The sequence below is a fragment of the Ascidiella aspersa genome, chromosome 6 (genome assembly GCF_963924565.1).
Source record: "Ascidiella aspersa chromosome 6, kaAscAspe10.2, whole genome shotgun sequence".
Taxonomy (NCBI): domain Eukaryota; kingdom Metazoa; phylum Chordata; class Ascidiacea; order Phlebobranchia; family Ascidiidae; genus Ascidiella; species Ascidiella aspersa.
This window is the reverse complement of record NC_139452.1, coordinates 15,158,635-15,229,999: the sequence shown is the minus strand read 5'-3', so window position 1 is coordinate 15,229,999 and position 71,365 is coordinate 15,158,635. Positions and strand designations below refer to the sequence as shown.

Sequence of the window (71,365 nt, the reverse complement as noted above, 5' to 3'; positions counted from 1 at the left end):
GTATACCAGCAACCCCGACAAGAAAGCTAATTTACCGGTACTGGCTTTTCACCGGGATGGGTTTATGACCAATTTAAAAAAACAGTAAAATAAACAAAATTGCTTATTAAAGTCTTTAACGTTAAGAGCGAATCTGTATTCTACTATAGGTATTGTTCTGGATATACGGAGGCGGGTTTAGCTTTGGGGGCACAATCGGTTACAATGGCCAGGCACTCTGTGGTCTCAACGACGTCGTTTTAGTTGTTCCGCAATATCGCGTTAACGTGTTTGGATTCTACAGTCTCGGCAAGGAATCCAGCTGCAAAGGCAACATGGGACTTCAGGATCAAATCCTAGCATTAAAGTAAACATGTTTATATGCGACTGGTAAATGCAAACACGTAAAATGTTTCAATAGAATCCAAATTCTACTTAATATTAGGTTTAACAAAAAACACCTTTTAATTTCCTTATAATATTTTTGCCTAATATGCACAGATGGGTTAAAGACCATATTAACAATTTTGGTGGAAACCCCGACAACGTAACCATATATGGAGAAAGTGCCGGAGGAATATCTGTCAGTTTTCACGTTTTGTCACCCGAATCACGTGGTCTATTTCATCGGGCCATCAGTCAAAGCGGAGTTGCAACAATGGAAAGTGGGTAGTTTTGTCCGTTGCTTTTATGTGTGAATGACAAATTTGGAGAAAAATGGCCTGCATTAAAGCAATTACCTTGATCGATTTAGCTATAGGTGCTTCCCAACCTTTTGTAATTCGCAACCTACTTTTAATGCAAGTTTTATTAATGAGAAATGACAAAATGAATAAAACAACAAATTAACGAGGAACTAAAATTGTCATTTGCGTAAAACCTGCATATATATTACTGTCGTACGCAGTCTTGGACAACTATAGGTAATTCTAGTTTTCGAATTCAATGAATTAGAGCAAAATGCGGCTAATTCTAATTCTCATCTAATCTGTAAATTGCCTGTGCGCTCTAATTTTAGTTCTAATCTAATTCGGATTTTTTCAAAAATTCTACTTTGTCCAACGGCATTTTTAGTCTCTTCTTAGTCAAAGCAAAGAATTTGAATTCAAACTATTTGGTTGCAACGTAAGTTTTACAGTCTGAAAAGCATATGCTAATATGCTAAAAGACATCAAAATTAGCACACATATATTTACCATTTACATTCTTATTAGAATAATTCTTGATTTAAATTAAGTTGATTGCGAATAGTCAAATGTAATTCTAGTTCAAATTCTAGTTCAATTTCGTTTTTTTAACAATTCGGTAATTCTAATTCTAATCTAGTTGAAAACTCAAAATGGTCTAATTCTAATTCTTATTTAATTTGGAAAAATGAAATGCTCTAATTTTAATTCTAAAAATCTAATTTTAAAAAGCTAAAATAAATCTATAGTCTTCCAAGTCTGGTCGTACGTATAGGGGTACTGAAATAGTTAATGCCACGCAACACATCTAATTGTTACTTTATTTATTACTTTATTGCAATAATGTTACGTTATGATAACGCAATAATATCGCTATCTAATAGAAAACTGTAACATGCTTCGCGACCCACCTGAAACAGCTTTGCTAGCCACCGATGGGTCGCGACCCCTGGTTGGGAAGCACTGATTTAGCTTTATTGTAAGTATCATTTTATTTGTTCACAGCAATGATAAATGCGGACTTGTCAGCGCAGCGCAAAGCTCTTCACGAACAACTGAAGATCACAGCAACTGACCCCGAAGATATTCTTAAGCAATTAAGAGAGATCGACGCTGAAACAATAGTTAAAGCTATTGATGCCGAGGTGATGTAGTTTTACCCATTCAGTTAACCTATAGCCTATTATACGAAATATTCAGATTGTGTTTAACATAAAATGGTGCTCTAGTTGTTACAGTACAACAGCAATAAAAAGGTAAAAATCATAATTAGTAAGTCAAAGATTCAGATCAGTTTTAGAATAAAATAATCTGCTTAAATCCGAAAGGTAAAAAACAAACGATTCTGGTTGGATACCAATTGATAAAAATCAAACAAAAAACATAATATATATTTTACTCCGATGAGCATCATCAATGTCTTATTCTGAAAGAATTAAGCAAAACATTTGGATTATTTTTTCATCCAATATTTCTTCCATTGAAAATTCCCTTGTTTGCTTTTCAGCAAAATAAAAATATCAACAAAAGTATATATAAATTTCGAGCTTAGTATGTATTTCCACAACAAAATCTTGCCCTCCAACATAAGGACAAACAGAAACACAAAAAGGACTTAAAGCCCAAACAATTAAGACTAAACCGATAACACGCGCTATTCAATAATACGGCATTTCATTTAAATTTTTGTCCTATTTGTAGCCTTTTAGAACTATGTTCACTCCTACTTTGGATGACGTTGTGATCCCCAAGCATCCCAACGAGATGATGAAAGACGGAAATTTCGCCCCTGTTCCCTACATAGTGGGTATGAACAACACTGAAGGATTCGGACTTTTCGCTTTACAAATGCCCCCGAAATTTGCTGAAGGCTTGGACAAGGAAACATGCGTCAGCACTATGAAGGCCAGTCTCGCAATGGGAATGCCGGTATTCAGGAATTGTTGGTCCAACATTATTTTTTAAAGTAAAAACATTTTAACCATTTGGGAAAAAAATCAAGAATAAATATTCCTAAATTGTTGATGTTTCAATGGTAGGCTGTTAACATACAGACACAATACTATTAATATTGCTTTAAAAAACAATTAAATGTAATATTCTTTCCAAACCAGCGTTTATGATAGATAAGTCATGGCATAAGACAAAAATTATAGGAAACCTGCTGTTTCCAGTGAATTCACTAATATGCAATTGAAATATTTGCAAATAACGAAATCAAAAACGGAATATTTTTAGATTTTAATTTGCAGGACCTTAAATTTAGATGGACATGGTGTATTGGGTACACATAAAGTTTAAGATTTGCTTTAAAAATTATCAAGAGAAATCGAATAAACATGTTATTAAAGGGGTGGGCTATTATATTTTACCGCGGGTCGAAACATAAAATGTTGTGACTGGCCGGGTCAAACATACGATCTCATAAAGCAACAATATGACGTTATAATGTTTAGCTTGGTAAACTAAAGAACCTTTTTTTGTTTCTCAGCCAGATAAGTTAGACAAAGTGATTGAAGCAATTTTGGAGATTCTGGACGAAGAATATGAAGACACAGACCCATTCAAATGGAGCAAGATACTGGGAAGTATTACGGGAGACAAGAGTTTCGTCATTCCCAGCATTGGCCAAGCTTTGGCACATTCTGGTAATTTACAAGTCACCTTGCCAAATAAATGTAATCGACGTTTTAGATAAACATACAGCAATCGAGTTTAGTCAGACACTTAACTTTGTTCTTCAGTAAAAGTATTTTTTCTAACGACAACACAGTTCCATTATTTTTCAAGCGTATTACCGCAATCCATGAACAGGACTGTTAAAAATATTTTAGGTCAAAGCGGATAAATTTGTCGGATAATTATGAGACGGTTTCTTTGGTTTTTGTGTCATCAGGCGCTGGCCACCCGACCTTCGTTTACTACATGACCCAACAACTGAAGATGCATCATGACGATGAATATGCCGGCAAATTAAAAAAGAAACACCCATTTTGCGAAGCAGACCATGGCGACGATGTAGTGTTCACTTTTGGTTATCCCTTGATAAACTCCAAATTCACATCAGATGGGTTCAAGTATAGTGATGACGAAAGACGACTTAGCAAGCAGTGGATGAAGAGTTTGTGCAGCTTTGCCAAAACAGGGTACGTTTGTACAGAATTTAGCACTTTTTTTGAACAATAATAAAATTCCAAAAAAAACCCAAAAAAGATTTAAAACGCGATCTTAAAAACATATTGACTGAAATTTGAGACATTAAATATATCATTGTATAAATCATGCACTCAAAATGTATTAATATTATTAATTTAACTTAAGATGATTGTAGGTCTAACGAAATCGTCTAAATGGTGTTTCTTCTATCTATTCGTATTCATATATTATTTAATAAGATTTGTTTTAAATTAAAAAAGTAGGCTACAGATTTTTAGGCCTTGAACAGATTAATCACGTCCTTAAGCCACTACAACATTTTAGTATAGGCCTACCAATCATGGGCGCCCGCACGGGGGGGGGAAGGGGGGGCACTTGCCCCCCCCCCTGGAATTTCAAAATGCGATTATTAGTATTGTTTATAAGTGTAATATGTTGAAAATATTATACATTATCCATTGCCCCGAGTGGCGTATCCAGGGGGCGGGAGTTCTTACACCCTTTTTGTAAGTGATGTTATCGTTTTTTGTTCGGTTTTGTCACGGTTTAACAAACTGTTCGAAGTGGCGTGGTTTTTAAGTAATTTGGTCACGCGTCTTAATCCAATGCGAAACCAAATTCGAGTGCAAAACGCCGTTTTTCGTCTTTTGTTTGGTCGACCGTAAACGCTGCAAGTTTTTCTCTTTTGTTATTTGTTTAGGTTGACTGATTAGCAAGTGTGTATTCGACAATTGACAACGCTAAGTCAAGCCTTCTTTCTTTTTTTCTCGCTAAAAAACGCTGAGTAATACGCAGTATGTTCCTCGCTGTTCGGTCTCTGTGCTAATATCTGATGTTGGTGTAACATCCACATTTGTTTAACTGAAAAAGTTTCTTAAAAGGAGGTATAATGGTGACTGTCGTACGCGTTTCAAAGTCTCCATTTTTAAGTAATGATAATTAACGCAAAATTATGCTCTTTAAGTATACTCTAAGACCATGGGCTAAGTGTGCAATGGTCACAACTTATTTTCCCTCAACCGGAGCTTGTAATTTAGCTGACTTGGCACACAGCTCGGCGCAGATGTTGCGCTAATCGTGGCATAATAACACCCGGAAAAAACGATCTTCGTTTAGTATTGCAGGTGGTGAAAGACGTGCTTGTAATTTAGCGCTCGTTCCGTTTATGGAACTTGAAAACTGCGCTGCTGATAGTCCAATTATGTGTGATTCTACCACAATTAAACACACATATTTCACGGTCTTGGTTTGATTTTTTGCCTGAAGTTAACGATTGCACACCGTAATTTCGCAGCTGGCGCCTGACAGGATTGTCGACGACGCACGTGGTCGCTTTTGCTGGACGTATTTGTCTGTTTCTGATTATTTTTTTTATCACGTCTTGCAATCACCATTATATGACGTCATACTGTCACTGTTTTATGACATCATTATTCATTAACGTCAGACGAAACATAGGGGAATTTCCTAAGTTGAAAATTCAGGACCCCCCTTTTTGATTTTCTGGTTATGCCCCTGATTGCCCCCCCCCCGGAAAATTTTCTGCGGGCGCCCCTGCTACCAAGTAGAAAAGCAGAATCACCATTTGCAATACTATATCTAATATAATATGTATAACAGTGAAAGCTGGCGTTTACCATGTAATAAATATTTCCATTTGTCAAAACATGTATTAGAAACCCCAACAGCGACTGTAGTGACACCGTACAATGGCCTCAGTACGACTGTGAGAAGAAACGTCACCTGGTCATGAAGATGCCTTACGCCGAAGGTAGCGACCTTGTGCCAAAACGTTGCAAGCTCTGGCTCGAAACTATTCCTTCAATTCTTAAGAAGTAAATGAATGAATACGTTTCCCATTGTAACCACCGGTTATTTTAATGCTGTCTTTGATTTTTTTTCGTTGACATAAAATTGTTTCTAATTGTTTCGTAAAATAACTGATTTATTGCGTTATTGTAACATAAAAAATATTTTCAAAAGATGAAAAGCGCCCCCCTATAGAAGCATGTATGACTAAGATGCTCACGATTGTGGCCTTTCAAATGAGCTTACACTAACAATTAATAAAGATCTTGACAACCTTGTTTTAGTCTAATCATCATCATTAGGTTTATTCGTATCAAATGATGTTAGTTCCATATTGAAAGATACGTTAAGGGTAACAAAAAAGTCAATTGGACCAAATCGAAGAGTCCAATATACGAGGTCTTTTTGAACTTTTCTGTTTAGCAGCCACAGATGTTAAACTAAACTTTAAAACATCAAAGTATTATTTGTAACTTCATAATACAAGACATGACCTCATTATGCCATATTTGTAAACTTGTAAGTAAGCAAAATAAAGTAAATAAAATCATCAACTGCCATCGCTTATATTCAATGTTAAAAGTAAATATCAAGCAAGAACTTAGCGACTGATGAACCTTAAATACAGTGTTTCTTACCATTTTTTACTTCAGGGCGCACCTAGATATGTTTAGAAAAGAGGCGGGGCACCTCGCGAATAAAGCCAGGGCAAAAAATGGGTATAATTCTCTTAAATTGTTTGCAAATATTTATTACATATAGGCTCCATAGTTACATATCTTTAAAGAGACTCCATCCTTGAGACCGAGTTTAGAATGGCCAGAATATTGCCTATATACAATCTTATATCTAACCCCACTCCTAACTTTATCACTATAACTTCCCTTATTCATAAAAGGGGCAAATAATCCTGTCCCAAAACAGCGGCGCCGTACAAAAACTGTTGCCTTTGGCTGAACTTTATAAGTAGTTTGCTTCTAAGCCATGGGTAAACAGGAGATTATAGTTGCTTTTAAGTCTGCTTGGGTCTTTTTTATTTGACGTACAATCGTACATACTTTACGTAGTTTGTCGTGGTACATGAGAGCAAATCTGAATCAAAGTTATTGTAAAATATTTTAAATAGCAAGCTAAATTCCAAGTATTTGTCATACATACAGAACTCGTTAACTAGTTACTGGAGTAAGCTATGTAGTAAAAGGCTAATTGATTTTTTTAATAAAGTGCATTTCATCCGGTACCTACCGTCTATTTCAGATATTAAAAATCAGGTTTTGTCATAGAAAGTCCAATTGTGACGACTAAATTGGTCAAAGTTAAGGACGTGACTTTACCCAAATCGAGGCTCAAAACAGGTTTACGCCTATTTGGTGATTCCCTTTGCCAAACCACCAACAGGAAAGCTAAGGTACAAAGTAGAGATATTAATCACAGAGCGTTTGCGGCTGCTTGCGCGGTTTAGCTAAGTAACCGCACAGCGGCAAGTAAATAAATCTAAAAAAAATTGCCGCACCCTGCCGTATACCGTGTACGTCATGTCAAAGTTTAATTTTTTGTTAATTGAAAAGAAATAGCGAGTATAGTTTACTCATGGATGTTTCATTCCTAAACAGTAAGCAGTTGTCCGTACTTTTATGGTTAGACTAGCTTTCTAGGTGTCTGTTAGTGTTTTTTGTATAAGTGTTGAATATATATATATTGCTTTTAGTGCTCAAATTTGCGATCAGCGCAGCTTAAGATTTCGAAATTAATTTGCGGTGCAGCGCTGCTTGCGAACTGCCTATTAAGTTGTGGTGCGGGCAGCGAACACAAATTTTATATTCTCACCATCTCTGGTCCAAGCTCCTGAAAAATAAGATACCAGGTAAAATTGAATATTTTAACATATGTTCGTTTCCAAATTACATGTTTTAAGCTCAATTAATAAACTGCCTAAATCTGTAGCAAAGCCACTAAGCTGTGCTTAGTTTGGGCAAGGGTCGGCAACCTTTTTCTAGTTGCTGGCCAAAACAAAACTCAGAAAGGTCTCTGCGGGCCACATAAAATGCTAACTAAGAATTGTTCTATTAAAATGATAGAACAACCTTTAATAAGACGGGCCTCGGGTCTTTTTTGCACTTAAAACGTCTTTATTTACATTTGGCAGTAATGTGTTGGCGCAAAGCGCAAAAAAGGCGTTTGTTTGGTTTAAAATTCGAGTTCACACGTCATCATCCATACCACTTATGAAAAGTGTGATACAACTATATACTTGGAGGAAACGCGATAACGTTAATAGGTGTACTAGTTCAGTTTTTATTAACCTTTTTTGTGTCTGGGCGCGATTGCGCGATTTTTTTGGTATACTGGCATTTCTTATAAATTTCTAAAAAAAGTTTTTACTACATTGTCAAAAATAAAATAAAATAAAAAAGATATGCCCAATATTTTTGAATACGATTTACGATTTTCCGCGACGCTCTTGGCAGCCTTCCACGGCGCAACGGTAAAAAAGCGCTGATATAGTTCAAAAGACAGTCTCAAAGAGTTAACGAACCGGGTGTGGAAAGATCATTCGGGCGAAGCGCGAAAATTTTTCGCACCTACGTAGTTAAAATAGTCAAAAATATTTCAAATGGACTCGTGTCTAGTTTGTCACAGAGGCGGCGGGCCGGATGAATTACATTGGCATTGCTTAGTTATCTGGGCAGTGGATTTTGAGCCACTGCGTGGTAGAGGATTTTGCGGCCAATATTGCTGCCCAACCACCAGTACAGGAAACTTTGGACATTCTTCCACGGTGTGGTTCGCCGTTTAGTGGCTCCGCACTAACATAGTGGAAAAGAGGCAAGGCTCCATTGAGACATAGAGGAGGCAAAACGGCCGACTCCTGTTAATAAGCGGTTGCGTCTCACATTCGCTGTTCTCGACAGCTTTGGGGCGTGGTAGAGAGCCGCGGATATGGATGCATGTAGCTTTGTCTTGTTTGTAGACCATTCTTTCCTCCTTTTATTCTAACGCTGTTTTTTTGCCATTAAGGATGGCTTTCTTGAATGACTGTGCTGCGGTTGCAAAGGAGTGCCGTGACTTCATTTGCGTTGCCTGCGCACAGCCGGAAATTTTGTTGTGCAGTAGAGTGTCAGGACACAAGAGTGCCTTGAGCGATTGAGCAAAGGTTGCTCCCTCCCGCCTTTGGTCTATCCCTGCTAGCACTGGAAGGTTGTTTACTGAGGTAGCTCTGAGACAGCCAGTGATGTTCCGTAAGCAGATATTTATTGGCACATCCAGTAGTCTAGTGTGCGCACTCCTGGACCATGAAGCCGCACAGTATTCTGCTGGCGCGTATACAAGCGCAAGTACTGTGGATCGCAAAACTTTTGTGTTGGAACCCAACGTTGTGCCAGCGAGTCTTCTAATTAGAACTACTCGGGATGAGACCTTGTTCTTCAAACCCTCAAGGTGTTTTTGAAACGTGGGAAAACGTCCAGTATCACTCCAAGGTAGGTGGGGCACGGGTCAAAGGGAAGGTTGGAACCGTTACATAGGATGCGTAACTCCCTTCCCTGTTGTTTAAATGGAAGGCGGGGGCGACAGACATTGTTTCGCTCAGCACCAGTCTCCATTTTCAAGGTATATTTGAGATTGTTGAGAGTACTTTCGACAGTTTTTCAACTGGGCTTGACTTAAGTATGGCAATGTCATCTGTGTTTTGATTATTGGCGGGCAGTGGTTTGGGGAAGGTCATACATGTATATGTTGAAGAGCATCGGTGCAAGCACAGAACCCTGTGGCACCCTATTCCTCAGCCGCCTCTATCGACTTTGTTGGCCGTCGCTGATACGGAGAATGAAACTCCTGTCGGATACCATTTCCATACTTGTAGGTTAGGTCCTGGTGCCATATGGTGTCATAGGCAGCTGCCAGGTCTAAGAATACAGCGCCTGTTTCGGTGTTTGCTTGGTAACCATCTTCAATATCCTGCTTCAGGAGGGTGACTTGGTCTGATGTGCATCTACCACGCCTGGAGCCTGCTTGCTCTGGTGGTAATTGGGGATCAACGACAGGTTCTAATCGTGAGTGTATGATTCTCTCAAGGATCTTAAAAGGGATACTTAGCAGGGATATTGGGCGGCAGCTCTTCGCATCGTCGAGTGGCTTGTTTGGCTTGGTATTGGGTATTCTTTGGGGCATCTTGCTTTGATGGTGTAGTTAAAACAATTTTTAACAAATGTGACAATTCCATGTTTCCGGCTAGTGGTATGGGCCACGCGGTTACCTGCTTTCGCCTCCCTTCATGCTTTACAACGCCTAATTGCGCCTTGACGTTTGCCCAAATGATCGATTTATTAAGCAAGTTCATACATTGTAACCTTATAATTAGGGTGATATTTTTGACCGATTTGCACATTGCATTTTCATAATGTCGAAGTAATAAATAAAGTCCACTTATAATTCATCCGAATTTAGGCAAGCAAAGTTCCGCCGGACTTTCTTCGTTTTTCGCCTGGAGCGCAGCGACCAGCGAATATGCTAATTTATACAGCGCCCTACTTTATATTAAAAAAACTTATTGTTGGTGTTAGGGAGTCTCAGACTTCACGACCAAGGCAGGGTATTGGTGTTCGCCTAGCCCTATACTTTTATTGTAGCTTTGTCCTTTTGCATCCCTTAACATTTTTAGCTTAACCTTAAATTACCCAGCCACATCTAACTGTTAAACTCGTTTTTTCTTGTGCCGATACTTTTTTTCTCAAGTGCAATTGGTTACGTCATTCTGACGTCACTAATTAATTGGTCTTAATTTGCCCCGTCACAGAAGGCAACTCATAGAGGGCGAAGCCTGGCCAAATTTTCTAGACCACCAAATTCTACCAATAACTTCTCGCGTACGCCGTCTAGCGGAAACTCCAATATTAATAAACTGCCTTTGAACCTCTTATTTTTTCTTTCTTCCTGTTTAATGTAAAACACATCCAACCATAGATTACCAATATAAGATTTGTCGATTTTATATCACACCCAAATAATAGAAAAAACTCCTTAGGATGCAGAACGATCAACAAAAAACGCCAAATTTTTTAACTTACTTGTGTCACCGAAGATTTTAAACAAACATTATTCGACGATTTCAAACAAAACCATATTTCAAATTTAAAGGACTTTCAATGACAATACATGCCCAGAAACCGCACCCACTGTGGTAACTCATAACATTGCACCCAATACCATGCGAATGGGAAAACACAGAAATCATGAAATGGCTCGATGCTTATCAATTTGGAAAAATAAAACAAACAACGAGATGCATTCATTCAAAACACCCTAACATCCGAAATGCTTTTGTAAAAAAATATCTGGAAAAAGCCAATAGACAAAAAGTTCCCAAAGAAATAATACTACATGGACAAAGAATTACCATTATTTTGTTTATCGCGAGGCAAAGGTTTGAACTGAAGCATACGTCTTAGAAACGCGTCACAGTGCGCTCTGTGTGCTTTTGTTCTTTACTACAACACCATTGCCATTTCGGCGAAATCATTTTTCAACATTAAAAAACTATTAAAAAACTAAAAGAACTATTCAACATTAAAAAAAGCATCTAAAACAAATGTTGTAAAGAAACTAAAACAATTCTGTTAACAGTTTTCCTAAAAAATGATTGTGTGAATTTGGCAACGTTGCGTACTAATTAGATCGTGGCTTTGCAACTGTAAATTTACTTTAGAGCGGTTTAAGTCTAGCGATGATCAAAAATTCTTAACAAACGTTGGATGAAAACTTGTGAAACCTTGCCAAAACTGAGTAAGTTAACTTTTCTTTGTTTCATAGGCTAGAACAGCGGTTCCCAAACTAGGGACCAACTGGGGTCCATACAAAAGTTTCAGAGGGTCCGTAATGAGAATTAGCCGTTGCGAATGTTTTTTTAACATTAGTCCATGTTTTAAACATTATTAATTATTATTATTATTATTATTATTTATTTATTTATTTATGCTTTATTATTCGACAATAAAGCGAGTTAGTTGATGTCTCTTTGACATCAAAATCAGCGAATCGTTCCATTAGTTCAAAAGTTGTTACATTAGAATTGTGACTGCACTAGTCCACTACGAAAAACATAGGTCAACTCACCATTAAATTTTTGAAGGGCCGCGAATTATCAAAATAATTGCGAAGGGTCCGCAAGGCAACGTTTTTTAAAAAGTTTGGTAACCGCTGGGCTAGAATAAACAATATCTGAGAATTATAAAAAAAGTCATTATCGCCTTTCAATATCCTGGAGAGCAGTGCTATCGTTAGATTTGCCGATTATCAACTTTTTCTTAAAGCATTGTTCCAGTGAAAGCCCAATTGGTATAATTTTATAAGTTTCAGGTATATTCCAATATTTCAAATTACAGATATATGTTTCCAAAGTTTATTTCAAAAACCCAAACGGCGACTGTAGTAATGTTGTACAATTGGCAAAGTACGACTGCGAGAATAAACGTCACCTGATCATGAAAATGCCTTACGAAGTAGGAATAGACCCATTGGCAGGTCCTTAGCTCTGGCCCGAAACTGTGCTTGAAGTACACCAAATTAAAGGGCCGTCGTTGTTCAAATGGATATGTAGCATTCGCCTAGTTAAATCGTCGATCATTTAACAATCGAAAGCAATATTATACTCATGTTGAATACGTGTGTACGTTTTTAATCAGCAGTAGGAATTATTAACAAATATTTATCTTTAACGTTTCATTGATTTACAAGCGGAGACCATTTTATTGGACTTTTATCTGGTAACTTCACTATTGGATTACTGGTCCTGCAAACTTAATCAAATTAAGTTCAGAGATGTGTAAGAGTTCGACTGCAGCGGGAGTAATATTGCTGCTAATTTTCATCTCCAATTAATATAAAAATCACAAAAGGAAAACATTAAAAAAGGCATAAAATATCTTTGCTTATACCAAATAGTTAATATTTGTACATGCGGTAAGAGTTTTTGTAAGATTAAAACAAACTAATTTTTCACTTCATCATCGGCAAACACCATTATTTGGGAAACATCCACGTACACAATTAGATTTAGACCAAGCCTTTGTTGACACAAAAGTCCATCGAACGCTGCATGTGGATGCAACTGGGGGGTGGTGAGACAGGCCTTGCTAAGCATCATTGTGGGACTTTTTACATATGAAATCAACAGTTGAGATTCAACTAAAGGATAGTAGGTTAAAAATGATTTTTGCTTAGTTAAAATTTATTACTTCAAATTCAACATAGGCCCTTTTATGTTGAAGAGAATGCCTTGACAAAATCGTTATTCGGCCTTGTTGTTTGCCCAAACTGGCTGTAAGCTGTATAGTTGTGTGCGCAAGCTAAATGTCTGGACGTGTGAGAACGATCGTTGATAAGGATAATTAGACCTAAAATAGGTAAAGTTGACTTATATATGGTGGCTAAAACGTGTTCAAAGATTATTGTGCTGCCGCTTAAATCTACCATAATGGCCCCTATAGCAAATTCGTGTTCATCAATAAGTTATAGTAAGCTTCTTTTTATTGTACAGTGTACTGTACAACAATGCAAGGAACTCTGTCATTTATAAGCTCATTGTAAAACTTTGTAAAATAAATTCATTTGCTGCAAAAGCAGAGACGGTTCAAAATTACTTTGTATATAGCTGCAAACTGTAAAAGTTGATTCAACATTTGTATGTGGACACAATTAGTACGAGGAATTACTGCTATCTTATCGCCTGAACAAGTTGTGACAATTTCGACCAAAACCTTTCTTTACTCTTATTATCACTAAACTCGTCTTTATTACGCAAATCGCTAGTTATTCTAAAGGATTTGTGTAATTGTCAAGACTTGTTATGAACTGTCCAGTCGTTACCACTAGTTTGGGCCAAGTGAAAGGTATTGCCATACCCAAGGCAAACGACGAAGAAGCAAAACAGGTTTTTGCCTATTTTGGAATTCCATTTGCAAAACCACCGGTGGGAAATCTGAGATTTAAAAATCCTGAAAAGTAAGAATAATGGTATTTCGAAGCGGTTTACTTTGATCAAGATATTTTTTTTTGGCCAAAAAAATAATTTTAAAGCCCGTTAGTGTGAGCGTGCCATACTGTAATTCAACTGTAAAATTCAATTGCGTAGCATGCCAATATCGAATGTAGTTAATTAAGTGAACGTTGGGGTTTATTAATGTATGATATGTTTGATAGTTAAAGAATTTTTGTCCTATTTTTTGGAATGTTTTTTTTTCCAAACTCATTTATATTTAAATGCGTTTTAGACGTGTTTTCAAAAATATTGATGTCACATTCCGACATTTTGCAATCTACGGCATTATATAATGTAACATAAAGTTTAGTTAAAATGTATTCAGTTATAATTTTGAATAAAGACTGTAATGCATTGGGTAGCCTACAGTTTGCTGCCTTAAACCAATTCCTCGTTTGCAAACATTCGAGTGGACACATTGTTGTTCAGGGTGGAACCATGGAACAATGTGTTAGACGCCAGCAAATCTCCAGCTGAACCTATGGCGAGCGCAGCATTTATCGGTCCGCTCATGGATTACGCGACTGTACCAGTTCTGGATAATGAAGATTTGGCAAACATGAGCGAGGATTGTTTATACCTAAACGTGTATACCAACAACCCCGACAAGAAAGCTTATTTACCGGTACTAGCTTTACACCGGGATAGATTTATGACCAATTTAAATATACAGTAGAATAAACTAAGTTGTTTATTAGTCTTCCAACGTTTCGAGTAAAGCTGCATTCTCCTAGGTAATTTTTTGGATATACGGAGGTGGGTTTAGCTTCGGGGGAACAATCGGTTACAATGGCCAGGCACTCTGTGGTCTCAACGAAGTCGTTTTAGTTGTTCCACAATATCGTGTTAACGTGTTTGGATTCTACAGCCTCGGCAAGGAATCCAGCTGCAAAGGCAACATGGGACTTCAGGATCAAATCCTAGCATTAAAGTAAACATGTTATGCAACTGGTAAATCCAAACACGTAAAATGTTTTAATAGCATTGGGTTTTTACTTAATAATCGGTTTAACAAACTCTAACTGAACCTACTTTCAATATTATTGCGTTATTTGCACAGATGGGTTAAAGACCATATTAACAATTTTGGTGGAAACCCCGACAACGTAACCATATATGGAGAAAGTGCCGGAGGAATTTCTGTCACCCGAATCACGGAATTTCCGTTTTGTCACCCGAATCACGTGGTCTATTTCATCGCGCCATCAGTCAAAGCGGAGTTGCAACAATGGAAAGTGGGTAGTTTGTTCGGTTGATATTATTGATGAATGACAAATTCGGAGAAAATGTCGCTTGCATTAAGGCAATTTGTTTTTTTATACATTGTAATTAGTTAGTAGGTTACATGGACGTTAACACCATAGAGTTTCTAAAGCTAGCTTTCCTGTGGTTTCACTGATATTCATTCGTTCATTATTAAACAAATAACATTTAAGAATGTCCGTATAGCTCGATTGTATGTATCATTTAATTGCTCACAGCAATGATAAATGCGGACTTGTCAGCGCAGCGTAAAGTTCTTCACGAACAACTGAAGATCACAGCAACTGACCCCGAATATATCCTAAAGCAATTGAGAGAGATGGACGCTGAAACAATAATTAAAGCTATTGATGCCGAGGTGATGTAAAGTTTTAGCCATTTAGTTAACTTAAAAAGTACGAAATATTCAAAAAATATCTATCAGGGATTGTGTTTAAGCAAAATAATGTTCTGGTTACTACAGTATAATAACAACAAAATGGTAAAAATCCTAATTATGTACGGTAAGTCAAACATTCAGATTAGTTTTTGAAAAAAAAAATCTGCCTAAATCCGAAAGGTGAAAACCAGGGAGTCGAACCGTTTGATTTTTCCGGTTCAGGTTCGGTTCGGGTTCAAGGATTTTTTCGGAATCCAGTTCAGTTCCGGTTTCGGTTCGGAGTAATTTAAAAGTTCTGGTTCAGCTCCGGTTCAACCTTCGTTATTTTAAAACCGGTTCATAAAGTTCCGGTTCAGACACAATATAATTTGCGTTAAATCTCAAAATGTAGGTCGATAAATGTAGAGAATAATCTTTGAACTGTAAGTCATTTAATCTCAGTTACGTGACTTATTAAAAAAACAGCAACTCAATATTGAAATATCTAAAAAATAAAAAATGAACGATTTTTTTATTCAATATTCATATTTTTTACATAAAATTTCGAACATGGCGTAACTTGACTGTAAAATAGAAGTTGTGACGTCATGCAGGAGCGAACCGCTTTAATTTACAGGTTCGGGTTCGGTTAAGGTTCAGGTACTTTCAAATTATTCGGTTCAGTTCCGGTTCGGCTCCTTAAAATCTTATAAAAACCGGTTGAAGTTCGGTTACGGTTCGGAAAAAATTGACCCAAAACCGGTTCATAAAGTTCCGGTTCGGTTCCGGTTCGACTCCCTGGTGAAAACACAGGCGATTCCGTGCGAATAACAATTGATAAAAATCCAAAAAAAAAACAGGATATATATTTTACTCCGATGAGCATTATCAATGTCGTATACTGAAAGAATTAAGCAAAACATTTGGATTATTTTTTCATCCAATATTTCTTCCATTTGAAAATTTTGCTTTCAGAAAAATAGGAATATTACCAAAAGTATATATAGATTTTGAGCTTAGTATGTGTTTCCACGAAAGAATTTTGCCCTATATCTCAGATAGAGGGAACACATAATTCTGACTATAAAAAAATGTTCGAAGTGGTGCGCTTCTCAAGCTATACAGATTTCGACTTGTTTGCGGTATAATCGTATTACGTATGCAGAATACATTTTACGAATTGTCTATTTCATTTTATTAATTTTGTAGATCTAGCAGAAATAAGGCAAAACAGAAACAAATGGATTTAAAGCACCAAAACAAATAAAGACGAAACCAAAAAACACACGCTAAATAAATAGCACAGCATTTCAATAATTTATTTTGTATCCTTTATTATAGCCTTTTAGAACTATGTTCACTCCTACTTTGGATGACGTTGTGATCCCCAAGCATCCCAACGAGATGTTGAAAGACGGGAATTTCGCCCCTGTTCCCTACATATTGGGTATGAACAACACTGAAGGATTCGGACTTTTCGCTTTACAAATGCCCCCGAAATTTGCTGAAGGCTTGGACAAGCAAACATGCGTCAGCAGTATGAGGGCCAGTCTCGCAATGGGAATGCCGGTATTCAGAGATTTGTTGTTCTAACATTTCTTTTTGAATTAAAAACTTATCAGGGCTAATATTACGAAATTGCAAAAAAAAATCAGGGCTAACATTACGAAATTGCTGGTGTTTCAATGTTAGGCTATTACATAGAATACAAAAACTAAATACTGCTGGTAAAAAAATGGAAGAAAATGTTGAAGATAGTTTAAAGACACACTACAATTTAAAAATAGCCAAAAACGGGTATCTTAACAGCCAAAACGGGTATCCCAACGTTAGACCATTGTCAAATAAAAAAGGTGCTTGAAACAACTTTCGGGAAGTGTATGACTTTTATTCTTTATCTAAATTACCAAACATTGTAATTGGATTAGGTCCGTTATCATAAATTGCTTACTTTAAAAGGACAAAGTAGTGCCATAGTGTTCACGGAGAGTCGAAGGATTTGAACTAAATTGAGTTTCTGTTGACATGACCTGTTTCCATGGTGGTAAATTAGGTAAATGAAAAAATCGAGCGAATGATTAGTTTAATATTTGTGGGTATGGCTAAAACTATATTTGGACAGACCTTCTCATAAAATTTCGTATTAGCTTAAAAAGTTTATCTAATTTAGTAACACGTTGCATCAAGTTTTTCACCGAAAGTAGATTATAGTACACCAACACGACTCACATGACCACGCTGGTCACAACTTTTATCGTCGCCACGTAAATACGAGTTTGGAGATAGTGAAACATTTGCTTGTTCGTCATGGCGATTGCTTGGCATTTGTAAAGACGTTTTTAATGTGAATTAGCCAAAAATAAAGGATCAAATTAATCGAATATGAAAGGGTAATAAAGCACTAATAATGTTAAAATATATTTGTATTTGAACGATATTTTAAAAAGTGGCGTTGGTAGGGTTGAAATGCATAGGAAGATGGTGCTTAATCGAACTGGTGTAAATCTATTTGAATTTGCGTGGTTAAACGAAATGTATGAATTCATCACGATATCACCCACTCTTGTTTATTATGGTCGATATAACATGTCCGTGTAAGTTAGTTAGCCTCGTCTTATAGCCGATGATTATTATACAACTAAAGGTGGATATTTACCATGTAACCAAAAAATAATTTCACGTATGGCATATTAATTTTTGCGGTCGATCGATACGGCTATGGGAATGTTTAACGTAGAATTAATGCTAGTCTAACTGTCCAAAATTCCTTTCTTCAACCAGTGATCCTATAATGTGTCAATTCAATCGCTATAATTATGCGGCCTTGTAAATGCGTTTGTAAAAAAGGCCTTTAATACGCCACGAAGCTTGAGCCATATATTCAAAGTAGGAGGAACATAATATCTTTTTTCAGAGGGTTAAAGTGGGAAAGTATTTTTTAGAATGGCATAACACTTTTATGTTATCGAAAAACGTTGCGCCACATAGCGTTATTTTTTTAAATGTTAAACTGAATTAGGTTTTTAATTTGTTTTGTCGAAAAAAAATTAACCTGGTCGCTTGAAAAGTTAAAAGTGAGTTAGGCACTGGGGTAATTTTTTCGATCTGGGTTGAAACGTCTGTATAGTGAATACAACTAGGTTATTGTTTGTTTGTTTCATGATATGATATTATGTTCCGTAATTATATCTATAAAATATGAAACGAAGTAAGGCAGATAAAATTAGGTTACATGTATAAACTGTATTACTTATAAAGTTTGAACGTTTAACATTATGTTGCCTAAAAACAATTTGTCTCTCAGCCAGATAAGTTAGAGGAAATCATTGAAGTAATTTTGGAGATTCTGGACGAAGAATATGAAGACACAGACCCATTCAAATGGAGCAAGATACTGGGAAGTATTACGGGAGACAAGAGTTTCGTCATTCCCAGCATTGGCCAAGCTTTGGCACATTCTGGTAATTTGCAAGTCCCCTTGAAATAAATATGAAAGGTCATGCTTTTTAAATAAACATACAGCAAGCCAGTTTAGTCAGATACTTAAACTTTGTTCTTCAGTAAAAGTAAAAAAAAATATGTTTCTTTAAACGAAAACACAGTTCCAGTTTTTAAGCAGATTACCGCAATCCATAACCAGGACTGTTAAAAATATTTTACGTCAAATTTAAAATATTTGTCGAATAATTATGAGACGGTTTCTTCGGTTTTTGTGTCATCAGGCGGTGGCCACCCGACCTTCGTTTACTACATGACCCAACAACTGAAGATGCATCATGACGATGAATATGCCGGCAAATTAAAAAAGAAACACCCATTTTGCGAAGCAGACCATGGCGACGATGTAGTGTTCACTTTTGGTTATCCCTTGATAAACTCCAAATTCACATCAGATGGGTTCAAGTATAGTGATGACGAAAGGCGACTTAGCAAGCAGTGGATGAAGAGTTTGTGCAGTTTTGCCAAAACAGGGTAGGTTTTGCACAGAATTTGCAGTTTTTTTTTTACAATAATAAACTTCAAAAAACCCTAACAAAATTTTTGAACCCGACATTTAAAACATATTTACAAATTTATGATATTAAATATTATTGAACAAATAATGCAACTTTACGTTAATCGAACTACAAATTTATTGGTTATAATAAAAAATCAGATTTTAGGCCTTGAAAAAATTGATCATGACCTTAAGCCACTTCAACATTTTAATTTAGGCCTACCAAAAGAAGAATTGCGGAATAACCATTTTTAATACTATATCTAGTTATTAAACTAAAAAAAGTGAAAACTGGTGTTTACCTTGAAATGAATATTTCCATTTGTCAAAACATGTATCAGAAACCCCAACGGCGACTGTGGTGACACCGTACAATGGCCTCAGTACGACTGCGAAAAGAAACGTCACCTCGTCATGAAGATGCCTTACGCCGAAGGTAGCGACCTTGTGCCAAAACGTTGCAAGCTCTGGCTCGAAACTATTCCTTCAATTCTTAAGAAGTGAATGAACGAATACGTTCCCATTTAGCCACCGGGTATTCTAATGCTGTCTTTGATTTTATTGTTTATATAATATTTCTTTCTAATTGTATGGTAAAATATTTGATTTACGTTTTTGTGTAACATAAAAGATAATTTTGAAAGATCAAAAGCGTCCCCATAGAAGGATGTATGACTGAGATGCTCACGTTTGTGGCCTTTCAAATGGGCTTATACGAACAACTAATAAAGAGCTTGACAACTTTGTTTTAGTTTAATCATCGTCATGAGGTTTATTTTTAATAGTTATCATATGAAATGTGGCTAAGTAAGGCATTTCAATTAAAAAAGATACAAACAAATTTTTACAACGTTTTAACGAGTGATTTAGACTCATGGACCAGAAAAATAGGTAAGAAATTTGCAATAAAATGTTTTCTGTTGATTTGTTATGGGAAATTCAAAATGCCGACAGTGATTCGATGTTAGCTTCATATTGCAAAACATGCTAAAGGTAACAAAAAAGTCAATTGAATAAAATCGATTAGTTTAAGTTATAAGGTCTTTTTTTACATTTTGCAATTTAGCATAGGACCTTAATTATGAGTACCAACTGATGTAAGTTAGACCAGTGCTTGTCAACCTTTTTCGGAATGGTATAGGCTACACTGTTTTTACCTTTACTCAAAACTTATACACCCCAGTCCACGCAATACACCGAATCTGTAGTAATCCTATTCGGAATAAGGATAAGCAGGGCTGCAAGTTTAAAACACCCGTAGCATATCTTTATACAAATACACAATTTCATCAGTCATTTAATGCGAGCGTTGCTGTTGAAATTTCAGTCAGTTGTGCGAACCGAGGCAGAATCCTTTGTTTCGAGTGCTCCTATCATCTTGATAGAATTTCTTTTTCGGTTTTAATTTCTAAAAGAGCAGATAATCTTTGCTCGTAAAGGTATGTCGTGGTGATGCGGACAAAAATGAAAATTGCTTTTTCACTGAGATTTCGGTATTTAGGAATGTTGAGGAGCGATACCCAAAATTCCACCCGATCTGTTAAATTAGTGCATTTCTCAGCAAGAAGGTCTACGGCAATTAGGGCATCCAAGGGCAGAAAAGTCTGACTTTTAGACCTTGAGGTCGTGGCAATGCACTAATTGGACCTTTAGGTAAACTTCCGGCATAGATAAATTGAAAATATTCGCTGAAAATCCACAAAAGATAACAAAAAATGTGAGATAGAATTAGTAATACTTGACCTACCTGAACCCAAATAATATGTGCGTTAATTTAATAATTATTTTGAACGTCTCGTCCAGAGTAGGCTATATGGGATTGTTACGTCGCACATTGATGTATTGGGACCAAAAGCGTGTTAGGCCTATAATTAAATCAACGCACAATATTTGAGTTAGGGTGCTGGTTAGTGTTATGGTTCGGGTGGATCCAGTATCATTAAACTTAATCTTCTTATGCAGATTTGTTAAGTCAAATTAGTGCATTGTTTAGGACCTCTAAGTCTAAAAGTCAGACTTTTCGATCCTTTGGAAGCCCTAATTGCCGTATATCTTTTTGCTTAGAATTGCACTTTCTTACGGATCGTGTGAAAATTCAATATGGTTTTTAAACTGTTTAAACTCTGCCTTTTTTGAAACAAATATGATCGTAGTTTAAGTTCACTCGTTAAATAGCCCAAGTTACTCTTCCAAATGCGGCCCGCGGTAAGTATGTGGCCCGTGGTGTGCTTTGTTTTTTGACCCGCACCACCAACATTGAGTTGTAGCATTTTGAAATTGCTTCAGGCCATCGTTGCAACCATATTTTGCTCTAACTAGTGTGTCACAAACGTTTAATTCAGATATCCTTAAGTTACTGTTTTGTGCTGGAAAACCTTAAACTTGTAAGGCAAAAACTGCTGATGCTTATTTTGAAATCGTTTACGTCGTTTATGCCGAATAGCCACAAAGTCACGTCTAAACAACAGGTTACTAGTTACTACAGGTGAAACTGGTCGTACGATAACATAAGATAATAGAAATATTAAATCACAATGGTCAGTGAGAGGCGGCAAAGTAACACAACTCCTGTCAGATAGCTATAGCCATCGGCCTATTGTCATGCGTTATCTGGTACACCCCTATACACCCTTTAAAAAATATGGTACACCCTGGGGTGTACGATACACCCGGTTGAAAAGCACTGAGCTAGGCTTCATAAGAACAAAGTATAAATTTGTAACTTAATAATACAAGACATGGCGTCATTATGATGCCACAGTTACAAATAAGTAAAATAAAATATTAAAAAATTAATTGTCATTGCTTATATTCAATGTTAAAAGTAAACCACTTTCGAACGACATGCACTTACACCGGGAAAAAGTTTGTTTGGTAATATCAACTAGTTTATTATAACAACTATGGGGCGATTATTCTTAAATTAGATGTAAAAAAGAAAAACTTTGTCATAAAAAAGGGAAAATTTTTACAAATTTCGACCTAACAATACTTTTTGGGACACAACTTTAAATTTTAGGAATTAATTGATTAAACAACGCATTATTGATTGAACTACAGTACTGCAATATTGTCTTGGCGTCGTCACTTGTCTTTGATGTTTAGATGGCGACTGATGGACCTTAAATAATTAATTTTTCCTGGTATATGCAAAACTCTAGGACAATGTTCAGTTGATATTATTTGCTTATCAAAAAGACAAACAGCTATAAAAGTAACAAAATGACGAAAACAACGTAAACATTATGACAAAAAAAATACTAGACCTATACTATACCATGTTATCTAACTAGAAAATGGTATAATTGCAAATCAGGAACAGCAAATACTGTTGAATATATTTGTCAACTTACAGATGCATAGCGATCTGAAATAAGTAGAAAGTTTAACCTGGACCTAATGCGATAAACAGACCTGCATGGTTAATTATACCGGCTCGCGTAGGCCTGCAGTGTATATTTCTCCAATGAAGATATAATACAGTTGTAAAGATATAATACAGGTCGATGTAATTAAAAACTTTATTTTAATAAAATAAAAAAATAAAATAAACTAACCGACAAATTAAAGAAGCTTACTACAGTTTTTGTCAATTTTGTTATGATTTTGATCAAATAATTGTGACAAATTTTAACTTTACGTTTAAATTGTTAAAATAAATAGCCCTAATCATAACCAATGTTTTTTAGGTTATTTTAAGGGACCTAAACGGTCTCTTAATTTATTTTCACTTGAAATATAACTTCAACAGAGAAATAGCAGTTTTACAGAAAGATATCCTCTGGCGAGCGTGATCTTTTACACTTAATGTGTCAAATTCTAGTCCAATATTTAAGTAGAGGCAACCAAGTTAGTTGTTCAATATGCAACCAACATTGGTCCTTCAGTTTAGAAATGCATTCAACGTTCTGCATCCAAGTCATCGAATACTGTTGCCCTTTGGCTGAGCTTTACAAGTATATTTATATTAAGCCATGGGTAAACAGAAGGTTAGGCTGTATTTACTTTTAAGTCTGCTTGAGTATTTTTTATTTGAAGTGCATGATTGATGTAGTTTGACTTGGTACAGAGCAAATCTGAATCACAGTTATTGTAAAATATTTTAGAAAGCAAGATAAATTCCAGGTATATGTCATAAATACAGAATTCTTTAACAATTTATTATTGGAGTAAGCTATGCAGTTACAGGCTATTTGATTTTTTTAAAGTACATAAACCTATACGTTTATTTGAACATTTACAATCGGATTTGGTCATGGATAGCCCGATTGTGACAACTGAATTGGGCAAATTAAAAGGCGTGGCTTTACCCAAAGCGAAGCACAAAGATGCAAAACAGGTTTACACCTATTTAAGCATTCCCTTTGCCAAGCCACCAACAGGAAATCTGAGATTTAAAGCTCCTGAAAAGTAAGAAACCTGTTAAACTTATTTATTTTAACATATGGTCGTTTCCAAATTGCCTTGTGTTGTGCTTAACTGAAACGGCATGCGCAAAGTCACTAAGCTATGCCCTCAAATGTTATTGTTTGCCTATTTGAACTACATTAATGTTACACTTTTCGCCGAATATCGCTACGTACTATGACAATCGCTGAAAAATTTTGTAAATGGGGAATATCACTAGGCGAGAATTGGATATTTTGTTTTTCTTTTCTGTTGAATGTTTAATTAGGGCCAGTGCCATCCTCTGCATTTTTGTGCCTTACAAGGCCTAATTGCGCCTTAATGTTTGCCCAAATTATCGCTTTTATCGAGCAATGTGCTAGTTGTTTTTGCCAAACGCGTTGCGTAACTTCCTAAATCAGTTGTCCGAAACCGTTTTGCCAAGTCCATTCATTGTGACTTTAGTTGGGGGGAGTTTTTGACGAATTTGCACATTGCATTTGCACATTGGTGGAAGTAGGCCTAATAAGCAAAGCCCACTTCTAAATCAAAACAGTGCAGTTATTTTTTATCGCGAGACAAGACCTTGAACTGAAGCATACGTATACAGTTTCTTAGAATTACGTCACAGTGCGCTCTGTGTGCTTTCTGTTTTTTGCTACAACACCATTGACATTTTAGTTGTTTTTCGATTTTTGTTTCAACCCGTTTACCACAAAATTCTTTCTTGCTAATCTAGGAAGTTGTTCACATTTCAACAAAAAAGTAGCCGTGCAAACTATAAGTTTCGCAAGACAGACTTTGTATTTTCTGGTAGAGAGGCCTTTGAAAAAGTTGAATATAAAAAATCTAATGGAATGAGTTAGTGACTGACGTTATGTTATTCAGTGTGGCTTTAGGTAGCTTAACAGTAAGTTATTTATTAGGAAAAATTGTGGGAAAGGAAAAAAGGTTATAGCCCGTCCAGCTTGGCTATCGCATGATAAGTAAACGATAAATTGTTTACACTCACATACTTAATATTCAGGAAAATTGTTCAGGAATTGTTTCTTTGCAAGATTGGTTAGAAAAGATTTTCGTCGTTTGATTGAAAAGAGAATTTAGTTCACAGGTTAAAAAAAGGTTGAGAACCACTGCTCTTTAGTAATGGTGGCCTGCATACGGCTGGCGAGCCACATGCGGCTATATACCGACAGCGTGATGGCGTTTATGTCAGTGGTTCTCAAACTTTTTAGCTTACGGACCGGTAAAATTTAAAAACAAATTTTGCGAAGCGGTGGACCTTCAAAAAACAAAATCAACCCAAAATGTAATTACTACAAAAGTATGCAACTTAAAAGCAAAGAATGGAAATTAGAATTTAATGAGCATTTTGCTGCTGTCTTTTTGATATTATACGTGGTATTCGTGGTTCTATTGAAGGTTTTCACATACAATCGGTCCTAAAGTTTAAGACTTTACGAGTTGTAGCCTACTTTTAAAGTGTTAGGTACAACACTGGCAGCATTGTAACGTATGAGAAAGTCCATAGTAGACCAATAACTCTGTGTTACGTCACAATGCTGCAAATAACGGAACTGGCAATGTTCTAAATTTTGATAGACAAGCCTTCAACAACCTTTGTTTCTTGCATTTTGTATTGAGATTTAAAATTGTAATATATTTGGCGGACCGGCAGGAAAGTGGACACGGACCGGCGGTTGAGAAACACTGGTTTATGTAACAATTCCCCCACTATGGAAATCAATTTAATAATATGGCCTCTAGCTCTAGTCAATACTTTTAGTGATTTGTGTTAGTAATACAGTAAATGTAGGCAAGAAAAGGCATGACTTGAGGTTGGTAAAACAACGGGACAAAACCATTGAGCCGCGAGTTACCACGACTTGTAAAAAGAATGTGTCGAACTTAAGGAGGAACAGTGGTGCGGGTAGCAATCTCTCAAAGGACTTCATCTCTGAAGATTTGTCCGCAGCCCTCTAACATCTAAAGCCGGGTAGAGCCTTGGGTCCAAAACATTTTTGCCAAAAGGTTTTACTCCATGCGGGAAATGCACTAAATTATTAGCTAGGCGCTTTCCTCGACTTCTGCTTGCACCACCCCAAAAAAACAGAAAATCTGGAGAAAGGCGATGGTGATTGCGATATCAAAGCCAAATAAATCCTTGAATGAGCCAATTGGTTATCTTCCAATCTCTCTGCTTTGTATCCCGTTCAAGCGTCTCGAGGTCTGATCCACGGCCGCTTTAAGCCGGTTTCGACCAACAACCTGTTCGGAGAAAGCTGACTTTAGATGCAAGATACCGTTGATCGAGTCATTCTACTCACTCAAAACATCGAGGATCTGTTTGAATCAAAAACCAAGACCAGTGCTGTGTTTGTCGAACTTACAGCTGCTTACCACATAGTCCGCCGCGGCAGGCGTGACTCAGGGATCACTTCTGACTCACTTTTATTTAACATTTATATCAGTGATCCGCCATCCGTCTCAAGTGCAGTATGACATACGCTGATGTTTAGGCGATTTTCATGCTGAGCTGAATTGTAGTGTCGCGAGGATTCTCAGCAAGGATATGCCAGTCCTGTCCGACTACTTCCAGAAGTGGAGACTAAAGCTCAGCGAGCACAAAGCGGTGTCGACTGGTAAAATTCTCAACAACAAGGAAGCCATGTATACACGTGACTACGTCCTGACCAACGGAAGAACTTGTATTTTCCACATCAATATGGAAATTCCATATATGTGCTAATGCATCAAGTAATATTTAATTTAAAAGTTTGTCAATGTAAACCAAACAAATATACTTTTCGCCCCGCGGGCAATTAGGTGGATTTCAGTTGCATTTGCGCAAGAGTTCGTTCGGGAACATAGTCAGTGCTTTTGATTCATTTGAATTAAGATATCCTGACGATGCCTTTGTCGGCGAAATATATCTTCATCTTTTTTTTACAAGTGTCTGTTTTTTTTTACAAGTGTCTGGCCTGAATTTCCAAGTAAAAATATTTCTATCTATCTACCCCTATAATATAACAAACTAGCAAACATACGATCAATCTTATTTTATTACTGTACTTGATTTGTTTTAGAGCGTTACCATGGGATGGCATTCTTGAAGCCAACAAGAGTCCTCCAAAACCGATGGCCAGCAAACTTATGGACGATTATATTTCACAGTACATGCCAATGCCTTTGTATGCCACTGATAACCAAGATACAATGAACGAGGACTGCCTCTATTTAAACGTGTATACGAATAATCTAGACGATTCATCCAATTTGCCGGTATATTATACTGACTACTGTATTGCGAAACGTTTACACATGTCGGTTTAACAATTTAAAAATAACAGCAACACTCGATTTTCAGCTCATTAACTTTATTAGAAATTCTAAAACTAAAATGACTTTTTATTAATTTTTCTTGGACAAGTTTAATATTACTGTAATATGATACTTTTCTGTGCTGTGTTCGTATAGGTTCTTTTCTGGATATACGGAGGCGGGTTTAACTTCGGCAGCTCTTATGGTTACAACGGCCAAGCACTCAACGATGTCGTTCTTGTCGTTTCGCAATATCGTGTTAACGTATTTGGATTCTACAGCCTCGGAAAGGAATCCAGTTGTAAAGGAAATATGGGACTGTGGGATCAAATTATGGCCATGAAGTAAATAATTTATGCTTCCAAGTTTACTGGTTACATTTATCGAGTATAACATTGTATTTTGTGGCGGTCAGTTTCGTTTGTAAATGCGCATAGACACGCCGCAATATCAAGTTTATCCGTAGAATGCTACAGGTTGGTTAGAAATAATGTTTCATATTATGACACCATAACAAGAAACAATATACTACAAAGATACGTCTCGCTCAAAAAACTACTACAACGGATGACGTCATTGAAGTTCATCTTTAAACCAAACCGAACCAAAAATAAAAAGGTTTGAGGCAGTGTTTCCTAACTTTTTTTCTAGCGCGCCCCTTAAAATTGTTATGTGCTTTGCGTGCACACAAAAAATATCATCCTTATCGAGCCAGCGCAAAAAGTTAATTATGATTTTTTGGCTAAAGATGACTTTAAAAATACCGCATCTGAAAATAAATATCAGCGAATTTCACATGCCGCTTTGCGCACACAAAACATACATATTGCCCCAAATAATATAGCTTTTCTTGTTGGTCCTTTTTCAAAAATAAAGTTTTCTTGTGGGCCATTGCCTGGTGCCCAACCCCTTGCACAATTTACATCCCCATCGACTGTATGATTGTTCTGGTAAAACACATTCCAATTGTTATGATCAAACATAGCCCAAATCGGTCGTCAAATATAATTTAAAGGGGTCTAAACACCTAGAACTATTCAAAATTAGTAGCTCAAAAGCTCCCAACTCGCAAAATCGCGAACCATGCGCGCACCCAGTTAAGAACCAATGGTTTAAGTAAGCGGACTATTAAAATTGCCACTCAAAGCGAAATATGGTTCACTTCCTGTTGGTACAGTATATGTTTGGACTTTAAAATTTTCTCACCCTCAAAATGTATTTTTAGGTGGCCATAGCTGTTTAGACATGTCGTCTTAAAATAGGTAGCTTAAACAAACAAACATACAATCTCCAAATGCGAACGTTATTTAGGCTTGGTGGAACCTTTATGTCATGAAGGTAGTTGACCACACAAGCGAGCAGGTAAACAAAATGCGCGCAATGCGAAGAAAGGTAAATTTGCAGAGAACCATTTTATTTATGAGGTTACAGTCAAACACGACTTTAGACTCGTACAGAACTAAATTTGGGCTTAAGAAATTTATTTAAAAGTATGCAAAATATTCCGAAAGAACAAACTAGATTCTCACAAGGTACTTAATACGTTTGTTATTATGCAGCCATACAAAAAGTGTAGATTGGGGCTAAATTTTCTGGAATATGTTCAATGCCTGGTAGGTGACGACTTTCAAAGATAAATTAATGTTGGACTACAGGCAAGCCTTAGACTATCACAATCTAAAAACTGTGCGCAGGTGGGTGAGAGATAATATTCGCAACTTTGGTGGCGATCCTGGCAACGTAACCATATTTGGAGAAAGTGCTGGAGCGTCTTCTGTCAGCTTACACGTCATGTCGCCCGAATCACGTGGTCTATTTCATCGCGCCATTAGTCACAGCGGAACTGCAACTTTGCCAAGTTAGCTTGTGTCGATAAGCAACAAACTTTTGATAAATAAAATATCCAACTTTACTGTTAGGTTTTGTTAAATTTACAATATGAATTGGATTGTCGTATATACAGGAACCTTTTTCACACATAACAGTAGCCTATAATTCACCTAAACTTGATTTCACTGATTCACAAACCATGCGAAGCATATGCTGTCCACAGCAATGCTAAAGACGGACTTGTCAGTCGAACGTGACGCTCTTCACAAGCAATTAAACATAACAGCAGTAGAACCCGAGGAAATTCTACGGCAACTAAACGAAATGGACGCACAGACCATTATTGATGCCACAACAAAGAGCGTAAGAGTTGTTGATATATACATATATATATATGTATATTTATGAGCTTAAATGTTTTGCACCATTTTGCAATGTTTTATTTTTAACCAGTCGTCCTTGGTTTTTACTCATAAAAGTATAATCCAGCGTTTCTTAACCGGTACGCCGCTAGGAAATAAAAAAACAAATCGGAAGAATTAAACGGCCAAAATAAGACTTACATATTCCCAAAAGCCCCCCTAACTGCACCACCTACTCCCACCAAAAGTCCACTCTGAACTCAAAATCATATCCCGTATTACACATAACTATTGCAAACTCTATCCCCTATCACACCCATCAATGGCAAACAGCCTGGTGTCAAAACAGCATCCCTGATCGGCGCCTTTACTTACATATACTATACGCCAACACTAGAACCACCGGCGGCGGCGTATAATCGTCTCACACGCATTTTTTATTATTTAGGCCACTTATATCTTACACCAGAAGTTTGTGTTATCTCAATGTGAGGCGCAAAAATACGTTTTTTAACTCTTGTTCAGGGAAAAACTAAAAACAAATATACGTATGTGCAGACTTCAAGGTGTTTTCCTGGCTGTACTCACGCGATTTGCAGGATTATAGTCATGATAAGTGGTAGTAGGCCTTAAAAAAGCGGTACTGTTTTCATATTGAAATTAAAGCCTTTGCCAAAACTGTTGAAACGGCGATTTCCCCCACACACGATCCATTCGGAATTAGACATGAATGGCTAGAATAAGATCTTGAAACCCATTTACCTAACCCCAAACGCTTCCCTAACTTCAGCAATAACTCCTCTAATTTCGACCCTAACCCAAATTCTAAGTTCACCTATTACCCGTCCTTTACCCCAAGCAGGGGTAAACAGAACTGTGTTAAAACAACGGCGCCTTTTTGAACTAGAGCGCCCAAACGTCGACAACAAAACGTCAATATAATCTATTTTTTAATGGTGTAGTGGGGACAATGGTCACATAAATTTAATTGTGTATGAACGTTGTTGTATTTGTTTAGGTTTTTGGTCTTTATTATCTGTTTTTCATAAAGTTTTGCACATCGGGTACCATTCCTATTTATATTAAACCAGGCAATTAGAATGGCGCTATAGTTATACGATACTTCGACTATTGATTAAAACAATGAGAATTGTGACGCCATAAATGGGACTGTTCTAGACTGGTAGTTGCTCATCTAGCTCAGTGGTTTCCAACCTAGAGGTCGCAAGATGTTGTCAGTGGGGTGGCCGTGTACTATTTGTCAAAAAAATTATATTAACTAACAACTTGGCAAAAGGAGGAGCAAGATCAATCGCCAGACTAAGAATTGTGTTAAATTTTGTTTCAGTTGCTTTTGTTGTTAATAAATGGCCAAGGTAATATATAATCAATTAGTCTAATATATAAACATGACCATTCAACAGAAAAGATCCGTCTTCGCGACACTTAATAAAAAATCAATGGAATAACATTCATAGTCCATTGAATTCTCTGTGACACCACTTTTTCCACTTACATAATTTACAAAAACGAGATTATATTAAATCATACATAAGAATACTATTAGGAAATATTTTTTTAAATTTATATTAAGATCTTTTTCAGTTTTACCTACAACGCAAATGATTTTAATTAGATTTGTTTTGCAAACTTGGAGAAATAAAACAAGGTTCTGCATTTTAAATTGTGTTTCCGCAAACGTTGAAATAAAACTATGGACATAATAATACAATTCTTTTGGGCGTAATATCCATATAGCATCGCACACAAACGTCAACACTGAAATTTCCGCCTAACATCTATTCATTCCTGTTAAATCTCTATTTATGATTTTGTTCTATTCATATCAAATTACAAAGCATATTAAATATTATTAACTAGGGCCATTTTTATTTTGACCTAAAAAAATGTTTTTTTGGGCTTTATTTTTATCAAATTTTGTCTTTATTTTGACCTATCGAAATTGCTTCTTTGGAGAGGCCATACAGTTCTTTCTTGAATTGATACCAGTTACCCAAATATAATATTTTGTCAATTTCAGACCCAAACGTAATATTTTGTCGAAAAGTCAAGGTGTTTTATCGATTATAAATGTGCGTCGTGTTTTTTGGCGATAGATTTAGCTAGCTTGTGTTATTTTGTCCTTGTGGAAAGGGCACTTTGCCTCGATTTTCTCCGCATCGTAAATTATTATAACAAATTAAACAGGAACGAAGTAATGTAACCCCCTTCACGCAGCTTTGAAAGAAAAGTGTTTCAATTTATTTATTGTAATACAGCATCATGTAATTTTTACATTTTCAGACTTGAAATTTCTGTCTTTTCTCAGTAGGTTTTTCCGCATAGAAATTTAGCGTTTAACTGTAGCTGATGTGTGGCTGAGCTTTTTTGCAAATTGGACCTTAAATCAGCCCCGGGAGTTGCATTAAATTTATCAGAAAAATTTCGACAAATCTGTCTAACTTTTGCTGAAGACGATTTAGCTTGCTTAGGCATGTTTGTATTACAGAATGACAGTGGGCTATTCCTAAAATCCAAACTGTTGATCTTCGAAAAGACCACGTTTAAGAAGAGAAAGTGTTTTATAAGAATTATTTAAATACCGGTACGTAACAATAAATAAACAATGGACAAGTTGCGATAAAAGTTACTGCTGATCCAAGTGGTCATTGTGACATGGGTTAATATGGTTTAATTGTGTCGAAGTTCCTGATTTACAATGCTTCCACGACGATTTTTACAAAAATTACCCTCCACAGTGCCCTATAGGTGCTGAAAACAACCTTATTCTTTGATTTGTGGACAGACGAAGTGAAAAAGTTTGACTGTACTGACTTTTACTGGCCCTAACAATAACTAATAGAATAGGAAAAATATCATCCCAGGAAGGTTAAAGACAACTTTTGTATAAATTTATCCTTGCATGTTTTTCTTTGCAGCAAACTATGTTTACACCTACTGTGGATGATATCATGATCCATAATAATTCAAGTAAGCTGATTAAAGACAGAAACTTTGCCGCTGTTCCTTACATACTTGGTATGAACAGCACTGAAGGATGCGGACTTTTTGCCATGGGCCTACCTCCAACCTTTGCCGACGGTTTGGATAAAGCAACTGCGTTGCAAGCTTTGAACAAAAATCTACAATCGTTTTTACCGGTCGGTAGGGTTGATGTAACTACTACGTATAGTGCTATAATATTTACTGTTTGTATTATTTGTCGTTTTTCATTAATTTGACCCATAGGTCTTTGGAGCAATGTAATTAGGTTTAATAAAAACTACACCACTTACTAGTTTGTGAAGTATTTCTTAAATACGTTACTTAGGTTGCGTACTAAATAGATCATTGCTTTGCAATCATTTTCAGTTCGCGGCATACTTTTGTTGCCATTTTTGTGCAGCCACAACAAGAAATGAATACAGTTGACTATAAATAAAATTTTTATCTAGTTTATACATAATAACTTACTCTAAATTTGAACTTAAGGTTAAATGGATATATTTAAAAAAAGAGATAAAACAATCGAGGCTTGATATGAGGCAATACAGTAAGATCTAGTTTTTGATCACTAAGCTTAAAAGTGTCGTTTTAGAAAGTTTGGTGAGCTTCATTAAGGTCTACAGACAGAGCCACAACCTCTGCTACACAACTAACAACAAATTGAGATTCAACGCATAATTCTAGTTGTTTTACTATTACGTAACCATATTGGAACAATGTCTGTAGAAAACTAGAACATTTAGAAATGCGTCGCGGCCCAGTAAAAAGAGTTTTACTGTGGCTATCTAATGGTTGGGAACCACTCACAAGTAACCGTTATAGTTGATTTGGTAATCTAGTAGTGGGTGAGACATTTTTACAACAAATTTAAGAAGACACAACCTGTATCGCAGTAATTTGTACTAAGCATCTAATTAACTTAACTGTGCTTTTGCATTACAAAATATTGCTTGAGAGTAGATGCAGCTGTAAGCATAGCCAATAGCTTTAGTCTACTTGACACTGAAAATCGACGCAATTTATTTCTACCATTTCAATTTCAGATTGATAAAACAGAGGCCGTCGCAGCAGCGATACTAAAGACAATCGAAAAAGAATATGACGAGGAGGACCCTTTAAAATGGAGCAAGTTGTTAGGTAGTGTCTATGGGGACAGCTTTTTTGTAGCACCAACCATCGAACAAGCTGAAGCGCATTCTGGTATGTTGAGTCTAACGAGTGGAAAAATATAAATTGATGGTTTATTACCATTAATTTAAATTAATAAAAAATCTAAATCTTATTAAATCTCGTGCATGAATCCGTTCCTCTAAGTAACCTTAAATCTATTTGTTAGACGCTGGTCACCCAACCTATGTCTACTACATGGCCCAACAGCCTCGGATGCACCATGACGACAAATACGCTGGCAAAATTAAACCCAAGGCTTCAATCTGCGAGTGTGACCATACTGACGACATTCTGTTTACGTTCGGCTATCCCTTTCTCGAATGCGAGTATCTCGTTGGAGGATTTAAGTTCAGCGAAAACGAAATGCACCTGAGCAAGCAGTGGATGGAGAGCTTGTGTAACTTCGCCAAAACTGGGTAAAATGTATGAACATCTCTAAGATAGTCACATGAGCATTTAAAAAAGTTGTAGCGTTTTTCACACTTTAGCCTACAGTTGCGGTTATGAAAATATGTACAAACTGTCAATACCGCAACTGGAATATTCACTATTATTTAAACGTTATCTTTTTTTTGGTTTGTAGCATGCCTAACGGTAGACATTAAATATATATAAACAAACATGACTCTATCAGAAGACTTTTTGCCAATATAAAATTTACTGATTACTAACAGAAATCCAAACATCGAAGATGGCTATGGTGTGCAATGGCCCCGGTATGACAGCAAGCAGAAACGTCACTTGATCATAAAGATGCCTTATGTCGAGGACAGTGAACTTCTGCTAAGTCGTTGCAAGCTCTGGCTTGAAATTGTGCCAGATATCTTAAACCAAAAGTAGATTTATCTGCTCTCGGATGGAGAAACTAAAATCCAATTATGTAGTCTAATAAGCTATATATATGCACGACAAATAAGTTGTAATTAGCTTATTACGCCATATGGACGTGGTCCGAACGTTTTTAATCCTATTTGTTTTTTGTCCCAGCACACCATTTTAATCATATTGTATGGGCTAGGGGTGAACAACATTTATACGGACATGTCAAATATGCCTTCCGTCTTAAACTGCTCGCCAAATTCAAATTAAACTGCTGATGACTACTACGAAAAGAACAATTCAGCTTATATTATATACCGGTATGAACATGCCGTTTTAACAAAAGCTTAAAAAACTTGCTTTTCTATTCATTTTATCAAGTATCCAGATTACCTTAGTGGTAGGCTATGCAGACAATTATCAACATGAGTGGGCAGTTTAAATTTTTTATTTATATGGGACATAATTATTCGCCTCGCAGAAGGTGCACACCCCTGGTATAGTCTACTGAATTGGCAGAAAACAGGATTATACTTATTTCTAGCATTCTACTGTATCTATATTGTGCTATCGACATAATTTATGTAAGCTTCCTTAATTTGTCAAACAAGACTTGTAATTATACCTTGTTTTTTTAAATATTAGGTAAAAGTTACATTGGATTTGCGATTCATTGTATGGCTTTTCCTATCAAAAGAATGATTATCATCGATCCGAAAAACAGTATTAAAGCCTTTTAAATAAAATTTGACACGTTAAAATAAATGAGTCGGAACCTGCATATTCCGATGATACCTAGACCAGCGCTTCTTACACGGTGCGTCGCGGGCAAATGGAAATCGTCTTAAAAATATTGGACATATTTTTAAAGTTTTTTCATTCGGCTCAGCTCGTTGAGCATAGTACTTTCAACTATGAAGACTGTGTAATAAAACTTAAAAATTTAAATGTAATACCGGTATACCCAAAAAATCGCGTTCGCTACGCTCGCCAGGTGCGCCGCCACATATTCGGAGGTTCACTGCGACCCGACTTAAAAGGTTAAGAAACACTTACCTAGACTAATACTTTCAATTAACTGCACCATTTATCCTAACACTGAAAAACAATTAATGCCGTCGTTTGTGTGCAAATGTTGATCTTCAATACTTCTTGGAAGATTTATTACTCATAAGCGTCGAAGTAAAGTGGTAGCCTAGGCAAAACAACAAAACACACGCGGTGCAGAATGTTAGCTGGTTATTCGGGGAACAGAGACTGCGTCTCTTAAACGCGAATATAGTTTTCAACTTTGGAGCATAATGGTTGGAGGTTGTAGTAAGACGTAACAAGAATATCAAAGCCCATACTGAAGTAGGTATTACTTTAAACGTTTCGAATAACTCTATTTATTTTCAACAACAATGAATAAAGAGTTATCGAAACGTTCAAAAATGATACCTACTTCTGTATGGGCTTTGATATTCTTATTACGTCTTAGTTTTCAACTGTTTCCCATTTTAATAGCAATTGGACAAGTGAGCAACAGCAACTTGTTGTTAACCATGAACAGGTCATTTAGTTAGTCCGAGTCCTAGTTTACCGGTTTAGCCGAATATTTTAAGATATGTAAAAAAATCTTTGTGTTCGGCAAAGGCTCCGATGTCGGTTACATCCCATATCATACTCTCGGGCAGGGGCGGATTAAGGCGGGGGCTGAGGGGGCTGCAGCCCCAGGTCAACAAAAAAAATAGGCCTATCACTAGCAATTTAATAGGACTAACCGATGTTATCTTTGTATAAAAAGTTATATTCCATAGAGCAGCGGTTCCCAATTTTCATAGGGTCCGCAAGGAGAATTAGTCTTTAAACATGAGTCTATGTTTTGAACTTTATATCTGTCATCATTATTGTCTTTAGTTATGCTTTATTATTAGATCATATACGGTATTTTTTTTATGTCTCTCGTAACATCATAAAGCAGAGGTTCCCAACGTGGGCGGTAACGCCCCCTTATGTGCGTTAAGGAGTTACAAGGGGGCGTTTTGTGTGTTTTCATAATTTGAGGGGCACTGAACGCACACAAGGGGGCGTTACATGAAGTACCTATGGCAAAATTTTATAAAAAGTTCACATAAAATAGTAACAAACAACACTGTAGGTAACATTTAAGCTTAAGGGGCAACTTTCGTACTGCTAACTTGTAGTAGTTTCCCTACCATTGTTACGTAATAATTGGCTTTCTTATGTAAAGCTGTTGGTTGCTGTTGCGTTTCAGCGTTTTATACGCGGCAAAATGTTTGTATATTTAAAGTAGGGGTCGCCATTTTCGCGCTTCGCGCGAATGATTTTTCTACGTCCAGTTCGTTTACGTTTTGATGCTGTCTTTGGACTAGATCAGCTCTTCTTTACCGTTGGGACGTGGAAGGCTGCCAAGTGAGTCGCGGACAAACAGAAAACGTATTCAAAAATGTTAGACATATATTTTTTAACATTTTTTTTTATTTTCGCCAATGTAATAAAAATTAGGCGGAAATTTAAACGAAATGCCGTTATACCCCGAAAACATCGCGCTCGCCAGGTGCGCCCGGACTTAAAAAGATTAACAAACACTATTACACTTTTCATTAGTAGTATGGATGAAAAAAATCCGAGGCCCGCCTGATTCACAGTTGTTCTAACATTTTTCTCAGTTAACATTTTGTGCGGACCACAGAGACCTTTATGAGTTTGCTTGGTGCCCGCAACTAGAAAAGGATTTAAAGTCTAGGTGCAGTAAGATATGATTTTTTCCTGGTAATGACATAACTTGGTGAAATAATGTATGTATAAATTCCAATAGTGAATGTATGTTAGACAACCTAAAATATGACTGACAGCTTATCGAAACGAAAGTGAAGACAATATGATGTTAGACAACGATTAATATAATACTTTACTGTAACGCAAGATGAGGGGGCGATATGAAATAATATTGAGCCCAAGGGGGCACTAGTGTAAAAAAGGTTGGGAAACACTGTCATAAAGCATCTATTATGCTGTAGCCTACTACCCGCTGTCAGCGAATCGTTCGCATTAGGTAAAAAGTTGTTACTTTAGAAAGAATCGTTACTGCACTAGTGTGCTACAATAGTTTTGGAAACCGGTGTTCTAGAGATATCACCACGGACTCCAGTAATAAGACCGAGTTAAGAACAACATCAACGTCGGAATGGAACACAGTTCTGAATAAGACCAAAATAAGACTTATACCTATAAGAGTCGTACTAGTCTAAATTGGAATAAGTCCGAAATCCGTCGGAATAAGACCTATATAGGTCAGAATCAGGCCTATGAACAACACTTTGTCAACCCTAAACCCCACCCCTAAGTATATCACTAACTTCCCTGATAATCCTACACTCTAAAAAAAAATTGGTTGGAACTAACAAAATTTTGACCACAGCAACCAATTCCTAGGACCAATCTGTGTCCATCCAAATATTTTGGTAGCATTTGTTTGTATTAACCAAATTGAGTTGGTTATGCTGCAGTCCAATATTATAGGCAATATTAACCAATAATTTTGGTTACACTAAACAATATTATTGTTTACTTATTACAAACACACTTTTGACCTGATCCAATTATATAGGCAATATTAACCAATAATTTTGGTTCTACTACACAATATTATTGTTTTGTTACTACAAACACACTGGTTGGTTTAACCGCCTATCTTGACATAAATGCACATTTTCTTGGGTAAAACAAACATTTATTTCAGAAGGTCGCAACATAAAAATGGTGCGCACAAAGCAGTTAGAGGTTAAAATACCCAATAAAGCGTTAAAAGTATACAAAAGAAAAAGAACGAATACAACATCATTTGTCATTTGGGAATACAGTAGATTACTCAATCATATGCAGTTAAATGTTAGTTAATTGCCCAATAATTTCGTTATACTTCGTTTTCTTGATTGCAGAATCGTGAAAACTATCAATGCCAAAAATATATTTTTGAACAAAATACCATGCAAGTTGGGCTGTTTTAGGGTACTGCATATTAAACACAAAAAAACATTTGAAGCAAATTTCCACTGCCTCATGGATGCTTTTCAGTTCATACACTGTTTGATTGACAAGTGTAAAAACCTGGTGAGGGTTCAGGATACTATCACCCAGAACTAGAACTTGTGGCTGCCAAGTTAGCATAACATTGGATACGGAAGCTTCTTTCTTCTTCTTGTACTCTTCTATTGGTGTGCCGATCTTTAAATAAAATATAACTGGTAACTAACTTAATGCGAAACTTGTTTTAACATTTTTAAACTTTTTGTCATTCACTGTTAATGCCAAATGTAAGCATTTTTTAATTACTGCTGTTTGAGCAAGCATTCTATTTGCGGAAGTCAATCAACTGCATTGTTATACTCTTCCCATTGTTAAATAAGCAACTGTATTGTAAAGATAGGATGACCACACTATTTTATAGGTATCTGCAGGTAATTTAGCTTATCTGAACACTAAAAATAGTGTTTAAAATATAGATTAAACGAATATATGGCATATTTTGGCTTTTATTTTATGTAAAAAAAATGTAATTAATCCGTGGAAAAAAATCTAAAAAGGTTTGATTACCAATGTTTAGGTTCTTTTTGTCGGTTGCAAAAGCAGTTATCGGTTTGGAACCATTTCTTACCGGCTGTAAGTCTATGAAATCACTCCTACACTCAGATAAGGTGGGTTTCCACACAGTCCCATTTGAAAGTTGCTTACTGGTGTGTGTTGGCAATATATTAGGCAGTAAATAGAGTGCAGCATTTATCAAGGCATCTAAAAAAACAATTTCCTTTTTAAATTGTTGCTTTGTGACATTTTAAATCAGGGAGTCGAACCGTTTGACTCTTTCGGTTCAGGTTCGGTTCGGGTTCACGGATTTGTTCGGAATCCTGTTCAGCTCCGGTTCGACAATCGTTATTTCAAAACCGGTTCATAAAGTTCCGGTTCGACTCCCTGTTTTAAATCGCACAATACATATAGTTACATGTATACCTTTATTACTTTGCTCATTTTCAAATAGATTTTTATTTTCCATTTCCTTTATTAGCTGAATTGCCAACTTGTCTCTCGATTGAAGTTTAATAACTTTAAGTATTTTAGCAGCAACATTAAAATTTTTTTCTTCAAAATCAATGTCAACAGTTTTAAAAATCCTCAAAAAATCTTGATTTACCTAACCAAACAAAAACACAAACTGTGTAGTACATATATAAGTATATCTTTTGTAAAATAAAGTACCAAAAATAAAAAAATTATTCACTTGAAAATTTAACAGTTCTATCTTATTTACAGTTAATTATAATTCAAACTTGTACCCATGTATAGCCACCTTGGTCATTAAAGCGAGGAAAGCGAGAGAGTAATTCCACAATCATTGGACCTCCAACTCCAATGATCCATTGTCGCCTTGCATCAAATGTTTTTTGCATATACTCTTGCACTTTGGAAAATGGAGTGTCATTTGCCTTTACCCACTTTATCATACCTTCAACCACTTCGTTATTCTCAATTTTAGCTTCTGTAAAACAATTAAAATCAAGAAAATAATAGTTGTCGAAAACAAAATTTCATTTAATTAATATTACAAACCTGAAAATGTTGGCACATCCTTTAACTTTTTTTTTTGTTTTGAGATATGACGCTGAACATTCAAAATTCTTTCCTGAAGAAAACCTGACGCTGGTAAGCCATCGCAAGCTGGTTGAAATAGGTGTTGCTGTAAATAAAAATGAAGGTGTTAAGTTGCAATATTACATAAACAAACATTTTAATAGTTTAATCTTACATAGCCAGGAGGCGAACCACAGTGCATCTTCGGAAGTTGCATAACTATTTATTTTGCTAAAGTTTCCTTTTGGTGTGAAGAAGGGCTGAATAATAAAAGTATTTTTAGCATAAAAACCATCTGTTTTCCGTAAAAATGAACTTACTGAGTTCCACATTTTTCCATTAGACTGTTAACCAGTACTTGCACCAATTGACAACGGCTTGTTGTCGACAAAAACGGCTGCATTTCATATTCCTTTATAATTCCAATACCATATGGATTTTTCAGTAGTATTTCTTCAATGTCCTGAAAATATGACTATTTTAAAATACCAACTTTACCTCTTTAAAACGTATTTATCTTGTTGGGTAATTTTACCTATACAAATATGGATGCAATGCATTAAAGAGCACATGCTCATACAAATAGCAAATGGTTTTAATTGAATTTCGTCACTGCATGACATAGATGTGTACAAATAACACTTGCAGCCTAAGTTCTTTTAAATGTGTTGCTAGTAAACAATGTCACATATATATTTACTACTAGATATCTGAACTAAAAAAAAAACTAAAAAACATGTTAAACTTCTCACATAATTCACTGAAGCAAGAAATTTTTTTCGTGGGGGTGTTGCTGCTTCAGAGCTCTGGAAAAAGCATAGAAATTTTAGACCAAAAAAATATAAATTTAATTTATTGTGTACTAACTTGGCCAGCTGTTGAATCTGTCATACTTGAATTAGATGAAACATCATAAGCCAGATCATTTTCAATAGAAACCTAAAAGTTAAAAAAGGCCTTAACAAATATTGATACACCAAAAACATTAACAACAACACACATTTAGCTTTTACACAATTCAACAATCACAAAACATAAAACACTTAAATGTAAAACTTGTTTTACTCTTAGGTAGCATTGTGAGTAGAAATAACTTGCACCAAAAAAAAAATGTATCTATAACAGTCAATTTTCAGGATTATATATCAAATAAAGTCAGAAAACAGTCTAATACCATGGTTTATGGCGAAAAACAATAAACTTTTGACCACAATAGTTGCGTTTGAGTGTGTATGGATTATAATCTTTTAAATCATCAAATCTTATAACCTCTTGTAAACCAGTATACTCAATATCGTAAGAAAACCAATGCAGATTAAAAAGAGTGGCATTCCACAGCTCAACAATAAAGTGAACTCTAATACTTTGCCTAAAAATGCCGATAATTTTGCCTAGAACTGGAAGCCCAGATTCCTCAATAACATGTAATATAACAAATAGATTTAGGTGGTAATTAATACCAAAATGCTGGAGCAGCGAAACGGAAAAGATAGTATCTTCTACATCTAAATATTTATCTAAAGATAGCAAATCAGCAAACCTTATGTTGGCATAGGATACCATTTTTTCTTTAACAAAAACTAGTTTTTTTGTATCAATATGCTCTTTAAGAAAGAAACGACAGGATAATTGCATTTGGTGTCTAAAAGCCATGGTTTTACAAATATTTTTAAAATTGCAAGTGACATGACTAATTTGTCGGAAGAAATTACTTTTTGCTTCGAATCTCATGCACCAAAACTTTGAAAGAGGGCCAATTTCTCTAATACATCTTGGATAGTGGAGCAAATAGTGTTGTTTGGGTATGATACGCAATTCAGGAAAAAGGCAAACAAAGGTTTTAAGATGTTCCTGTATCAGACACTGCAAAAAGTATGTTGAGCTAATAGAAATGGCAGGAGACATTATAATTTCCAGAATTTGCAACAAAGACAACAATAGATTCCAGTATTTATCACCATCAGGAATGAAATCACCAATCATTAAAGGTAAGTTTATGGTTAGACACCACATCTCCGAAGCTGATTGCTTTAAATGACCATTTTCTGAAATGGCATGTCTTGAAATTTCAATTGGCTTATTCTTAGCCTCTGTGCTAGCATAACCAAAAGACAAAATTCTTGTGTTTAGTTGCTCCAGAGTAAAAAATTTTGACTTGTATACAAATACCCTTAACAAATTCTTCACAACATAGGGACAAACACCTTCAAAAAGATCATGCATGATGTCAACAGCATAATTTTCCATAACATGAAAATTGTTTAATGTATTAAGTATGCACTTATTAACAATTCCGAAGTGTGACTTTTTAAAAGATGACTGCATCTCTTCCTTATTTATGCAGCAAAATCTACAGCAGTAGCCTGAACTAAAACATTCAACGAATCCAAACAGCCCATGAATTCCCAGATTGTCCCCACATATTTGACCTATATGAACCTTTACATTTATTAACTTTCTATCCACTGAAATTTTAAAGCCAGTACGTGACAAAATTTGTATTTCATCAACAATAGTATTAAGAATTTGATTCATTCCATATTTTTTTCTATCAATAGAATGATAAACTTGTAGCAAAAAACAATTTGACTAGGCAGAGTTATACACATGTGGCAAATTAAGAATGTTATAATAAAAAAAACCAAGTTTATGTATAGACGTGTGTGAACCCAAAGGATTGACTGTTTCCATATCATCATTAAAAATATTAATAAATATATTACAGCTTTCAGAACGAAAATTTTTTCGTGTGATTAAATTTCCATTGAAAAAATTACGCAGAACAAAACTACCACCATTTATGTTTTTTCTAATATTTTGCCAAACACCAGGTAGTTCTAAAAACGATTTAAGTGTTGTTTCAATAGAAACATGATAATACATGTCATTTACAATGTTTTGCCTGCTTCCTTTGCCATCTTTACTTGGTACAAATTCAGTTCGCTGACCCAAAATTTTTTCATCGGCTTAATAAACGCACCACAATTTTCAAAAAATTTAAGTTCATTATAGTTTGTGTCCATGTTTTCAAATATATTGTTGTAATGGGACATTTCTACTTCAATGCAATCCTTAATTTCAGAAAACTGCAAATTTTTGGAAAATGTTTTATTAATATTCTTAATTAAATTTACTTTTATACCACTGACAAGTTCAGAAACCAATATCTTTGTTTCCTCTTTGACAAAATTAAGAACAGCTCCAGTCACAAAAGTGTTTGTTCAAAGTCTGGCTAAAAACACTGCAGAGTTCCACATTAAACTATTACAAATGTGAGACATATCATCATCACTATTGGAGATTGATATTTCTTGATCATTGTTAGACCAATCAAATAGGTCTTTATCTGGTAACGCAGTTATCCGATCAGAAAGTATACCACAAAGAGTGTTTGCTCCAGAGGTAGCAGGTGATTGATTTGGGACAACTTCTTGAACAGTTTTCGTTTTAAAATGCGAGTTTACAATGTGCTTACATAATGAGCTATATCTGGAAAATGACCGAGAGCAGTTTTCTTGAAAACATACCAGTACATGAAATCCATCCACAAGTGAATGCTCTTCACGAAAATGTCGACCAAGACGAAACAAATAAACTGATTCATGGCATTTAAAACATAAACATTTCTTATCCATAGTAAATATACTTCTATGGTAAAATAAAAATTATATTTTTCTCTAAAAAAATAAAAAATATATTATTTTGAAATGGCAGATCAGGCATCACAAAATGATCTAAGAGAAATAAAAACGTGTACTGTTTTTTTAATTTTTATGGCTTAATAAAACATCTATAATGATTAATGAAGAAAGCTCACATATGACTATCAAGCTCAGCTAAAAGTCAGTAAAAAAATAATTTAGTGGCCCACCTCTTTGATGGCAGCCATTTCCTTACGAAAGATTACTCTATGTCCCACTTTCGGTATAAGTTCCTTAACGTCAGTCATTGATAGCAATAGAAATGATTCTTCTGTTATACATTGTTCTGTTATATCAAAATTATCAAAATTTTAGCAATGTTGATAATGACACATACACATCAACAGTAAGCCCTTTGCTTTTAGGAATGATTATTTAAATAACCTATAGAAGAATCCATTTATGCAGAACTATCCTATCAGCTAGTCTGCATTCTGTGGCACATCCGAATTATTAAATTGCACAGACTTTTTTTTAAAAAGGTTGCGTTGTGAAAGGCCACTGTTGAAAGTATGGCAAGTGCACTTACGAGTTTTTTTTAACCTCTAAAAACTGCACCCCAAATATGTAAACATCACCAGGTCAGTGAGGTGCACTTTTTTTACATTTGTTGCACCCGGTCACCCGGAATTTTTTGGCCTTGTACCCTGAGATTTTGTCAAAATCTGCCATACTTTCCAAACCGGGTGGTAGGATAGCGAACCTCAGGTGATCGTTGCTGGTCTAAAATCCTTCCACATTTCGCTAGGTTTATATTGCCAACATTATTTCGGTTAAGGAGCTTCTTAGTATTTGGGAGGGTCAAGAATTATTTTTATATTTATTCTTCCAATTTCAATTTTGACAACTTGTTTTGTTACTAAAAATAAAAAAAGTGGTAGAATCCTAAAACAGGGCCGAATTTTTTACAATTTGATTTTACTACAGGCTTAAAGTTTTATAGGAATGACCTCTTGAAAAAATGTTTAAACCTGTAGTAAAATCGAAATGTAGTTGCTTTTATTATAACTGTGTTTGGTTCTGAAGGTATTTAATTTAATTCTAAATTATTAACTAAAAAATAAACAATTAGACCTTTCCTCCTGAACTGTGAACAGTAAAATTTTTAAGTTGACCGGTCGGCAGCAATACAAAGGTTGAGCACCGTACTTGTTAGTCAAAAGTTTAAAATAAAAAAATATTTTATTGTTTACCTTCAAACTTTTCGATGTATTGACTTAAACCCCAATTCTGTAATTTGTTTGACACAAAAGAGTCAGCCATGCTGCGAGCTCCTTCACTGGTAATCGCAAAAGAACGCACGACATGCTAACGTTTGATTGGCTCATTGCAAATGATACATAATGACGTAGGAATAAATATTTTTTGGGGTGCGATTATTAAAAAACATATAACAAAGTTATCTAATTCACAAATTTATCTAATTAAGCTTTTAATACTGCTTTACATTGTAATATAGGCTTCATTTATTTTACTTAAGATACAAATTATACATAAATATGAGGAAAACTTAATACTTACATAAAAAAATCCGACGTCTTTTTTTTGCAAGTTTAATCTCTTTGGGCGGGAATAAATGTCTCTTGAAATACATTACCCAGTATATTTGTAGTGGACACGACAGTTTAACTGTTTAATACAGGATTGAAGTGTTCTTGTTTTCAAATAGCACCCACGGGTGTAGCCTATACTTGGCTTTCTGCATAGCAGAGCTCATAGTAATCATACATCGCTAGTACGTTTCTTCAAAAGTTGCCTAAGCGATATTTCTTACCTGAATAAATTGCATAATATATATATAGCAATAAGTACGTCAATATATACTACGCGTCTGCGAAAACGGTTTTCTTTTGTGTTATGTCACAATGAGAGTATTCCTATAATTTTTATTTAAGCTTGGTTGCATTTTACACAGTTTATGTTTTGTTTATTAGAACAAAGACAATGGCAAATGACATCAATGTGCTTTTTCACCAGTCACGTTGGTAACAATGACAAATAATGTTGGAAAAGCTAAACAATAGGCCTAAACCAATCGAAATTGGTAGGGCTCCAACCAATTTTTTTTTAGAGTGTAGGACCTAAACCATTTTATAATCCCAACCATTACCCACCAATAAACCAAAATAAGACCGAAAATCCGGTGCTTAAAGGCGACAAATTTGCTTCAGGGTCTAATAATTTTGTACAGACATTAAAGTCCCGATGTCAGGAATTTGTTAAAAAAGGTACAATTTTAAGAGTCTGTCATCACGAAAGAAATTTCAAGAATAGCCTTGCTTTAGTATTAAAAAGATTATCTTGAAATCACTGCCTGAAAAGTTGACTAATTTTCTGCACTGCTAAAAGAAAACAATTTTAACGACGAAAGTAGCAAAGGAGCTCTAATGTTTAAAATTATTACTGAAAATAAGTTCATGTTTGCGTTTTCTAACGCAGTGGTCTCCAACCTGTGGGTCGCCATAACTTATCATATTCCTACTGTTTTAGTACGATTTATGTTTTTTGTTTTCTTTACGATGACATCACACTAATTAACGTGAGTGAGTGCATCGTTGATACAAGTTTTGTTTGTTTTACGTAAAACCGCCAAATCAATATGTGTGTCGCACTCTCTAATTATGTTTTTTAAATACTCATTCCGTTTTCAACCACATGGCTTTGTGAACCTGATTCAGCGCAATGAGCATAATACTAAAAAACGAAACATCGTAATCGCTTGGAAGAAAGTGGGGCCGCGTTTGCAAAAACTAGTGGATACTGTGCAGGCGCAACCATCGCACTGAATGCAATTTACTGTTGAAACAAATTGAAATTTCGAGTTCGTTCGTTTGTTAAATTCAAATTTATAAGTTAACTAAAACCTCCTAAGAGCAATCATTTTCGGTGCACATATTTGCTAGTGTTACTTTATTCTAACAAAAAATGGGGTCGCAAAGTTAATTCTGACTTCATTTGATTCAAATTGGGGTCGCTTGTTAAAAAGGTTGAAGACCACTGTTCTAACGTATATGTTGTATTAGGGATGCATCTTTGTCTGATGATTACTAATTGTCCGGGCGAACGCTCATTTTCAGTCTTTAAAACAGTACTGAATCAAATGCGTTCGTCTATGGACCAAAACAGGTTGCATTACTTAGCTCTACTCGAGATTTTAGAAAAAATAGACAGCTATAAAGTTTTTAACAGCTTTACTTTATCTAAACTATAGCTAGAACACATGTTAAATGAATCTGTTTGATAAGTGAATCAAAAATCGTATTTCATGTTAATTCTGGTTGGAACAATAAACATAATGAAAACGACCGATAGGCCTCTGAATGCCCTACAGGCCCAGTTTCATAAAAACCTTAATCCGGTCCTGCTCTAGGGTTCTAACCCGGCCATGAAAATAAGGCCGAGTTAGACTCCCGAGTCCATAGTTTTGCATGGTTATATTTGAGATAGATTATTCTCCATTATTTAAAAAAATTGTGGAAGCATTGTATTCGGCTTGCTACTATAAAGGGTGGAGGAACACTGCTCTACTGATTGTAACTAAAATAGGATGGATATACATTAACATACTCATGTGTGTGTCTTATAACTCATCCCTCAGAATAAGCTGTACGACTGTACGTGCTTTGTAACTCTGCCACAGGTATTTTATTATTAGAACTTACATTTTTCGGCCTTTTTAGTTTCGAAATTGTAGTCCTATTCGAGTCCCTAATCCTGGGTCCGTTTAGGTTGCCCAAATTTTCATATTCAATGGTGCAATAAGACGCACGGCGCAGATTTCGCTTTTTCATTTACAATCTTTTAGTAAATTTATCAGAATTGATGTGCAATTTTAAATCCGCGCTACCTTTGTAGAAACTGAGATTTATGTGCCTGGGGTTGTAAACTAAACAAACTGCTTTCCATTAAAATTCTACTACTTCTGAAACATGAATGTTATATGGGCCGAAATAAAAAAAAAATAGGTGACGTTTTAAGGGTTTAGAAGTCGATTTACCTAGGGGCCTTCAGCTGGGGGTAGAAATCGCAAACAAAATATGACGTCATCGTAAATTTGATTTTAACTCTGTACTCCTACCTAGCGGTAGCAATATTTCCTGAAAAGAATATGGTTAAAACGATAGCGGTTATACAGACTGCCTCGTGTTAATGCGCGACAAAGGGGCACTGTTAAAGCAGCGAAACAGATTCCGCCAAAGGAGTACATTCTGCTTTGGAATGCCAGACACAAGTTTATCAATACTTACAGCCAAAACCTAAACATCTTCCCTGCCATCGGCTGTTATAAGCAATTATGAGAACTGTCTATTGTGTTTTTATAAGCCTCTAGATTTGTGTATTTTTATTTTTATCATTAATGCATTAGGCCAGGGTGGTCCAAAGTTGACCGAATGAAGGGCCGCAAAAAAATTTGAGAAAGCCGTGCGGGCCGCAGTCGGGGAAACTCCAAAAGTAATCAATAAACTGCAAGTTTTACTCTATATTAAATAAGCGAGTTTACCGAACTAATTAGCCAAGAGCGGTGTTTTTTGCATTAGGGAAATATAGATGAAGCACAAACAAAATAACAAAACAATTCATTGTTTCTTGCTTTTGATTACTGCTTCAATGTCAGCATTGATTTCAGTTGTCGACAATCGTAAGCAGGCATCCAGCGTTTCATCAGCTATTCTGTTTCGTACATCACTTTTTATCCGCTTCATAATTGAAAAAGTGCTTTCGCAAATGTAGGTACTACCAAACATGGAACACATCTTCAGTGCAAGTTCTCTTAAGCGTGGAAACTGCTCGTAGCTTACAAGTTTCCAAAAGGTGTCGTAACGCTCATTTTTTCTTGACAAAAGAAAAGGATCTGATTGCAGTTCACATAATTCTTGTTGGACATAAGACGGTTGAGACTCAGTATCTACTTCCAGTGGATTGTTGAAAAGCTCCAATTCTGCTTTCAGTGAATCAAAGTCAGTGAATCTGCTGCTAAACTCGTCAATAATGTCACCTATTTTCTCGGAAATTGTGACGAAATCAATATTTTTTTCTTCACTAAGTAATTCACAGCATGGAGGAAAATGAGTAGCATCATTTCTTTGCAAAGAAGTCTTGAATAATAGAAGTTTCTTGCGAAAACCTTCAACGTATCCCACCAATTGAGATATGTTTTGTTTCTTACCTTGCAACTTCATGTTTAAGGTGTTTAAGTGATTAGTAATATCATTCAAGAATGCCAGTGAACCTATAAACTTATCATCATTCAATTGAATCACGTATTCAGGAAACCCTCCTATTTCATTCTGGATAAAAGTCAAAATTTCTTTTCTCAAAGAAAAAAAGCATTTCAGTGTTTTGCCTGCACTTAACCATCGGATGTGAGAGAATAGTGGAATATCTTCATATTCTGCATCCCCGTCTTTAAGGAATTGGGTGAACTTTCTATGTCGAAGAGCCTTATTCCCCCCTTTGATGATGTTTACTATATTTGAAACACTATGCATAATTTCACTCATGTTCAAAACTTTGGCACATAGTGCTTCTTGGTGAAGGATGCAATGAAATGTTAGGCAGTCCACACCATGACTTTTAAGAATGCCAACCAGGCCATTTCTCCTTCCTGTCATTGCCCTGGCACCATCTGTTGCAACACATGTACATTTCTCAAAACCTCCATATGCATCAACGACAGAGGCGAGGCTGTTATAAATGTCCAAGCCTTTTGTAGTCCCATGAAGTGGAACTGTCTTGAGCAGTTCTTCGCAAACAACAAAGTTTTCATCAATAGTGCGGATGAAAATTAGGAGTTGACTAATGTCACTGATATCAGTACTTTCATCTAAGGCCAGAGAGAAGAACTTGCACTGCTGAACAACTTCTTTCAATTGTGAAGTAACATTGTCGCTTAAATCGACCACTCTTCTCGCAACGGTTTGATGGGATAAAGACACATTTTCAATTTTTTTGGCAATTTTTTTATCTCCAAATGCAAGAGCCATCTTAATTGCACATTCTTTTATGATTTCCCCGTCACGAAAAGCCTTACCATGCTTAGCGAGCGTTAATGCAACTTCATATGATGCTTTCATGTTTGCGGTTGAATCATTTTTGGCAAAATTGGAAATCATATTTTTTTGTTTATAGAAGTTACCCTTCAGTTCTTTTAAATTTGCTTCCCGAGAAGTCCCGTGGTAGTTTCCGTATTTTTCCTCATGTTTGGTGTTGTAATGTCGTTTCAAATTAAATTCTTTCGGAACAGATAATACTTGAAAGCACACCAAACACTGTGGTTTACCATTGTTGTCGCCAAATAAATACTTTTCCTCCCAGTTAGAATTAAACACTCTGTTTTCCTCTGTCACCTTTCTTTTACGACTCATTTTATTAGGAATTGTTGTACTTGGCTAATTTTATAACTTTCAGCGTAAGTAGGCCTATTACTATCGTCAAACAACAACAAATCCTGCAAGTTGCGATTGCGGCTGTCACACGTGCTTGTAGCTAACTGTGTTCAAGTACACTACCTTACCCAACTTCTTATGAAAACTAATTTTATACCACTGTTACGTCATAAATACCAAAAACAGCTGTTTACAGTACTGCATTATCATGATGTAACGAATCGTATCTCTAGAAAACATGGCGATCGTTCGGCAATTAATGAACAAAACTGAAAATTTTTTATGTAAACTAAAATTATTCTGCGGGCCGCACGAAATGTGTCCGCGTGCCAGGGTTTGGACCACCCTGCATTAGGCAAACCACAATATAATTAGTTCTTTGAAATGCATTACGTCACTCTGAAGAACACGTATACTAGGGCAGGGGTTCCCAACCTGTGGTACAAGTACCACTAGTGGTACGCGAAGGTTGTTCAGATGGTACGCGAGTAGTTTCCGTTTTTTCACAAAAACCTGGATTCACAACTTTATATTTTGTTTATCTGGTTTAGTTTACAAAAAAAAATCCGACCCCCATTCATTGATACGAAACTATCTCTGTTGTTTCGTACCATTACGATCTTCAAAATATAGGTCAAGTCAATTGTTAACAAGTACAGTTGCTTTGAAAAGCCGTAGGCCTACAGCGCTGTGGGAAAGTGGGCGTTAATTATGTCACATGATTGCTTTTGATAGATTTTAATCTACAAATAGCAAATTTAAGAAAACTTTAAATTAATGAAATAGACTTTCTACGTAAAAAAAAATATACAATTAGTTATATGCATTTTAAGTCATTAAAAATATAAAATTATATGGAATAAAGGCCAATATTAGTTCTATTTTTGACATTAAAATGTACGAAGCAGAACTTGGGACTTGTATTTTAAAATTTGTAATAAAAACACACAGGCCTCAAAGGTTTTATAATCAGCTGTATTGACTACAGTTTCTTTGAATTAGGCGCCCTTGCAACATCAATTTTTGAATCTATAGTATTTCAGAATTTATAGTTTTAGCATATTGTGCTTATCTTATTTCTATGAAATTTAATTTGTATCAGCATGTATTACTAACTTCCTGTGTTACGTCACAAAAGACACAAAACAATGGGAGTTTGGGAACTAAACATTTTTTGGAAATTTTAATATTGCTTTAATGCTTCTTGCTTTACACTTTATATATTATATAAGTGAAGAGAATACATAGCAGCGAAAAGATAAGATTTTATTTTACGCTTGGCGACAGTTCGTTCGCCCCGTTTAAGGTTTTCGGTTTACAAGGTCCACCTGAACCCAAAATCGAAAATAAGTTTAATGAGTTAAAAAAGTGTCTCGTTGCCACAGTTTCGTTATTAGTGGAAGAATTCTTGGCCGATTTATCATTCAACGTAACGATGATCGTATTCGTCGTGATAATGATAGTCACCCTTTGCATAACTGGGCGCACATTGGTGAACAGGTAAGAAATTTATTTTATTATTTGTTTCGTGTAATATTTTAAACACCTTAATTTAAAAAGAAATATATAATTTATATTTAAGCATATTGCCAAAAAGATTTATCCTTCTTTTTAGTGTGTTGTTGATTCGACGATGGACATCTATGTTTTCAGGGTCAGCAGAAAATTGAGCGTTGAGGTAATAGTTTGTTACGTTTTTTTTTGGAATTTATAGGGTAAATCTAAGAAACGGTTTAACACCGAATAGTTTAAGGAATTTGTTATAATTACAACCATTTGTATGCAGTTTGATGCAAGCTACTCCGAAAGCATTTCTCTGAATACTTGCTTTAAAGGAATGAAAGAGAGCAGCAAAATGATTCAAGATATGATGACCACCTACGGCGGTATTACCGCCTAATGCAGTTCAAAATCATGTAGGCTTTTCTCTTAATTAATTGTTTGACTTATTTAAAGGCATATCAAATAAAGTCTGCCGAATACAGGAAATCGCATCCAAAGTTACCAAAAAGCGAGCAGCGTTGGAGAAATCGTCAGTTTAAATAATGAGCTACCCAGGAGCTGAAGAACTGGGAGGAAAGCTGGCTCCAGAGCATGAGTATTATTTGGATTTGTGGTCGAGACAGAAGCACCTATTCGTGAAGATTCCCAAAGCAAACTTGAATGAAGTGGCAGACCTCATTTCATTGCCGAGCGAAGATATCGCCAGACAATCCCCATCAGAGGAAGATTGGTTTCGTTATTACAAAGACGAAATGGCGGAGCAAGCAAAACTGAAATTTACGAAGAGGACATGGCGGAGCAATCAAAAACTGCAATTTAGGAAGTTATGGAACCAATGAATGTTGTATCGTTCGTTTCTGGTGCTACTCTGAAAGCTGACAAAATTACGGTGAGAGTTTGTTTTAAAGTTGCTTGCCATTTTGCGATTTATTTCTTATTCTTACAATTTGTTATCTTTCAGACCGCGGTTGGATGTGACAGTTTCAATTTAAACCCGGACGTTGTGGATTTTTTTATTGACCCTTTGATAGCAAGTAAAGACATCCGTGTAAATGTTGGACGCTTGAAAAATTTATTTTAAAATTTTTTGTGTTTTTTTAATAAAAAAATATTTATAATGGATGCATTGTGGTTTGTCTTAAAGTTGAACGGATATATTAATAAATAAAACCTGTCTTACAAGAATTGTAAATAATTTAATTGGTTGTGCGACAAAAACAAACGATGATCCATTTTAAATTGAATTATTCCGCTAAACGTTTATCAAAAATAGTGGTTCTAAACCAGAGGTTCCCAACGTGGGCGGTACCGCCCCCTTGTGGGCGTTGGCGAGTTACAAGGGGGCGTATTTGGTCTTTTTCTAATTTGGGGGGCGCTGAACACACATAAGGGGGCGTTACATGAAAGTACTGATGAAAAAATTTTGAAAAAGGTTCACATAAAAATAGTGACAAACAGCATTGTAGGTAACTTTTAACCTTATGGCAACTTCCGTACTGCGAACTTGTAGTAGTTTTCCGACCATAATTGGCTTTTATTATGTTTAAGTTTGTTGTTGCGTTTCACCGTTTTGTACGCGGCAAAATGTTTGTATATTTAAAGCAGGGGTCGTCGCCGGATTCGGCCAGCCGCGCCCTTTTGACAACTAGACATGAGTTCATTTAAAATACTTTTTGACTATTTTACCTTTAATACGTCGAAAATTTTTAGGTAAGTAGTAAACTTTTTAGCGTGTTGTTTCAAATTTGTTTAGGCCAAAGCAGCCAAATAAAAGCTACAACCTGTTACTATGTAAGTGTTTGTCACAACCTTATTTCGATGTGACCGAAATACTAAGCGTTAGTATAAAAGCGAAGCTTTGCCGACCCTATTCTCTTCACCGAACTTAAAGTAGGGCTTCGGGGAGGTTAAAAACAAACTGAGTCTAAAGCTGACACCGAATTTCACCCATTTTTCCGGTATTCCAACCTCTCACAGGGGTGATATACACATCAATCTATAATACGTGGTTAGAAATTGTGCCATCATATGCTATTCCACCATTACAATTTACAGTTTGCCACCTTTTCGGTTTCGAATTTAGTAATGCGCATGCACTCGTCGAAATCGGGACTCGGGTAGCCTTACTCGAGCCCGAGTCCCAACTACCGTCGGCAACTCAACGACCCATCAGTTAAGAAACACTGGCATAGCAAATTAATCTATTTGTTTTACAAAACTTATGTTAAACTGTTATCATTCGATCTGAGAAATATTTCCTAAACCAAATGTGAAAAACTAAACATAAAACAGAGAACAGTTCTGCAAGTAAAGGGAATTCTGCCGTATTATTAAAAAGTTAAAAACCTAAAAGACCAAATATTTTCCAATCGTTTAATAGGGTATGTAGCGGCTACGGTATGTTTTGGATTCTACACTAAAAGCTAACATTGCCCTAGTATGATTTAACCCGTTTTAAGGGAATCATTGCGCTAATCCATAAGATTTACAAAATTCAACATTGCATCTCATGCGGTCCTTTGTAACAAACTCGCCCATTCTGGGTTAAATGTTTAATTAGGGCAATAAGTGGAAAATAATTTTCAAATGTAAAATCATTTAAGTATAATATCAGCATAATATGACAATTGCAGTTTTTTTAGGAAAATCATTTTTTCCGAGACAGACAGGGGAAAGAAAATACGTAATGAATAGGGAACCATACTAAACGAAAGGAATTAGGCTACGTTTATTCGGAACCGGAACCTTTTACGCGCTTGCAATTACACAACAACGTTTAAATATTGCTACACTTCCATGAAAACATAATTATAAATATTAGGAAGAATTAAAATTTTAAATTGTAACTGGAAAAATTAAATTACAGCAAAAAATGCCAAACTTTTCGCTTGTAATGGTAATATATAATGGACAATTATAACACGAATTCAGTTTTTTCATATAATGCCACAAAATTTTTGTGGTCTTGGAAATTTCGTTAAGCACCAACAGGTTTAACGACGAAACCTGGTTGATATCAACCCCTGCAATAAACAAGTCCGAACGAAACAGAACCTATCTAACGGGTTAAGCCTGTGTTCTTGTTTTAAAAGAACTAAATGAGCTTGCCGCAATCTTGCAAGTGAAACATGCACTAAATGCTTTATAGCCTAAAAGTACAGAGGAAAATATTTTCACTTTTAGCCAAAACACACACTTCAAAGAAGCAATACAATCTCCATTACCAGGATTACCATTTAAAACGCAAAGGCTTGACGTAAGTTATGTCAAAAGTCAAATATTGGACAAGATCAATGTAAGTGTGTAGTACAACATTAACATTGTGTACAGCTTTTTGGCTATACTTTTGATAGCCATAATAGGTTAAAAGGAAAAAGTTGTGGAGGCTGTCTCGCGCTAATAAGTGACAAAGGGGCACTTTCATTGCAGCGAAACAGATTACGTCAAAGCGTTGTATTTTCTTTAAAACGCCAGAAGCCAGTACGCCAAACAAATGCAGACAAAACCTAAACGTCTCCTTGGCCATATGCAATTATGAAAACTGTTTAACATGCTTCCATAAGCCTTTCAGTTCGGAATGTATTACGTCACCTTGAAATTGTGAGCGCAAGTTAATTTTTTTCTGAATTAACAAATACGGGATACGGTAAGCAACATGACTAAAATCTCACAGTTTTAAGAAGGAAATGTAAATATCGAAACTCCGCAAAATATTTTGACCATAGTGGTAAAACCAATCATCTATTTTTACAATGAAGAAGATAAAAGGATTTTATAATTCACAAGTAAACAAAACAAAATCTATCGTGGAATACTATTTACTAGGGTTGTCATATTTTTTACATAATTTTTGATAACTAGGGCGATTATTTTTTTACTTGTTAAAAAATGTCAAAATTTTCACATTAGGTCAAAATTTGTCAAAATTATTGCAAGTCAAACACGATTAAAACTGCACATAAATCGTTTACAAAATTTAAAAAACAACTATACTCGGCTTTAGATAATTGTCATTCTGTTGAACTTTATCAAAAAAAAAATAGTTTTGAGTTTTATTCAACGACATTTTAACTGTTTTATATGTTCAATAGAGCAATATGGTATACGCGAGCTGGCAAAATTAACCAAGCTCAGCTCGAACTTCGTTTTTGCATTATATAGTTGTTTTTCCGTAACTTGAACAAATCTATTGAACAGTATTTGCTGTCTTTTTTCGCTTGTTATTTGCAATTATCCCATTTCAATTCGGATAACTATAGGTCTCTGTTAATTTTCTGCAATTATTTTTACGTTGTATTTCAACTGTTGACACAACACTTTTCTATAAATAACCAGCGTCTTGATTTTTTGGCATTTTCATAGTTGTTTGTCTTTGTGAAAAAACACAAATATCAAATAACCTTTTTTCGAGTTTTGCATTATCGAGAAAAAATAACTGATTTTATTTCGACCAGTAGTCAGTAAAACAACAAAAACGCGTGGTTGACCAAGCCAAGACATAATGCAGTACTTCAAACTACAACGCGTTGTTTAAATCAATGTATTTTTATTAAGTCAAAATTTTGTCGAAAAAATATATTTCTAGGTCAAAATTATAATTTTTTAGGTCAAAAGTTCTCATGTTTTAGGTCAAAAAATAATCGCCCAACTGATAATAATATGATGGTTTAAGAGGCATAAAAAGGCCGGAAACGCCATAACCATTTAAACTTGCTGTTGTCACGCGAAACAGTGCGCAAACAAGCAGTGCGAAAATGCTTTTTTAATTGTTTATACCAGTGGTTCTCAACCTTTTATAGTTCGTGGCCCCCTTTGAAAGGTCATCGACCCTCGTGGCCCCCCTGCTTATAAAAAAATACCTAGCGTTGTGTTTAACTGTTTTTACTTTTTTCTTAACCTCAATAACAAATATGGCTATTAATCAACGAATAAATGTATTTAGTTTCTAAAGATTTCTAAACATTTAACAAAATCAGTAATTTTCTTAGATTCGTCGAGATAATTTCTGAATTTTCGTTTTATAAATGCGTTACTATTACTTGAGAAATACGCTGTGCATAACCTCGCTAAATATTGGTCTAAAACTGACCTTGAGTAACCCTGCACCATACTTCCATACTTGCGTTTTACGAGTTTCTTTTGCAAGTTATGCCCTTTAAGAAAATTTCGAATTTCTGCAACTGGCATTAGGCTACACTAGTGTTCGGCATTTTTTTTGTCGTGGCCTAAAGTACGAGTCCCACTACGTAAAACCACTACGAAAACAGTGGATACGTGACAAATATGGCACATAAAAGGATTTGAAAAAATAATTTATAGTATAAATTAACAGAAATTTAACTGTACATTTATAAGTCTCACGGCTTACACGGCGCCTTGATATCGAAAACATCGACAAGTCATAATGATAATATAAAACTAAGAAAACAGGTTACGTGCGAAGCGCGCCACAATTTTGGCGTTCACATATAAGTTGGCAAAAAATATAGCTTGACCGACACTCTCAGAGCCACATTTGGCACGCGGGCCTAAACCACGCTGAGACAATATCAAAATTCTTAGCCACACCAACTTTTGAAATACATTGCAACAAACGTAGGGCTACCACACGGCCAACAGCTACATAATAACACTAAGCAATTGAAAATAACTCAGGACCCAACAAATATGACTCTGCGGCCCACAGTTTGCAGACCACTAGGCTAAACGTCAGTTGCTTGCCCAACAGCATTCGACGCACACTTCATGATTAGGCGAAGGTTATAGGAAAGTAATAGGCCGCCTGGAAAAAGGCTGGCTCCGCACTACTTGGCTACATATAAAGCGGCAAAGTAATTGTTTAGCCATAGTGTTCGGCCTTTATCCAAACTTGCCAATGGCGAACGTTCGTTTAAGCGTAACTTTTCGTGATAGAACGAATCCAATATTATACTTTAAACATGCCTAATGACGCATCAAAGAATGTGTCAAAAAAAATTATTCATATCTCCCGTTCGTAGAGTTCGCCAATATACTATTTATGTAAATCAACTCGCTAGTAAACCATAAAAATGACTACGAATCCCTAGTTTGTTTTTCAGGGGTGACAACCCAACAATGTGGTTTATGGCAAATTTAGTTGGTTGTACTTAATTCGAATTTAGATGAAAAAGAAAAAAGGATGTAGATTTTTGTGGTTTGTGCAAGGGTTGGGGTATGTTTTCTTAAGGGGGTTTGAACAAAACAAAAATAAAATTGTTTTGTTTTTTTATTTGGTTTAAGTGGAAAGGAGGGGGTTAAAACAATTAGCGTCTTTTTGGTAAAAAAAATCCAATCTTACGTGAAGGGAAGGGAAGGCAGAAAAGTTTCGGCCCATAACTGTTGTTGTTTGCAAAAACAAGTAGAAAAAAAGTTGTCCATTAAAAGTTCTGTTGCATCTGTAAAGTCATAGGTGAAGGCAGAAAATTTTCGGCCCATATCTGTTGCTTGCAGAAACAAGTCAAGAGAAAACCATAAAACGAATAAACCAAAGTGTAATATATAATATTACAAAAATTAACCTGGTAAATAATCCAACAACCGCAACCCCGTCTAGTTTTCATACTTATTTTTACTCGTGTATTTACAATTTCTCTTAGACGTAAATTTAAGATCTTAACAGACTCAGCTCGAATCTTTAAAAGAGATTATGTTTATTATAGCAATTCGGCCAATAAACAGCAGCTTGGCCCGATAAAGATTTGTGTGTAGCTAAAAAATTAGACTTCAAACCAGGGCTGCGGAGTCGGAGTCGGGACTCGACGGAGTCGGTTTGTTTTGCTGGAGTCGGACTCGTAAAACTACCCAAGTCCCGAGTCCGACGTGCGCATGCGCAGTATCAAATTTTAAAACTGTTAGGGCGGAAAAATGTAAGTTGTAAAAGTGTAATAGCAAATGGTGAAATATTTTTTAACCATGTAGCCTAATGCGGGTGGATCAATTATGACACCAATATGAGTGGATTGCAGAAAACCACCTTAATTTAGTTGCGTAAATGGGTAAAATACAGACTATAGAGTAGGGCTAACATATTTTCCGCACCTTAAAAGAGGACATTTTCTTGCCTAAGTAAAACGAAAGTAGAATTGTTACGTTTGAGAAAAACGTGCCATACCCAAGTATTGCATTCAGCTTCGAAATTAACACGTCCTTTTCTGAAACACGGATACTTCTGGCGTATAGCTCATCAGTAAACAAAGTTTTCCTTTTCAGCATTATAATGTATAGCTTATATTTTGCTTTTGTTGTCTACATTTAAAGAAATCGTCTGCTGAGAACCACCTGATGCCACAGACAAGTGGTTCTTAATCTTTTTCAGCAGTGTCCCCCTTGGTAATTTTCCCATGCCTTGCGAAAAAAAATTTGGTTTAATTGGCGCTAAACTGTAAATTCAGGAGGATTTTAGCATTGGACACACAATAAACTGCTCGTGCACGAGATGATTTTGACAAACGTGTCGTGAGGGCATTCACTCCACAGTTGTAAGGCTGCGATATCAGCGCAAAAATTAAACTTTGCGTTATCGTGTTTCAAAAGATGTGATAAAACACAACAACAGCAGCAATATTGCAAAAGCATTATCGATTCGCTCGAAAAAGTTTGAGTCCCTTGTTGCTAGCCTGTTATCCAATTAAATAAAACATGGATAAAAAATAGTTCGAACGGTGGATGAATTTTTCGTTTATCTATAAGTTAGCAAAATTTTAAATAGGGCCGTTATACCTTCAATGATATGAAAACATGCAATGGCACTCAAAGAGACTTTGTGCTAAAAAAAGTTAACATCTATAAGTAGAAAAGATTCGCGAAATTTTTTTGCCGTTTTAATGTTAAAGTTGGCAAAAACAGAGTTTGTACAGCGCTTTAGGAGTGCTGTACAACACAGCGAAACCATTGGAATCATTGCAAAATTTAAATATTAACTTATAGCTAGCGCCAAAAAAAGTATGAGCAACTAACTCAAAATGCTAAAAAAGCGGACATTTGGACATTTTTGAGCGTCCTCGGGAGGATCATTCAGTTTTCTTGAGAAAAGAGGACATATGGTAGGCCTACTGTAGAGTCAGAGCTGGACTCGGGACTCGACAAAATCTTATATTTGGCCGGAGTCGGACTCGTTTTTTTTAACCGACTCAGCCCTTTAAACAACTCAAAACAAGTTTGTTTTCCAGCACAGTAGGTTTAGCGGTAGGCAAATGATGTTTACCTGCAACTCCATATTTGATGAAACAAATATATATAATCTTGCTTGTTTAGGGTTTCCAATACAACTGAGCTTCCCAAAATGGAACGCAATAGACCAGTGGTTCTCAAACTGGGGTCCGCGAGACAATTTTCTGGGACTGCGAAGCACCTGAAAAAAAATCAACAGGACACTCCTAAAGAAGATATTTTTGTGCAATACAATTTTCAGGCAATTTGCAATTTACTTTTCAAAACAAAGCTGAATATAACTTGTTCATTAAAGATATTGTACGCTTCGAGTTGAATTGTCCATTGTGACGTCATAGTGTTGAGTTGTGCTAGTGAGAATTAGGTTTGGACAGCTTGCTGAGCTGCCACTGTGGGCTGTACGGTCACGGTTTTAAAACTGTTCGTGATTACTTCACTCAAATAAAGTGATTCGTCAGAATTTAACATAGAGCTCATAGCAAAGAAGCTAGTGCATCCGTCCCATTGATACCACTAACAAACAGGATGTTATTTTGTGTATATTTTAAAGGACCGTAAGCAATTAAAAAAAATTCTGGGGGACCGTTGCGTAATTTTTTTAAAAAGTTTGAGAACCACTGCAATAGACGCACATTTTAGGGAAAAATCCTGACGTATGGCAACCTTAATCTATACTGCATTTAAAATAGCCTATAGTTATAACAGGCCATGCATTTTTTTCTTTTTTTCATACATGACGTCACAAAGTATGTCATTGCGGTAAAAATAACATCGCCAGTCCGAACAGACGAAATCGTGCAAAATAACAGTATTCAGGTTGCTAAACAAATCATTCCGCGTAGCGCGAAAAATAGACCATTTGAAAGCACGAAAAAGTAATAAGGTTAACCTGTACAGTTGGCAGGTTTCCTAGTGTGACCCGGTATGAAGAATATTGCTTGCTGAAAGACGATACCATGTCTTGTCTATTGTCTATACATCTTGCTTTTTCCCGAAAAGGCGAGAGCAATCTCACATGCCCCTCGAAAAAGCGCCGAAGCCACGTCGCAATAAAACCATAGCGTTGTCTGCAGCAGTGGGCTGTGCTTCTCTCATGACACTTCTCTCAATTTTTAAGTTACTGTAATTGGTTTCTGCCAAATAAGGTTGCTGAAATGAGCAAAACACTATGCACAGTTAATCCTGACATTGAATAGGTGATTCAAATGCTTACATTTACGATTTTATTGAGCTAATTTCTGTAATAATTTACACATAATGTCCGTAACAATTGGCGAAAACAGCAATGCGAATATGTTATGGCCATATCAGCAATCAAGTCCACTGAATCCCAATTTATTGAAAACAATGTTGTCGTTGTAAATAGCAGTGAGTATCAGCAACGCATTGTGACGTAATAATAAGGAACTAGTGCCAATGAGTCATCTTTGTAAGTTTTGTCTCGCTTGCAAAAATATAGATTGTGGATAGGGTTCTGCACAGTACTTGCTCCAATATGCATATTCACGCCAATTTCAGCCCCAACTAAAATTTGCGTTATTTGATGCGAATTAGTAATATTGCTTATAATCTGGTTATACCTATATATTTTTTTAACGTTTTAAAACTTAAAAAAAAAAATATAGTTGTCTAGCTGCGACTGTTTGAAAAGATATTCTTTGTTTTGAGTTTCTAAGCAAATTAAACTTAGTAAATGAAGGACAACAAACAAAATAGTCAGCTGGTTTTGCGCGTTATTTTATGTTAAACAGTGCGCTTGTCACGAAATTGAAAATAAATTTGAACGGTCGCATTATTGCGTACATAGAAACAAAACTAAAGCGGACATCATCTCAAACACATGACGTCATTGCGTGATGTAATACTTGCCAATGTCCTTAACGACTAGCGAGTGAATGTATTCCAAAGTTGCCCGTTAATTGCAGTTATTAAACAAAAAGTTTTTGTAAGAAGAATTGCTTATGCAGAAAACATTTGTATTTGGCTCTCTAAACAAGAAGAATGTTGAGATTGATACATAATCGCCATAATCGGTAATATTTTGTAAGTAGGATTGGCATAATTTAATTTCAATATTACTGAAATATCTCTTCCTAAAAAACTTTATCTAGTCCTTATAAATTTCCCCACATAGGTACGTAGGACTAGGGAGTTTTTAGACTGCAGCATGGGATTTTCAAAGTTGTTAGGTAAAACACGGCCACTCGGCCAGTCTTTTCACATAGACTGCACACAATTACTTGTTATGTTTCGCGTCAGCTACCAACAAAGCAAAGCCTGTTTTGTCCCTTTACAAAGTTGTGGTTCTACGGAAACTGTGATCAGGGTTGTTTCCACATGTTATTTTCAGTGTGGGATTTTCCTGCATATGTGTCTCACTACTTAAAACCAGCAGAATTTGTCATTTTGCAGTAGAACTGATAAATGACAAGCAGACTACTTATTTATATACTAGATATATATATCAGTTATAAAATTCAAAATATACGTTATTTGAAATTTACAACTGAATATGTATACCAAAATGGATAAATAAAAAACGTTATATATTGTAATTATGCCTTATGTTAATTTTATTTAAAAACACTGTTCACACTTTGTTATTTACATCTGTATGTAATTAGTATTAACAACTATTCTACACTTTCTAAGGATATGTAGAACATTGACTTTAATTGTGGATAATGGAATAAAACACTTTCTGCAATGCAAACGGGATGATAAATTAAAAATGTCTGTGAAACTGTTTGAATGGTATGGAAAGTTTTGTGCATTCTATGCACTCGAAGTTATTGTCTTTTTCTTGACACTGGTTGTTGGTGCCATAACGCTAAACCTAAGCAGCCCTCATGAATTGTGTCATTGGGCTACCACCTCCTGTTTTTCGCAAAATGAAGTAAGCAGTGATGTGGTTTTACTGACAGTGTTGCGCTGCGGTACAATAATCTATGCCTACATGCAACTGAAGCAACTATGGAAAACCGATTCAATGTGCATAGTGGGAATTGTTTGCACTTACATGGTGTTTGCTGTTATAACCTTTACAGTTACTCTGGTGCATTTTCTTCGCAAAGATCTTGTGATTGTCAGCAGTGCTTTACCAGTTTTTCTACTGATCATGGATATTTCAAGGATGACAACCCTTACCAAACACTGCCTCACCATGAGCTCGATTGACTTGCTTCAGGACTACATTGCTGAAGGAATGGGTGCACTTACTCCAATTCTTACACTGGATACCCTAGTTGAGCTACTTTTACTTGTAAACATTGGCGGATATGTTGAAATTCGCCAAGTGCAACAACTAAGCTGTTTTGCATGCTTGTCTGTAATCATAAATTTTGTTGCATTTTCAACTTTTGTTCCAGCTTCACTCTCTGTGCTTTTAACTGCAATTAATAAAAATCCATTGGCAATGGGAAATATTTCTTTGCCACCATCATGGCAGGACTTGAGGTTTGCTGGTGCTTTAAAGAAAGGAAATCATGGCCAAAACACTCTTTTTACATCACGCTTTAAGGTGATAATATGTTTACCACTAATTGTGTTGCACTGGTTTCGTCATTTAATGTTCCAAGGACAAGGTGTTGTCAAAATGCAAAACAGCTTTGACTCCATACTAACACTAACACCAGAACAATTTTTCACCTTGGTTTTAATCATTATTCTAACTAGTAAATATCTTTTCGATGATGGATATGAAATTGTATCTAGATTCAGGAGGCCCTCAGAGGAATTGCAACCGAATTATGACAAATTAGTAACTCTTGAAGAAATTGGCAATCAGGTTACCCCAATTAATGTAACTTATATGCATGGTGATTTAGCAAGTTCTACTGATATTCGGCCAGTTGAAAAGTGTATGGAGCTGTTAAATATTGGGTCAGACTTGTTGAATGATCAAGAGATATTGCAGCTGGTCAAATTAGGAAAAATTCCACCTTACAAACTAGAAGTTGTTCTTCGGGATGCAAATCGTGGTGTCCTAATTCGACGTAAATTGTTGATGAAGAAAGGGTTGGACTTAGATGCACTGGATCATATTCCATTTGCTGGTTATGACTTCACAAAAGCAACAAAGGCATGCTGTGAAAACACAATTGGTTATATACCTTTACCAGTTGGGCTTGTTGGGCCGTTGCTTCTAGAAGGCAAAGAGTACATGATACCAATGGCAACCACAGAGGGCACACTCTTAGCAAGCACTAATCGCGGTCTCAAAGCTCTTTTCAAATCTGGAGGAGTTAGTAGCTGTGTGTATGCAGATGGCATGTCCAGAGCACCTGTAGTTGGCTTTCCTACATCTACAAAAGCATGTGAAGTACTGATGTGGCTTCAGGACAGCAGTAACTTTGCAGTTCTCAAGGAAAAGTTTGATGAGACAAGTCGCTTTGCCCGTTTAAAATCCATCATGCCAGTTGTATCTGGAAGACTGCTTTTTATCAGATTTGTTGCTTCCACTGGAGATGCCATGGGCATGAATATGCTGTCTAAAGGAGCAGAGAACTCACTAAGGTTTATATTTAAGAAAATTAAAACAAATAAATAAACTAAACAACCTTTTCATCCAGGTTTAATTGCTGAAAGTTGTATTTTATTATAACCACTTATATTCACAATTTCACATGTGTGTCCAATTATTAAGTGTTAATCAAGTATTATTGGGCAAGCTAATGTGTACTGCCAGGTAAACGGTTGTTTTCCTTAAATGCGTTTTAAGTTGCAACTTGAAAAATTGACATTCCATTCTAAAGCGTACACGGTTCCGGTTTGTATTAAAGTAGAACTAAAACACAATAAGGTTTTGAAAAATGGACTGAATGCCCTAAGAGCTTATTGATGTGTATTGTTCTCACTATATGGACAAAAATATAGTTTTGCCAACAACCTTGCATTAGTATCATGTTGTTTAGAATAATAAAAAAAAGTATTCCTTGGAAATAACTATCAAATATTTATTATAATAATTTTAGTTTAAATTAAAAGTACTCTGTTTTCCAGATGGATGAAAGTCAAATTTCCGGAGATGCAAGTCATTAGTGTCAGTGGAAATTTCTGCACAGACAAAAAGGCATCTGCTGTTAACTGGATCATGGGTCGCGGCAAGTCTGTGGTCTGTGAAGCAACTCTTCCCTCCACAGTAGTTCAAAGTGTTCTAAAGACAGAGATTGAAACTCTTGTGCATTTAAATAGGTGCAAAAATCACATTGGATCAGCCATGAGTGGAAGCATTGGTGGTTACAATGCACATGCTGCCAATATTGTCACTGCCTTGTTCCTTGCGACTGGTCAAGATCCAGCTCAAAATGTGGTGAGCAGCAACTGCATAACAACACTTGACAGTGTGATATCACATACTAAAGACCAGTCAGGGAGTGACAAGCATCTGTTAATAACATGTACCATGCCATCACTGGAGGTTGCAACAGTAGGCGGTGGTTCTTCATTGGATCCACAGAATGCTTGCCTAAAGCTGCTTCGAGTTGCTGGCAGCAGTACACCTTTGGGCAAAGCAGGTGAGCATGCAACTAAACTGGCAAAAATCATATGTGCTACTGTGTTGGCTGGTGAACTTTCTCTTCTCTCTGCATTGGACTCTGGTGACTTGGTGCAATCACACATGAAACACAACAGGTTGCCTAAAAGTGTGCAATTGCAGGAACATAGCATTTTGTGACCAAAAACATATTTTTATTTATAAAATGTCATATATGTTAGTGAGTATCAGTAAACTGCCTATGATTTAATGGGATCAAGTCTTGCTAAGAACGTCTTTAATTGTGAAGTATGACAAAACTGTTAACATGGTTTTTAATAAATGTAAATTTGTTTCATGTTTAAGGTAAAAAAATGTTTTATACAATTTTCATTTTTAAATATAAACACATTGTGTTAACCCTTGCTTTAACCTATATATTGTATTTTTGTTCTGTCTTCACTGTATTTTGTGAGTTAAAATTGTCAGTCGTTCTGCAGTTTCGTTGTTGATGTGTGGTATAGATATTGTTTTGCAAATCCTATTAAACTATTTGTTAAAAAAATACATTTATTTTATCAGGGCAACATCATACACCTATGGTATGTTTACTCAATTCTCGGTAACAACTGTCAACACTATATTTATTTGTAAAATAAAAACAACCAATTTATAAGTTTACTGCAGTTTACAACTTCGCAATGATAGCACTATTTATAGTTTTCAATTTCGTGCTACCTGACATAAAGTCGGTTGTAATATAATTTTGGATCTGTTAAGGGAAAAAGAGAAATAATAAATAGAAGCAATCCAGCAACAAAGCAAAAGCATATTAATCCTTTTCGTCTGTGATGAATAGCATTTTCAAAGTCTGGAAAACCCATCATATTACAAAGAGCATGTGAAATTACAGCACTTGTCAAATGTCCAGTTCGAATAAATAGAAAGCAGGATAAAATTCCGAAAACTGTTGTGTAGAAGGCTTGGAACATTGTTGACAAAACAATAGATGACAAAGCGTGGCAACCAGCTTTATAAAGTTCACTAGCATGGTGTAGATGAGCTAAAAATAAGATATAGTTAAATGCAATATCATTTATAGGCAAAACTCTACAAAGTCCACCTGGACAACCTACCTAACCCGAAGAACCAGGGAGCTAGTAAGATTGCAAAATATTGTCCAAATGCTGGAAGTAATACAGGCAACATACAACCTCGAAACACCAATTCTTCAGACAGCGGAGCCTGTAATAACATATTAGTTCAACTGAAACAGGACTGTGTAAAGCTACACCAGCTTACTTACCACAACATAATTCCTCCACACCAGTATATCACTTAAACTATAACATGCCAAGCTATGTAGGTCATGATCTATTAAAAACATAACAACAGGTCCTAGGAATAAAACTGCTATAAGAAGTGATGGAAGGACAATAGCTGCAAGCAGTCCATTCCAGCGAATGCCAATCCATTCAAAAATAGTCCCACATTGAACATGGGGTAAAGGTTCCCGACTAAACTGATAGACAATACAGCAAGCTAGAACTGAGGCAACACCAACTCCAACAAATCTTTCTTTAATTGTTTTTGGATGATCTCTAAAAGTAAAGATGGTAGAAGATATAAACATATTTATTTTTAACGCATTTGTAAGATACAACAAGTAGAGATAGACAGATATATCGTTATCGGTTTAGCATCTTGCCAAATTAATAAACTGGAATAATATTTGGATTTTTTTTAATTAATTTAAATTTTAACCATATTCCAGGTATATATATATAAATTTGTATCGGGTATAGGTTGACAAAAAACATTAAAAATTGGGTATCGGTCTAAGAAATAATGTCGCCCAATCTATAATAACTAGAAAGGCATATATAGCTTTTTTTGGTTGTGCTACAAACTCATTTGTAAATGTTTTTTCCAATAAAACACACATTTGCTATTAATAGTATTAAATATTTGACTTAATTTTTTGTGGGGATTATTCAAAATATACCTTTTAGTGACAAAACGGCAATTAATTGCAAAACTATTTGCAAACATATGTATATTGTAACATTCTTAAATGCCATTTAAAGAAGTTGTTCAAAGCGTCAAAACTATACAAACTAAAAAAAAAATAAAAAAACATGATAGCAACACCAGGTTTTAGCCAAAATTTTACTTTGTGTGTTTCATAAGACAATGTTGTGTTAATTTGAGTTTCCCACTATAAAGTGATCTGTTTAACATTTTGGATTTGAATCTCAAGGATCCGATATTCTACTTTAAATATCCCAAATCAGAACTGCAACTGACCTTGGTAAAGTTCTTGGTTTGATGTATAAACTTCCCACATAGAAAGTGGCAAACGAAAGACACAGCATGACAGACTTTGACTTGGTAATTCCATCAAAACAGATTTCATTGAACATATTCAAATGATAACTTTAGGAATTGCACTTTTTAAAGAAGGCAAAATGTAATGCAATTAAAAAAGCCCACAAATTAATAAATACTCACGTATTGGTGCAACCTTAAATGAGTGATCTATAAATAGTAACTTTGTTTAAATAGTTACTTCGATTATAAAAATATAGCATTTATTAAATAAATTACTTTTTGGTCAACAACTTCTATAAAACTAGACTGGACAATATAATAAATGTTACAATTAACTAAGATATAAGAGTTGGGGAAACTTTTGCACTCCTCAGTAACGCCTTTTAGTCTATACCAGGGACACATTTAAAAATGGATATTTATATAAGAATTAATTACTTCATGCCACATTATAAGATGTGTCGATCAGGTGTTTCCCCAAATGTGTTACTTATCTATAAAAAGTTTTAAACAATGATACTGTATCCTACTAGGCTACTCTATTATATTATCTTTGGTAAACGAAAAAAAATTCTTTTAAGTTTACACAAAATTTACAGTATACATTTTAGGTCATTGTTAAAGTTTGAACTCGCTTTGTTTGGCATATTGCCTTAACGAAACACTTGTAGCGTCATAAGTAATAATTAGTGGATAATTTGGAATTTATTGTATTGTGTATTTACTATTTATCAAATATTTTATGATTTGTCACTTTTCACGCCTTTTACCAAACACTCGCTGTCACACTGAGAACAAAGCATTCGGCTGTTTCACACATGAATAATGTTATATCGTGACACATATTTCCGTTATAGATAAAAGTATTTCACCTGTGTGAACGCGTTATTGTTGCAGTTCCCTGCTGCCAAAAAGGCTCATAAATCATTTCCGCTTTTGGTGTTGCCTTTCCTCTTTTATGCAAACTTTCAACTTATATATGCGAAAGCTTATATCAATATAACCAGTCTTGTCCAGTTAATAAACAGAATGGTTGCTGCTGCAAGGTCGAGTGATTGTTTTCTGAGCTAAGGTTTAATACGAAGCATATTAGAAGTATGGAGCAGAAGATGAACAATTCAAGTTTCGTTCAGCGCCCCCCAAATCACGAAAAGACTCAAAACGCCCCCTTGGAACTCGCCAACGCCCACAGGGAGGCGGTACCGCCCACGTTGGGAACCACTGATCTGATCTACATTGTAGTTGTGAGTTTGGTACATCGAGGCACAAAAGACAATTAATGAGAACTCATTATCAACTACATCTATACACTCACAAACCTTTTTAAGGGAAGGCCTATATAAGAATAGGGCGATTTGTCTGGAGCTCACTGTTTCGTGATGTTAGTGATTATTTCGTTAATTTAGTCACAGATGATTGCTAAGATTTAATGAAGTACGCCTAAGCGACCGTAGAACATGGGCGTTAAACATGCGGCCCACAAGTTTTCAAACGGCCCACCGTTGTGAAATTTCAACACATCAGTTGTGAAATTTCAACACATCAATAATAATAATGGCCTTAGCGTATTAAAGGTAGGCCTACCTAGGCCTAAATATATATTTTTTACAAACTCGTCCAGTTTTACTTTTTAAAGTTGGGAAATTCTGTCTAAACCAAGGTCAGTCAAACATGCGGCCTGCGGCCATAGGTTTTACACAGATATTTTTATTTTTTCGCATGCGGCATATACTAAAATTACAGGGAGTCGAAGTGAACCCGAACCGTAACTTTATGCAGCTTTATGTAGCCAGGGTATTTTGCGCCCGGAGGCAAGCTATCAAATTTGCGCCCCTCCTCCATGTTTGATTACATTTTTAATTAAATTAACTTAATATAGCCTACATTACTAAGGCTTACTTTATGATAAAAAAAACAATTAAATTTTATAAACAACATTACTGGTAGGCCCTATTTAAAGAAGAAGCAGCCTCATTTTGGCGCACCTGTACCACCCCATGGCCCACCCCTAGCTACGCCCTTGCCTTTGTTGGCCGGTTTTAGGCTGATCATTTCTGTCATGTTAAAATATGACGCCGTTTGTAAAATATTTTCAAACAAATGTTTGTAATTATTAAATGGTAAGGCACAGGATAACTTTATTCGTTAACCTATTTTTTATCTTGTCGGTTAATGTTTAAATAAGCGTATGAACAATTATCAGAGATTGTGGGTAGGAAAGTGAGTAGGCTACTTAGGAGAAAAACCGTATACCTCTGGTAAGTGATATACGCTGTAGCAGAACGAAAGATGGGGAAAATGCATATTTAAATAAAAAAATAGAGGTTTCGATAAAGTTTGTGTTTTTAAATACTTCATAGAACTTGAATTAATTACGAGTTGCAATTGGATAGTTATTCTGCAAATTTATTAAGCCAAAACCGAAGCAGAACTTTAAGAAACGGTTTTGAAATAACAATGGTCGGACAGGAGCCGAACTGGAACTTTTAAATTGCTCCGAACCGAACTGTATTTTGAAAAAAAAAATCGGAAACCTGACCAGAAAAGCCAAACGGTTTTACTCCATGGGCTTTTCCGGCAGGAGAACGACAATTCAACTTGTCAACTCCTTTGACAACCAACACACAGCGTTCATAACTTCAATTATTAACGTCGTACAACCCTTAAGCTTAAACGTTCCGTTCTTACGATCGCTTATAGAAGCTTGCCAACCATTTTCGCCGTCGATTTCACCCGTATAATTCCCAAACGTCACTGGCGTGGCGTAGGCCTACTGTTTCGCACATGCCCGCTTCTGGATTGGTGTTCTGTGGCGAACCTAGCGGTGTTCATCCATGTGGATCGAAGCGTGCAGATTTCTTTTTTCACATTGCGCTGCTGTATATTTATAATTGCTTGTGCTTGTTGCGCTAACCGAGGGGTCACCAAACTTTTTTCGAAAAGTGCGGGATAACTGAGAGGCTTGGTAACTGTTAAGGATTTATTGTCGCTGGCCGGATAATTTTTTTTCTAACTAAATTAACCCTAAATGGAAAATATATCTATCTATGCATTACCAATTGTATTGAGCTTATTTTTTTCATTAAAATTTAGTTTAAGAAAAGATGACACGGGCCGGATTAATTTACCCGTAGGGCTGTATTTGGCCCGCCGGCTGCAGTGGGTGGGCCCTTTGATTTCACAGCAACAAAATAAAGCATAAAAGTTTTGAATTTCTTATCTTAAATTAACATAGAGTACCCTGTTGCAGAGACCTCATTTTCCATAGAGCATTTAACCCTCTTCGTATATGAATCTATGATTAAACTCCGTTGCTATGGTATCATAATCATGTGACTGAAAGGGAAGCTTTTTCTCTCGATCGGTCAAAGCAAAATGTGATTAAGGATCTTTTGTACAACAATGTACTCTAGCTTGTCAACGATTGTTAACAAAACAACGCCGGAAGTTAATGACGAGCTGCAAAAGCTTCGACTTCATGTTGTTGGTTGTGATTTGAACCAGTAAAGTAGTCTCAACTAACATCGTATTCTAACTATCACAAAAGGAGGTTTAAATTTTTAACAACCGAAACTTTACTAACATAATATATTTGTGTCTTCCAAGTGCAACAATATCATGGTTTAAATTAAAACACGTGCACATAAAAATTGATAGTTTCGACCAATGAAACAAGATACTAAACCCATACAGAAGTAGGTATCATTTTGGACGTTTCGAATAACTCTTTATTCATTTTCAACATGTTGAAAATGAATAAAGAGTTATTCGAAACGTCCAAAATGATACCTACTTCTGTATGGGCTTTGATATTCTTATTACGTCTTACTACAACCTCCAACCATTATGCTCCAAAACAAGATACTGTTTTGCATTCGAAGGTTAAGCAAATTGAAAAATCGACAGCTTGCTTCGTAATGACGTGTTAAAAAAAAACTGTTTGTTTGCAACATATGGCATGCAATTAAAA

General features: G+C 35.7%; 6 protein-coding genes and 1 pseudogene across 8 annotated transcripts in view; 4 read left to right on the top strand and 3 right to left on the bottom strand.

Annotated features, from left to right (window-relative positions):
* LOC146140400 (uncharacterized) overlaps positions 1–5,660 on the top strand; it is a 13,798-nt gene extending 8,138 nt beyond the window's left edge. Inside the window, exons 11-18 of the mRNA XM_083392616.1 lie at positions 1–37; positions 150–346; positions 481–644; positions 1,671–1,810; positions 2,367–2,594; positions 3,157–3,313; positions 3,562–3,811; positions 5,498–5,660. The exon at positions 1–37 is cut by the window's left edge and continues 159 nt beyond it. Coding sequence (XP_083248742.1) covers positions 1–37; positions 150–346; positions 481–644; positions 1,671–1,810; positions 2,367–2,594; positions 3,157–3,313; positions 3,562–3,811; positions 5,498–5,660 — 1,336 coding nt within the window. The remainder of the gene's footprint in view (positions 38–149; positions 347–480; positions 645–1,670; positions 1,811–2,366; positions 2,595–3,156; positions 3,314–3,561; positions 3,812–5,497) is intronic.
* A 7,128-nt stretch (positions 5,661–12,788) lies between these two features.
* Positions 12,789–19,787, top strand: LOC146140399 (cocaine esterase-like; annotated as a pseudogene).
* A 3,751-nt stretch (positions 19,788–23,538) lies between these two features.
* LOC146140398 (carboxylesterase 1E-like) lies at positions 23,539–34,198 on the top strand. Its single transcript, XM_083392615.1, has 9 exons — positions 23,539–23,693; positions 26,756–26,951; positions 27,147–27,334; positions 28,685–28,848; positions 29,044–29,183; positions 32,122–32,343; positions 33,232–33,388; positions 33,525–33,774; positions 34,033–34,198. The coding sequence occupies exons 1-9, from the start codon at positions 23,539–23,541 to the stop codon at positions 34,196–34,198; spliced, it is 1,638 nt and encodes a 545-aa protein (XP_083248741.1).
* Positions 34,199–38,038: 3,840 nt separating this feature from the next.
* LOC146140397 (uncharacterized) lies at positions 38,039–42,112 on the bottom strand. Of its 3 annotated transcripts, XM_083391712.1 has the most exons (9): positions 40,676–42,112; positions 40,561–40,614; positions 40,129–40,271; positions 39,984–40,068; positions 39,788–39,914; positions 39,514–39,716; positions 39,034–39,151; positions 38,838–38,971; positions 38,039–38,407 (listed from the first exon to the last, which is right to left on the bottom strand). In XM_083391712.1, exons 1-4 carry the CDS (start codon positions 40,697–40,699, stop codon positions 40,032–40,034), a joined length of 258 nt encoding a protein of 85 aa, XP_083247838.1. In that variant the 5' UTR covers positions 40,700–42,112; the 3' UTR covers positions 38,039–38,407; positions 38,838–38,971; positions 39,034–39,151; positions 39,514–39,716; positions 39,788–39,914; positions 39,984–40,031. The 3 variants fall into 3 exon arrangements, with proteins under 3 accessions (XP_083247838.1, XP_083247836.1, XP_083247837.1); XM_083391710.1 differs by lacking the exon at positions 40,676–42,112 and having other exon boundaries at positions 40,561–40,637; XM_083391711.1 differs by lacking the exons at positions 39,034–39,151; positions 40,676–42,112 and having other exon boundaries at positions 40,561–40,637.
* Positions 42,113–48,086: 5,974 nt separating this feature from the next.
* On the bottom strand, positions 48,087–49,493 carry LOC146140396 (general transcription factor II-I repeat domain-containing protein 2-like). Its single transcript, XM_083392614.1, has one exon. It carries the CDS (start codon positions 49,491–49,493, stop codon positions 48,087–48,089), a length of 1,407 nt encoding a protein of 468 aa, XP_083248740.1.
* Positions 49,494–62,178: 12,685 nt separating this feature from the next.
* Positions 62,179–65,297, top strand: LOC146140395 (3-hydroxy-3-methylglutaryl-coenzyme A reductase 2-like). The gene is made up of 2 exons (XM_083391090.1): positions 62,179–64,103; positions 64,590–65,297. Exons 1-2 carry the CDS (start codon positions 62,320–62,322, stop codon positions 65,263–65,265), a joined length of 2,460 nt encoding a protein of 819 aa, XP_083247216.1. The 5' UTR covers positions 62,179–62,319; the 3' UTR covers positions 65,266–65,297.
* A 394-nt stretch (positions 65,298–65,691) lies between these two features.
* LOC146140394 (CAAX prenyl protease 2-like) lies at positions 65,692–67,594 on the bottom strand. Its single transcript, XM_083391089.1, has 4 exons — positions 67,372–67,594; positions 66,371–66,665; positions 66,201–66,309; positions 65,692–66,127 (listed from the first exon to the last, which is right to left on the bottom strand). The coding sequence occupies exons 1-4, from the start codon at positions 67,485–67,487 to the stop codon at positions 65,799–65,801; spliced, it is 849 nt and encodes a 282-aa protein (XP_083247215.1). The 5' UTR covers positions 67,488–67,594; the 3' UTR covers positions 65,692–65,798.
* Between the last annotated feature and the right edge of the window lie 3,771 nt (positions 67,595–71,365).

Bases quoted from the DNA above. Each gene is read 5' to 3' on its own strand.
- LOC146140398 (XM_083392615.1), top strand. From the start codon at position 23,539: ATGGATAGCCCGATTGTGACAACTGAATTGGGCAAATTAAAAGGCGTG. The intron at 26,952-27,146 runs GTATATTATACT...GTGTTCGTATAG, and splicing joins ACGATTCATCCAATTTGCCG to GTTCTTTTCTGGATATACGG. The intron at 33,389-33,524 runs GTATGTTGAGTC...TCTATTTGTTAG, and splicing joins ACAAGCTGAAGCGCATTCTG to ACGCTGGTCACCCAACCTAT.
- LOC146140397 (XM_083391710.1), bottom strand. From the start codon at position 40,025: ATGCAACTTCCGAAGATGCACTGTGGTTCGCCTCCTGGCTAT. The intron at 39,915-39,983 runs GTAAGATTAAAC...TTTTATTTACAG, and splicing joins GTGGTTCGCCTCCTGGCTAT to CAACACCTATTTCAACCAGC. The intron at 39,152-39,513 runs GTACAAGTTTGA...GATTTAAAACAG, and splicing joins ACCAAGGTGGCTATACATGG to GGAGTCGAACCGGAACTTTA.
- LOC146140396 (XM_083392614.1), bottom strand. From the start codon at position 49,493: ATGGCTCTTGCATTTGGAGATAAAAAAATTGCCAAAAAAATTGAAAAT.
- LOC146140395 (XM_083391090.1), top strand. From the start codon at position 62,320: ATGTCTGTGAAACTGTTTGAATGGTATGGAAAGTTTTGTGCATTCTAT. The intron at 64,104-64,589 runs GTTTATATTTAA...TCTGTTTTCCAG, and splicing joins GGAGCAGAGAACTCACTAAG to ATGGATGAAAGTCAAATTTC.
- LOC146140394 (XM_083391089.1), bottom strand. From the start codon at position 67,487: ATGTTCAATGAAATCTGTTTTGATGGAATTACCAAGTCAAAGTCTGTC. The intron at 66,310-66,370 runs GTAAGTAAGCTG...ATGTTATTACAG, and splicing joins TGTGGAGGAATTATGTTGTG to GCTCCGCTGTCTGAAGAATT. The intron at 66,128-66,200 runs GTAGGTTGTCCA...TCTTATTTTTAG, and splicing joins TCCCTGGTTCTTCGGGTTAG to CTCATCTACACCATGCTAGT.